Here is a 72,089-nt window from a genome sequence, read left to right as displayed (position 1 = left end):
TCCCAAATGTGAGTCCATAGTTGCACAAGTAACTCACCAAATTCATCAGAAGTTTGATCAATGAAGTCCTGGCTAATGTAACCAATGTTGTAATATAACATCAGGTGCATCAACAGTGAATAATGGTGGAACTTGAAATCCTTCATTTCTCCCTTCTTTGCATTGACAATTTGATTGTGCATGTTGTCCATGATGAAAGCCACATAGTCGTATTCTTTGTGGTGGAAGATGTCTTGTATGTCACATGCCATCAAGAATAACAAACCATAGACACAATCCTCTGCACCATCACTTCCCAGAACTTTGTGTAGCCCATATATTGTATTCTTGAAATAATTCTTGAATCTACTCAAGGGAAAATGATCCTCCACCTTCTTTGGAATTAGCCCTACCTTTTTTACATTATAAGGAATGTGGGGCGGCATCACATTGTTCACAAAATAGGTCTTATTGCTCCCAAATTTTATTTGCAAGTCTTCAATGTCAATAGGCACATCCATTGGCCCTTCTAATCCAAAAGCTTCTATGAAAGAAGTTTTGTCTAGTGTGCACAAAAAGCTCCCGTTACGCCTTTGGAATCTCCTGGTGACTGGATTGTAAGAATTTATCCGTGCCTTTAACAAGTCCACATCAACAAACACTTCTGGGAATATCAGCTTTGCCATGTTCCTATTCCATGGGTTACAGACTGGTACATTTTTAGTTATGTTTTGGTAGAAATACAAAAATAGATTAAAACCATCAATTCTAGGGCATTTTACATCCCTGACCAGAAAGTAAGGGTGCTTGAAAATATGGTCATTTGCTGAAATAGTGTTGGATGACCTTGGAAGAATTTTTATCCAATCTTTTACATGCTTTTTTAGTTTTCTAACCCTCGACTTCTTCTCTATTTTTACAGTGCCCTTCTTCCTTTTTTCCTTTTATTGTAACTTCAACCACATCATCACCCTCATCTTTGACCTCTACCTCTTCTGCAGGCACCTCCTTAACTTCCTTGTTAGCCATTTTCTCTGTAAATTATACTTTTGAACTCTTGCACAGTAACACAGAAATCACAAGGCTATGAATACTTGGAGATTTTTTTTCAGAGCAGGAACACAAATTCTTCGAAATGGAAATATTCTAAACATTCAATCAAATATTTATGTTTTAATCATACAATCTACCAGCTTTTTAATAAATTCTGCATGCACTAGTTTTTAATACCACCTTTGTAGGCTGACAACAAGGAATATCAATCATGAAAATTGATCATGATGTAATTTTTAGTGTTTTATTTTACTTGGCTATGGTGAATTTGTCCTTTTTTCTGATCTGGCATGACACCTCAGTCACTCCCTTTTCAAATTCTAGTCTTCCGTTTATATGCTAAGTCAAAACCTTTCAATCTTCATAACCCCAAAAGCACACTTAGTGAGCCCTTACACCTGTCCAGTGATGTTTCAAAATATCCCAAGTGTAGAAGCATTAGGGTTTCTTTGGCACTATATTGAAATTTCTTTTACACTCTTATGCAACCCCTTACGCCATAGAATCTCAAGTCTCCTCAATAGGCACCTTCATTCTTACTCATCAAACCTTCCTCGTATAAGAATAAAGCCTTTATTGTAATCTTCACTTTACCCTTTATGCTCACACGCACATGTATCACCAGAAACCTTTAAAAACTTCTTCATGCTACTACGCTCACTTTATTACTTAGGACATCATAATACTTTACATACTCATTCTCTAGTCATACGCTTAGAGCTTTTCTCATGGCATCGTAATGCCTCTTATCTTTTCTTTATTTCTCCTCTACGCCTACACGAGTCACCTTAACCTCATAACATCAAAAATCCTTTACAATTGGCATCTCGTTCTTACATTTCTCCTTTCTCATAATAGCGTAAAGCCTTCTTTTCATTCCTTTATTTATTCTTTTATGCTTATACGCTCAGACTCAACCTGTAACCACAGAGACAAAGATAAAACAACTCTTCACTCCTACACTTACCATGCAATCATAAAGGCATAATGAGGAATTTCTCTTTTCACTTATCAACAACTTGGATTGAATCTCAGAAAATCAGAAAAGAACATCACCATTGATTTTAGGCACATGCAAAATGAAGAACTTAAGTCGTCTACCATGTGGTTTGGGCCCATCTAACATGCATGATGTGTCAACATTTGATTAGTTTTCACCAGGGCCCATCTGATAACTCAACAGGTCCCACTTAGCACAATCACTGCTATAATATGGCTTTACAATTGTCCACAAGTCCAAGAAGCAAAGGCACACAAACAAAATTGAACTTCACTTTCATTCTTATGAGTTCCTTTTACACATAAAATTGTAAGACACTTTATGCCTTCTTATAAACCATCCTTTATGCCATGTTGGGCTATTACGCCTTTATGCCATTCATTTAAATGTAGGTGAATAGATCAAACCACAATACCTTTCTACCCCTCTGCTCAATAGTTTACTTGTAGTCCCATAAAGTGATCTGACATACTTATTTTAAAACCTTTTATGCTCATACACTTAACACTTTAACATATGAGTAGAAATACCTTTTCAAACTCCTTTCACTCACTTTCTCAACTTATCACCATAAAGTTGTAAGACCACTTTCAAAGCATAAAAAGCCTTTATGCCTCTTCGCCCAAGGATCAAACCTATGATTGGAGAACCTCAAAATGAACTGTTCTACTATTATGAAAACCATAATTGTATCCTCATAGAACATGAACTCCTTTACACCTTTACGCTACTTGGTGAAACTTGACCATGAAAACATGAGCAAGAAGGTACTTCGTTCTTATAGGAAACTCTACACCGTAAGACCATAAAGGGAAGAACTTAAGTGCTCTGCAAACCCTTTTGAAATTTTGAAAAAGACCTAGGTTTTTTTACACACTTAGGGCATTTCAATGACTGCCTTAGAGACAAACCTTGAGAATTTAATAGAATTCAAACAATACATGAATTAGGGCACAACTAGGGTAACCTAAAAATTTGAAAATTATGATTGAACGAAACCCTAATCTACATGATACAATCACTTAAATGATTTTTCACCAAAATTTTAGAATTTTTTTGCATTGTGAAAAATCATGCCAACAATTTCCTTGGTGAAACTTGATGTATCACAGAGTTTATAGAATAATGAAGTCACAATGTTGTACAAGGTCTCCAATGAGCCTAGAATAGTAGATAGATATACTTGATGAATAGCAATATGTTGAGCTACTAGTTCCAAAACTTTATTCTCAAACTTCTTCTAAGCTCTCTACAACAATTTCTCCTATCCATTCAAATCTTCATTGAATTTCTTTACTACCTATGCTAACTGAATCAAAATTGGTTGAGAAGTGTCAACATCTATGTTAAGTGCCTTTGCTAGAATATTCTTTGCATATTTAATTATTTGAAATTCTTTTTTTCTTTCTTCTCTAAGCCTCTGCTGCTTAGCTTTCTTCTAAAGAAGTTCTCCAAATATTTGCATTTGATCAGGGTTAAGATTGGAGATGTCCCTATTTGGGATAACAGTATCCTCATCAAGATCAATTTCTTCTTCTTTCTCTTTATCTTTACTTAAAAAATGTGTACTCAGTTGAGGTTTGGTCTCAACTATCCTTCCACTTATTATTTCCATGTTAGGAATGGAAACAATGGTAGAGATAGTAGGACTAGCTAAAAAAGTACATACTACACTTATTATTGAAATACCTGGTTTAACCAAAATGTAGAGGGAAGTGTTGACTACTCAATAGATGAAGTGCTTGTCACTTTTGTCAATGAAGTACTGAGATGAAGAGGTGCAAAAATTGATTGAGTGCTTGTACTTATAATGTTTGCCAAAATCAATCCTACAGTAGCTTTCTCTAGGCTTGATGTTTTCAATGCTTTGCTCAGAGAATAAGAAAGTGAGGCTATGACTGTTGCTACAATTTTCTCTAGGTTAGTCTCCTCATTGTTTCAAACTTTAGGTAAATCTTCCTTGGTAGTTTCTTGTTCCTATTCTTGGTCCTCATCATCTATATTGTCAAAATGTGTTACTTCTTCATGATCAATTTCCTCATCTTTTTCATGTTCATTATCATCCTTGTCACTAACATTAACAACAAAATCACTTTGCTTGTGAAGAACATAAATGTTCTTCCATGTGTTGGAAGCATTTTTCTCTACATGTTCTATGTCATTCATCAATATAAAACAAGTTTTGAATCTCAAGGTAAGTTTTTCTTCATTCTTCTTTAGAGATTCTTTTACCTCCTTGTCATTCAAGCTTGGCATGAGTTGCCTCAGGGTCTGCTCATAGATGTATTTAGTAGTTTTCATAGCATTCTCCCATCTTGGCTTGATTTTCTCCATTAAATAACTTGAAATCTATTGAGCAAGCTGATTTGGGTAATAATTCCATTTACCCATCTTAGATATTATCATGTCTTCTATTTGCTTCTGCTCCTCTACAATCTTAGTCTCATATTTCAGTGATCTAAAGTTTGTTATGCCAGCTTCTAAATCTATTTCTTTTAATTTTTCTTGAAAGGTGGGTGGAGACCTTTTAAAGATCACATCTCCTTCTTCTTTATCAAGTTTCTTTCTAAATGACCTTCTTGAGAACACAACAATAGATGATTTGGTAGGATTGGTTATAATAACCTTACCTTTCTTCTTTAATGGCTCTTCTTCCTCTAACTTCTCTTTATCTTCTACTTCATCTTCCTCAATGTCATCTCCTTTGTCTTTAGTCAACAGAAGAGTGGAGTTGGTTTTCAATTTTGCAATTCTCTTCTTCCCTTTGTTGACTACTTGTGGGAGTTTTATTTCAAGTTCTATTCTAACCTTTGCTTCATCATAGGTGCCAAAGTATGCAGCCTTTGGGTCAACTGGCTCATTTAACAGTGCTTCAATAATGTCCTTAGTTTCATTAATGTTAACTTCATAACCTAGAGGCTTGACCCACACAATTCTTGATCTAACTAATTGTATATACACTTTATCACCATCAACCATGAAACAAACATCATATTTGTAATCATCAACAAGTTTCTTGGGTATCTTGAATCTATTATTCATTTTATCTTTGAATGCATCAAATTAATTGTCCATAATATGCACATAGTTTTCTCCCATTTCAGCTATATGTTCATTAATCTAATAAAGAATAGGTACATCCTTCCTCCATACAACTATACCTTTAGATGGGAAGAACTTTTTCACATAGAAAAATAGACAAGTTAAGAGTGAACTAAACTTACAAGGATTGTTCTTTGAAGTTCTTATACTCTCCATATTCTTGTTGAACTGGTTCAACATCAACTCAGCAAGATCAAGTGACATGTTAATCTTGACCACTTTGTATGCAAGATCCACTGCTTTGCATGATACATTATTGTGTCTACTTGACTTTTTTATTTTATGCACGATGACATGTATCCTAAACTTGAGTTCTATATCTGTAGCACAGCTGATCTTCATTCCCTTTCAATCCCACTTGGCAAGGGTTTTCTTTTCAAGGTCAACCTGACTTAGGGTTTTGGTCATTTTAGCTTTGCTAACATAGGAAGACCAATAATCCCATGGATCATCTTCTTTTTTATCATAATACGTTGTTCTAACCATAACTAACCATTATGCACATGACTAAGGATAAATCTTATCCATTTAATTTGAAAGTTTCATGGCATGTGTGGAATGTGAGTCAAACCCTTAGCGTCAAGGTGTTGATTCTCTAGTTTTAACACAACATTCACACATAGCTTCTCTAGGGTTTTATCCATTTTCAATGTTCCAACATCTTGAATAGCACAATAAAAATGTGAATGAATGTCATTAATTAGTAGTACCTTTGATGGAATTTGTGATTGAGCTTCACTCAGATCTAGGGTCTCTACAACAGTCAAACTCAGTTTAAAGTCTAGTGCCTTCCATTCCACACCTTGAACTAACATATCAAATCCTTTCTTTGATTTACTACAAGTGGATGCCATTTCTTCTTAGTAGGGTTTTCAAAGACACGAGAAAATCTCCAACAGTGATTCACTCAAATTACTCAGATGCTCAAAAATTGCTTTGCACAAATAGCTTTGAAAATTTCACGGTGACAAATGACTTTGATTTTGCCCTTTTTATCAAATTTATCCTTTCAATTGCCATAAATGTCAAGTACAATTGTTCACTCAAATGACAAATTGTCATCTACTTTGCATGTAGTAAGTTCTCAACAAAGTCATCCATGACTCAGTATTCACACATCAAATTTTAATAGCTCCTGACCTTGCTTGGTAGGGTCTTACTACTCGACCTTGCTTAGTAAGTTGTGCAACCTAATCTTATTTAGTAATGACTGACATCTTTTAAATACTTAGTAATCCATTTTCATCTTGAACACTGATATGTATCTTCCATTCTGCTAACTAGAACTGATGTGAGATATCTTCTTTAGAATCCTAGTTCCAATTCTCCTTGAGAGATCAAGTGGAAATGTTGGAGTCACCTAATTCTTGAGTGACATGTTCATCACTACTCAAACTTGCATTTTCAAAAGATTTTGGAATCCATTGTTGTCTCATCTACTTTCTGATGTTATCAGCTTTTGTCTTCTTTTCATCTTTAGTTCTTCCAATATTCATACAGTTCTTGGAAAGATGACCAAGTTTTGTACAAAAGAAACATCTTCTAGTAGTGTCTCTTGTCCTCATGTGATGTTTTACACAATTCATTCCAATGTGTCCAAATTCTCCACAATAATGACATCTGCACCAAGTGTTATAATCCCAACCAAATATAGCTTTAATAATCTATTATGTTGGGTTCAATATCTTAATTTTGCATTCTGAGGATTTGTGCCCATGCTTCTTACATTTGTGACATTTGCCTTCAAATCTAGGTCTTTCTTTTCATTCATTAGTTCTATGACCATGCTAATTGCAATTGTAACATTTTCCATTGAATTTAGCTTTCACATTGCTCCAACATTTGTTTGATGTATGACTTATCTTACCACAGTGACTGCAAGTAGGTCTTTGATTCTTTTGAGTTCCTTGATTGGATGATTCACCTTCTTCTGTATATCCAATTCTTGCTTTTCCTTTTTGTTTGTAATGGCTTTTCTCATTCAATTAATTCATGTCTACCTAAGATTTCATCATCCTTTCATTGGTTTTCTTTTCAGTGTTTAGATCATTCAACAATCTTTCATTCTATGATCTTAGATTCATGATTTCTTCATTTGCATTGGTAAGCTGATTAATGAAGTCTACCTACTGAAGGGATAAATGTTGAATTTCATATTTCTTTCCTTCTATCTCTTATTTTATCTTAGTTTTCTTTTCCATGACGTCACATAATCTTATTGACTGGACTTCTTGCTCTCTTCTCAACTTTCTTACTTCTTCTTGAAGTGTAGTATTCTTTTCTAATAGTTCTTTAATTGCTTCATTGGCTTCATCTGGATTGCTTATTGAATGGATGTCTTCAATTCTTTCTTCAATGTAGAGTTAGAAATTCATCTAAATGCAAGATCTTTTCTTCTTTTTAGAGATTGAGAGAGTTTCTCCTTTGCTTTCTTGAGTTGTCCAATAGCCAATTCCAAATTCAACTTTTCATTGTCAATAGCCTTTTTAAGTTTGAATACCTCCATAGCCTTTGATCTTTTCTTAAGCTTGTTAAACTTTTCTCTAAGAACCACAAAGATCTAATACCAATTGTTGGAAAAATATATGATAGGCTAAGTTACTGAGAGGAGAGGGGTGAATCAGTAACCAATTAATCCTTCATGTGTATTATGATCTAATTGCATGCATGAAAAACTAAAACCATTAAACATTCATAACACTTTGAAACACAATTTGGTGACCCATAAACCTTCCAAATAGAAAGTAAAACTAGGGTGGGGATGATACCCACAAGCTTTAGTACTACAGTATAAAGTTGGCATGTTAAGGCTTACAATGATCACTTCTAATGATCTTCACTATTAGGAGCAATAAGGACTACTAGGTCCACCTTGCAAAAGGATTTACAAACATACAATGAAGGATGCACTTGATAAAGAGATTTACAAAAGACTGTTAAGTCTACCTTATGAAAGGATTTAACTGGTCCACCTATTAGGATGAAAGAGTGGTTGATGTCTAATCTGCAACTTGATTTGCTGAATGAGATTCCGTTGAGTGTAATGATCACCTTGATGTGATATTTAAATCTTTGTTGCTCCTTATACTATTGTAGCTTTTGTATTTCACACTTCTACTCTTCTCTACTTATTGCATTCCTTCCATTATATTCATTGGATGTGATACAATACATTACATATATACCAATCTAATTTACAAATCAACAAAGTCAACTACAATACAAGTTTACACAAAGTTAGCCCAACTGCAGGAACTCAGGTTCTTAAGACTAGCTCTGTAATGTTTTGATAGTCAACATCCACAGTCAATGCTCAACATTGTCATGCATTTGGTAGATGTATAAGTTTGGTCCATGTTGATCACTTTCCAAGTAGTTTGAACTTAGTCTGCATAGGTGACTCATTGAATACTGTGAAACTTGGCATATAAACTAAATCATTTGATTCACACTACATAGCTCAATAAATGCTATCACTATGAGCTTAGTATTAACTAAATCACTTGGTTAACAATGAGTGGCTCAGTTAGTGTTGGATTCACATCACTATAATTGTGAACTCGGTAAGCATTGTACAACTCGATTTGCACTGAGGAACTTGGTAAACCTTATGAAGCTCAGTTTAGATTGTTGATCACCATTATGGTAGAAATTACTTGGCACAAACTAAATATTGTTCCTTGGACTCGGTAGCAACTATAGAACTTGGTAGAGTTTATAATGCTTAGTTAACTCTATTAATTGTATGATACACTTCATAGATACTTATAATTTGAATACGTATGTGTCACTAATAACAAACATGACTTTAATGTAATTAGGTTCATAGAAAGGTCATATTTCTATCATAATCTACATCTAGGGTTTCAATTTCACTCTATGACCTAGGGTAGATGTTTTTGTGTTACTGATGATCTATTTGTAGCATGTGTCAATCATTGGGAGAAGACTTATCTATTGAAAACTACTAATTATTTGATACAGGACATTGGCGAAGACATATGTGCTTGTTCAAAATTTGTGTGTGGCTTTCTTAGACTAGATAATACTTTGTTTGGTGCTCTAAAATGAGTTTTGTTTTTTGTTTGGCATCTATCCATTATTTTTAACCTAGGACTTACATGGACGTATCCTTTCCCCTCGCCATTCACGAATCTTGGGTGCAAGAGAAATCCATGCAACTGGAACCAAGACTCACCACTTGGTGAGTCCTAGGGTTGACCTTGAAGTGTTAATGGGCCAAAGCCAAGTCTACACTCTAGCTTCTATAATAGAATTGATATAGTTAATACACTATCAGTGGTATTTTTGTGTGATAGCTCTCCTTCAGTACCCTTATGGTGCGTCAAACCTCGATTCTCGAGGCCGGGGGACCTTCTATGGAAGTTTATCATTCACTTGTTGAATGGAGTGCTTGAACTAAAAACCTTGTCTTAGTGGCCAAAATCCTTTCTATCCATTAGCTCAGGGGGTCATGCATACCAATGATGACATCACACATTCTCACTATCCTTAATAGAGGCAACAATCCCTTCGAAAGTGATGACCCTTGGGAAGCGGATCTTCGTAGCCTCAAGAAGTGAATGCACTGTAAGGGGGAGCCTGTGGTGCCAAGATTCTAAGTTGTCCACTCTAGAAAAGTGCAACTAAACTTTGATTCAAGTGGGAATTCAGTGATACAATCTTAAAGTATAGGTTGTGATGTGTTTTTAAGTTTAACAACAACTATTCTTGTTTATTATGTCTTGTGTGTGTGAATAACACTAATCAAGATAATACCAAATCTAGAAACTCACACCAAACACACTTTGAACCTTGGATACTATCAAACATTGTCAAAACATTGCAACCATTTTGTCAAACACTTGAGACTTTGAAAACATGGAGACTTAGGAGTCCTTGGCATGATTTAGGCTTCATCCTTGCATAGCACATCAATGCATTCATCATTATTTGAGCCTCATACTTGCATCCTATAGGCCTCATTTTACATCATTTAGTCCTCGTTTTGTATTATGTATCTTTCATATTGCATCCCTTAGGCTTCATTTTGCATCTCCTAGTCTTTACATTTCAGCCCTCAATCTTCATCTTACATCCCCCAACTTGCATTATTACATGCCCTATCTCTCATTTTTCATGTCTTAGTCATCATCCCTCATTTTCCAAACTTCATTTTTCATCCTCATTCTGATCATAACATTATCCCCTGCCAACTAGCCCTCTGGAATAACAATCTAGAAATCACCAAGTCTAAAATCACTCTAGTTTTAGATCACTTTACCAACTATGCTTTGAAACTACCAACTATACTCTAACTAGCCCCAATTGTACCCTAAGCATAGTTATCTCTATCTGAGCACACTTGGTTGCTAGAACAACTAGTTTGGACTTTAGATATCACTTTGGGACTCTAGGGTTACCACCAAGAGCTTAGATAAGTCCCTCATGTTGATCATGTCCTGAACTTCATTCTGCATGCCCTAACCCTAATTTTCACACCTTTGGCTTCATTCCTCAAGTCATAACTTTCATTTTACATCTCTAGTATGGTCACAACATCATCCTTTACAAAATAGCTCTCTAGTATACAATTTGACAGTTGCCAAGTCTAGGATCAACAAACTTTTAACTTATCTTCCCAAATGCGCTATGAAACTACTAACTACACTCAAATTGGCCCCAACTACACCCTAAGCATAGATGGTACTGTCAAAGTGCACTCGGTGCTGTCATAACACACTTAGTGGCCTAAATAACCATTTTGAGGCTTCCAAACTGTAATTTGGGACCCTAGACCTGCCTCTAGAAGCCTGTATAGGTCCTCACTCTGAATATAACCTATAACATCATTTTGCACCCTAAACATCCCTATGCATCCTAAGATCCTTGCATCTTACATATCCAATTTGCATAACCCTCATTTTGATCCCCATAAACCTCATTTTGAACACAAAACCGCTTTTGAACTTTGTCAAAAATTAGAACAAAGTATGATTCCTAGAGTATCTTCTAATGTTGATGGATGATGGATCTTGAACATAGTTTTTTTGTCATATTTTTTTCATTTTCTTGGGTCAAACTCTATCTATGTCTTGATGGATTTGACCTTGTCATTTTTATCAACTTGATCTTTCAATTTTTATCTCTTTGGTCAAGATCTAAAGTCCATCTTCACAAGGTTAAATGCTTAGATTAATACTTTCCAAAGATTTATCCTAAGTTCAAAACCTTGCATACACCCTTGTCATAGCATTATCATATCTTGAGTCTCCCTAAAACATCATTTTGATTAACCCTAGACACATAATCATTCCATCTTGTGTTGTCCAAAACCCTAGCATCTCTTCCAATATCAAAATACGATCAACTTGTCCAAGAATCAAATTGTGCAAATCACTTGTCAAACCCAACACCTACTTGATCCTATATCCCCATCTTGCATATCCTAAATGTCATTATCAACCTTAACATACATCCCTTTGCATTATCCACATTGTATACATCCACCTTTAACATCATTGCCAAGTCTAAAGTCCAACTTTAATCTACTTTTTACTTTAGAATCATCTTTATACCCCTTAGTCAAAATCCAAAAACATCATTCACATGTACATTTGTACATCATTCCCTTAGGTCATTTACATCTTGCATATCATAACCCTAGGTCATTTTGCACTTCGTTAAGTTGCATAACACATCTAAACCCTTAAAAATCCAAAACACATTCATATATTGCATACCCACTTCCAAATTATCAATTTTTGGCCTATTTTACCAACTGCACCCTATTTTACCAAGTACACAAATCAAGTGTGCAGTTGGTAGTTATAGTCTGCAGTTGGTAGTTTTAGAAAACACTTGGTAACAAGGAATTTCATTCTAGGTTACAAAACCCTAAACTGCATTATCATAGCTTGCATTGCATCCCTAAACCCTAGAAAATACCTAAAAACACTTAGATCATCCATACTCTGCATATTTGTCATCCAAACACCTTTTTTACCAATTGCACACTTTTGGATACCAAGTGCACACTCCTAGGGTGCACTTAGTACTATTGGAGTGCAGTTGGTAGTTTAGGTGTGCACTTGGGAGGAAGGGAATTCATTTAAGATTTTTCCATTGCATTTGCATCCTTAGGTATCATGCCAACACTCACAAGGACACAATCAACTCACATACCAAAAGGCTTGTATCAACCATTGTTTTTCAAAGCACAAACATAATCCAAACCTCATCCAAGACAAAAGAAGATTAAGAAACCACAACAAACATTTGACACAAATCAAACCAAAGCCTCACAACCTTTACTCTTGGACCCATTAAGCATGTATCTTCCAAACCCTAACCATCAAGAAATGACACAACCAACCCTAAACAACATTTCTACTATGAAGTGACCTCTAAACACTTCCCCTACACACAGAATTGTTCAATGGAGTCCTAATTTTGAACCCATATTTGTACCCATACCACCTAAATGTGGAAGTGTACCCATGACACTGAGGATGAACAAATCCATTCCTTTGAATTCAACAAACCTAACACAAGTATCTCCAATCCTTCAAACACACAAGGTAATTTACACCTAAGTGATGATTTTGACATAGACTATGGTATCACTAATCAAGAAATTGCTAGGGATTTCCAAGACAAAACTTTGTGAAAAAACTTTAAACTCTTAGTGGCCCAAGAGATTGTCAAGTTTAATCCTAACGTTAAAGGACCCAAGTCTAAACATCAAGATGACCCCATATTTTAACACATTCAACCTATGATTAATTTGAACTTAGATAAGGGGAAACAACCTTTTGAAATTTCAACTACAAAGCTAACACCTAGGAATCACCAAGAATCAACCATTGAGATTCTCCAAGGGACCTTTGCACACATTAATATTAACCCCTTACTCAAAGAACCTTCACCAATAAATAGCGACAAGACTCTTCTAAAGTATCCCAAAAGGACATTAAGAATTTACCTCAATCAAATGGTGCAACTACACAATGTTCCTAAAGGGACTTGCACCATAAGGATGCCAAACATACCTCCTTTGGAGGAAAATCAACCAAGTACACCCTTGCTCCTAACTTTACCAACTATTATGACATCAAATTCTTGGAGCCCCCTATGTGTATGCATCCAATCAAAACATCAACACTTATTGCAAAAAACCTTATCAAAGCACAATGGCAGAATCTTATTGATATTTCACCAATTCCCCAAAGGAATGTGGCCCATTTCCAAATCAATATGATGTCCCAAGGTGAAACATCAAAAACCAAAAGCTATCAAAATGAAGACCCTAACATACTATTCCCCCCAATGGACATAACCAACTTCCAAGACAACAACAACATCAATTGGGGCAAGGACCCAACGGTGCTAATGCATAGCCAAGTCAAAATCCACTTAACATGTATAAACATATCAACATCCACAAAAACAACAACCTCAATTGGTGGAAGGACCTAATGTACCTAACACACAACCTAGTCTAAATTCACTTGACTTACACACAATGTACCAACAACAATTCCAACAATAACAAACTATATTTTCTAAACAACAAGACAACTAAAACAATAGTTAGAATATCAAAGACACCTAGAGAAACAAATTGTCTATCAATAATAATTGTTGCAACAACAACATGTGCCACAAAGAACTCAATAGATACCTCCACAACAACAGTCACATACATGGCCTCACATTCAACCAATAGAGGTATCTCAATAACAACCACAACAAATGACACAACAACGACCACAAAAAGTGATACAACAACAACCCATGATACAATAATCACAATCAATACCACAACAAGTACCACAACAAGGACCTTGCTATCTTCAAGGTGCCAACATACCTCAACCTCCTAGTGACACATCACCCAAGTCTTCAGATATAGAAATGTCAGAGCTAAGTAGACATAGTTCTCGCCATAGCAAACAATCTACTCATAGACATAAAAGACTCGAAGAAAGGCTTAACACTCAACACCATAATGAGAATTTATTACTACAGTTCAAATAATTAGCCAAACAATTTGAGGCATTGGGAGTCCAGAAGAAATAAGTCCTATACACAGAAATAGATTTAAGTTCTAATCCCTTTGACAAAATTCTGTGTATTCCTCCCTTCCTAAAACATTTTGAGGCGCTAAGATTTGAAAAATATCGAGGAAAAAGCAACCCAATTAACCACATCAAAGAATTATGTGCCTCTTGTACTAAACTCAATGACAAGCCCACATATCTTATGAGACTATTCCCTCATTATCTTGGTGGGCCCACACTTGAATGGTACTCCAAACTACTTGGTAATATTAAATATTGGACAGAATTAGTAGACAAATTCATATCCCACTTCACCTTCAACATAACAAACAAAGTGACATTATCTAATCTATGCTCAATGAAACAAAAGATGGGAGAACCATTCATAACATTTGTATTACATTAGAGAAACCTTATCAGTCAATGCTTACTGAATATTCCTAAAGAACAAGTTAATATGTGCATTGAAAACCTGGTCCCTAATCTAATGTATGAACTCAAGATCCAAATTTTGAGCACCATTTCTAAGTTAATAAAAAAGGGAGCTAGCATTGAAGATGCCCTCATCTATAAGGGTGTCCTAAAAAAAAAGAAGGAAAACACCAATACAAACTCGTCTAATGACAAGGCAAAGTTTTTCTCCAAGAACAAGAACGTAACCAATCATGGTATTGTGGATACATGAATGATTAGCACAACACAACCTCAAATGATTTTTAAAAGTGAAAAATCTATAGACTCACAAACTCCTAACCAAATGCCACCTCAACAACAAAAAATTGAGGCCTTGACACAAGATAGACAATAAAGACACCCTAGAAATAAATATATAAAATCTACACCCCTGGGGATACCACTTGAGACTACACTGCAATGACTATTGATCAATAACTTCTTGCAGCTACCCCTAGTCAAAGATGCACCGTCAACTAAACCCTCTTGGTGGGATAAAATTTTTTTTTGTGATTATCACTGCACCAAAGGACATAAGACCACTTCATGTTTCCAACTTAAACATGAAAACCAAGACCTTATTGATGATGGTGTGATTGTTGTCGATATGTCACTACTAGCACCTAATTCTGATCATAGTATTTTCAAATATCCTTTGGATAATCATGACAAAGGGAAATCCTCTAGTTCAAACTCAAGGTTGCAGGCTAATGTAAATTACACACACAGTGGATATGACTACACCATCAATTGTTTCAATGAGTTTGACTCCCACATATCCACTTTCACCTTAAAGGTTGAAGACCCTCATTGTGTTGTCACCACATGTTGCACTTAGATTACCTTACTTGGAGCCCTAGCTAGACCTACAACCTTTGCTAGAGCCACAACCCCTAGTAGACCTACTGATCCTACTTCTTTAGACTGTAGCCTTGTAGACTAGCTTGGCAAAACCCCTACGCAAATATCCATCCTAGATTTGCTACGTGCATCACCCTAGCATTAGAAGATCCTTGACCAAGCTTTAAAAGAGTTAGTAGCACCAAATAATATTCATATTTCCCAATTCTAGGCCATGGTTGGGAACCTGTCTACATTACAACATATCACCTTTTCACCCCAAGATGTTCCTAAAGATAGACCTAACCATAATGACCCCCTTCATCTCAAAGTCTTTATCCATAACACCAAGGTCAGATTTTTCTTGATAGATGGAGTAGGACTAAACATCTATATCCTTAAAGTTGTTAAAGGTCTGGGTTACTCTGAAGAAGATGTGGATCCCTCTAACAAAATCACAATAAAGGCCTATGATCATGGTGAATGCTTCTCCAAGGGCATTATCATATTACCCATAAGAATTGGTCTAGCTACTGAGAATACATTATTCCAAGTCCTAGATATTGAAATGAATTGTAACATGATACTAGGATGCCCTTGGATTCATGTTATGAAAGCAATCTCATCTACATATCAATAGTGCTTAAGATTTTCCTATAACAATGTAGAGGTTACCATTCCTGGTGATCCAAACCCATTACAATTATGTGCTAGTCTTAGAGGAACCGCTGCCTACCAAGTCCTAACAAGCAATGAAGCAAATCTACTTGATTCCTCCAAATATGTCGATCCTGCCAAAATCATAACCACATTTAAAGGAAAGCTCAAAATTGAAGATCAAGGTTGCAGTGAGTATTCCATGTCATAGGTCTTCTACATTGGGAAGTTATCCCTTTCCCCCAAATCATATGGAAAACCACAACTTATGCAAATTAGACCTAAATTCACATAATAGAATATACCTTTTGTGACTTTCACTAATGGAGGTGGTCTGCATAGTGCATGAAGAGCATGTTTATGAAAACACATCAACATGGATTGAAAAGGCTAAGATAGAACAAGAACCTACTCCTATATCCTCATAAAATTATGGAATTGGATTTACCATCATGCAAAAAAAGGTTTATGACAAATGTAGTGGCTTGGAACCTAAAAAACAAGGCATTACTGAACCTATTACTGTAGCAGGATGACCTTGTAGCCTATCACTTGGGTTCAAGCCATTTGTATTGGGCCTCCCTAATATTGAGTCATCCTTATCTAAGAATGTGAATGCTTCGATCGATGAAAAGGCATCTAAGAACACCGAACCTAAAACCATATAAATTGAACCCAACATTGATGATTATGATAGCTCCTATGGCCTTAACCACGTCTTTGATCCTAATGAACTACCAATATAGGATAAACACATCACTAGCACCCCACCTAGTTCTACAACCCATTGGGAATCCTATGATGAAATATGGTGGAACCCAAGTCCTCCTGCCTCTGAACATGGAGCTTATGACCCATATGATAGTAACACCCATATCTTTTCTTTTAGCCATAGTTTATTCAACACCGATGATGACATTTCCCTAGCTTACCTCAAACTCATTGATTGGGACCAGCAAGTACCATCAACCTTTGGTTAGTTCAAAAATGACAATGCCATTGTAGAATTCTTTGAGCTCCATAAAGACCTACCATGAGGAGACCACAAGTCAAGTTTTTCCATTGACCTAAACATTATGGCATACTTTGGGGAGTCAACTCCATCTTCCAATAGAAAAATTGGGAAAATAGCAAAAAATGACAAAAGTAGGTCACTTGGTGAAAAATGAAAGGCACTAGTAGACTGTGAAAAATTGAAAGCAAAGGATGTATCCAAGGGTGAAAACCTGTCTGAGGTGCTCGAGGATGGAAGATTGGACATACCCCCATTGAAGGAAAGATCAATATTACTTGTGGAAATGACAGAAGAAATAAATCTAGGAACACCTAACAACCCTAAGATCATACATTTTATAGCCTTATTATCACAAGAAGAAAGAGATGGGTTTTTTAGATTCTTTCTAGAAAGGTAGATCAACTTTTCTTGGTCTTATGTAGACATACTTGGATTAGATCTTGAACTAGTCCTTCATCACTTGCCATTAAAACCCAGAGTGAAACCAATAAAGAAAAAGTTGAGAAAGATGCATCCTCTAGTAACTCTCCTTATCAAAGAAGAATTGAAGAAATTATTGGATGCAAGCTTCATGAAACCCATTGACTATGAAGAGTGGATATCCAACCTAGTACAAGTAAGCAAACACTCTGGGGGCATTTGAATATTGTAATATCCCCCTAATAATGAAATTTGATATTAAATTACAACTAATTAAGGAATTAAATGATAACTCAATTATAAGTAAATTATAATATATTCCATCTATAATAAATTATTTGGTTATTAGATACTATAAAAATATATATGTATATAAATAATAAGTAATACTAATTATTTATTTAATATATAAGATTCATAAACATAATAATGTGACTGACCCTAAGTCATCACATCAAAATCATGAGTCATATCCTTCCAAATATAATGTGGTCCCCATACCCTTGGACACACCATGCGACATGACCCTACACATTTGGGAGGTACATAATAGGATTCCAATGAATGGAATAAGGAGGGGGGAGAGGGAAGAAAACAATCATGAAGAGGAAAAGAATCCACACAGAAGGCCATGCCAGCTCCAAACTATCCAAAGCACATGACTATGTATTTCACATAGCATTCTATACAGAGGTACCATGGGAGGAGTATGGGAGTATTCCAAAAAAGCAAAGGGAGGATCAATTCACATCAGCAAAGGAATACATTGTAAAATATTTTGTAAAGGAATATCAAACTCTGCATGAGATTTGAGGAGGAAACAAAGGTACTCAAGAAATAGAAGGGAGGTAGGTGTAAATTAATTTAGAGCCCATCCATTAGACAAGGTCTTACCACACTCCATGTGCACAACAGAATCTCACATAGAGGTAAAAATGTATTAATACAAGGTTAGTGTAATGAAGGAATATCTAGATTATAGGAACAAGGGTGGTATATTCATTCGAAAGGAATAGTATTTTTATTTTGTTTAGTTTATATAATTTAATAATTTAATATAAGAATCATTAAAATTATGACTAGGATTCACAATAGAGATGAATAGAAATAATAACAAAGGTAAATCATTTTAAATTTAGGAAGAGTATTAAACATTTAATACGGATCTATTGAAGAGAAATGTAGTAGATGTGTTAAGATAGTCTCATAGGTCTTTGAAGGATGATGACTAACTAATTGAGGATCATTCTAAAGAACCTAGAGGATTATGAAGCCCGACTTGAAAGTTAGTTTCAGGAAAGAAGGCCAAATAATCGAAGATCATTCCTAATGAATGCAGGGGATCCTCCCAGAGGGTTAGGAATCCAGACTAAGGGATCATCAAAATGTGTAGAAATATTGGTATCCATAGTTATCAATCACTAGAATCGAATTTAATACTCTATATTTCTCATAATTTCTATAGTTAAATTTGTCCTAAGAAGAGGGGACATTATAGTGGTATCAGAACATGATCTTGCCATCCTGTCAGGTAAACATGATCATAAGAATTTTTAATCAATAAAAGATGAAATTGTTAGGATTAAACCACAAACAAAAAATAACAATTACATGCAAATATAACCAACATCAGAAAATAATAGATCACATAGAAAATAACACAAGACACCAAGATTTAATGTGGTTCACCCAATCCCTGGGCTATGTCCACCAAATAGCAAGTCTGATATTATTACAATCTAGTGATTGCAACTTGATTACAATCCATAATCCCTTATAGCTCAATACCACCGCAAGAACCAATTTTCGCATCACCACTATGAAACAATCCCTAATCTTAAGCCCTTTTATACAAGTATTAACCTGCTTTAGGGTTATAATTAATAATTACATGTCGGCCCAAAATCTCGATAAAATAGGGCCCAATTTTTTTTTAGCCCTAAAGAATTTATGAAGTATGTACAATACTTCCTTGATCAGTCACCACAAACTAACAGAAACTATTGAATATAGGTGATAATTTATCATATAGACATGATTAAATAAATGACGAATATGAATTCATGAAAAAAGTATTTTATTGTCAAGAAGGGAGAAGCAGAGTAAATCCACATCAGTTAGGTAGATTCCAAGATAGGTAAGGACACAGGTTCCAATGCCTTGAGGAAAGATTCCAAGATGGGTGAGGACATGGTTTCAAATGCCTTGAGGAAAAGTGTCTAAGATGGGTAAGAACATGACTCCAAAATCCTTAAGGATAGAGTCCAAGATGGGTATGAACATGTAGTCCCAATACCTTGTGGTAGCCTACTCATAGAGGAGTATCTATCACCCTGCGATAATGAAATTTCCATACTTTAAGCAGGTCATATAAGAAGAATTTTTTATTTAAAAAAAAAGACTAAAGAATAAACACTTATGATCATGAAGAGACCTCTAGAATGAATCACCATCAAAATTTCACTAACATTGAAACTATTAGTCATACATTCAACTTTGATTATGAAAAATATCAATTACTTTATGGAATTACATCATCAAAATCATAAGGATGACCAACCAATCACCTAGCACTAAATGAGAATTGATTCTACAATATGATTAACACATGAACAATCAATCTAGAAATGAAACACACTTAATCCACATATACTTTACTCTTGGTTATATTATCAAACTCAAACAAAGGAAACTAAGTTAATTCACTTATCAAAGCTTAAGGAATCATTGAAACCTAATGGCTCAAATGAAAATTGTAATTGCTTGAGGACAATCAATTTTGGGAGGGTAGAACTGTAATATCCACCTAATAATGAAATTTGATATTAAATTACAATTGATTAAGGAATGAAATGAAAACTCAATTTTAAGTAAATTATAATATTTTCCATCTATAATAAATTATTTTGTTATTAGATACTCTATATACATACACACACACACACACACACACACACACACACACACTTATATATATGTATGTATATGTATGTATATGTATATGTATACATACATATACATGTATGTATATATGTATATGTATATGTATATGTATGTATATGTATATGTATATACATACATGTATACATACATATACATACATGTATATGTATATGTATATGTATATGTATATACATATATATACATACATATACATGTATATGTATGTATATGTATATGTATATGTATGTATACATACATATACATACATGTATATGTATATGTATATGTATATGTATATACATATATATACATACATATACATGTATATATATATATATATATATATATATATATATATATATATATGTATATATATATGTATACATACATATACATATACATATACATACATATACATCACATGTAGATCGAGAAAAGAGAGCAAGACTTGTAGGCACATCCTACCTCTTGCCAAACTGTCGACGTACTTGCTCTAGCAAGTAGATCTCTACCACTAGGTGTCTAATCAATGTACAATCAATCAAATAACACTCCTTCTTGTAATACAGAAGGTGGATCTCATTATTATCCCACCCTGAGCAATCTCTATACAATCTCTAGATAAATTATGTCATAGTGTCCAACTGATGCTTGAAGAATCAAGTATATCCTAGTGTTCATCGTGCCAGCATCCCTTTATAGCTATATGCATAGGGCATGTACTCAACCAACTCCCTCTCCATAAGTAGCTTAAATATGACAATATGCTCATAAGCCCATATTTATAGTAGTATACCTCTAGTGTTAAAAGTCAATCCACCTTTATATGCAACCTGGTGTAGATATTAGTACAACATCCCAAGCATACAGGCCCTGCATGTAAACGTAGTCATATCCATAACCATCCTCTCCAACACTTAGACCCATCTAGTAGGGAATTCATTCCCTCGCCTATCTAGTATCAATAACCCACCCACAACCCAACAGATCAAATCAATCAACTCCTCATGTCACACTACCAATATCTCCCATCCAATCTCATAATCCCTAATCCCTAGCTCTATGTCTCTATAAACAACATATAGTAAAGTGTTGCCCCTCCTGTAATAGGATCATATATTGCCAACTCCTCATGGATCAAATTTTGAAGGATGTGCCATACATCCTCTAAGGTCACAGTAGCCTCTCCAGTGGGTAGATGGAATGAATTGGTTTCTGAATGCCATCTCTTTATCAACAACCCAATGTTCCCTCTCACCTCGGACATGGACGTAATGTGGTAGATTCCAAGCCTTGCTAAGATCTCCTACTTGTTGGTTGTCATTTGGTGACATAGAACCAAGCTCTGAGGTTTGTGTCCCCTTGTCTGCAATAGAGGCAAGTCCTCCTACATAATCACACAATGTTTATCAATCTTTTGTGGCTTTCTACCTAGTCTAACCTAAGTCTGAACCACATTTGTCCTAGTTTAACCTTGGTTTGACTAAGTTTGACTTTTTAACATGTTTGACTTGGTTGACCTTTGTTTTGAACTCTTTCTAGGGTTTTGAACATGTATACCCAATTTCAGGTCATTTCAAGTTCATATGCTTTATTTTTGACCCTCTGCATACTTATCTATCAACCCCCAAATTTGACTTAGGTTTGACTATTTTTTACCATGTTTGACTAGTTGATCTATGTTTTGAACTCTCTCTAAGGTTTTGAATGTGCATGCCAAATTTTGGGTCATTCCAAGTCCATTTACACTCTTTTCTGACCCTTTGCATCGCTCCCTGTCAACCTTTTGCTAGGTTTGACCTAAATCTAACCTAGGTTTGACCAATTTGCCACATTTTTCAATGTTTTGACTAAGTTAAACTGTGTTCTAACTTTTTCCTAGGGTTTTGGGCATGTGTACTAGGTTTCAGGTCATTCTGGGCCCATTTTGATTGTTTTCAGGGTCTCAGAGCATCCTGGAGCGCAATTGGGGCCCCATACTTCGCTCAATGCATACTTAGGCATGCCAAGTGCACTCAAAACACACTTGGGTGTGTTTTGTGTGCACTTGGGGTGTTTTGCTAAACTAATTTATCCCTGGGACCTCGAGTGGGCCCTGTTTGACCCCTAACTAATACCACAATGCATAAAAAGCATAAAATACACAGAGGAGGCCTTGATGTACTTATTGGTAGTCTTGCATCTTCCTATCGTTAGTAGGTACACACTCATTCTTTGCGATGCTATTCCCTAGGTAGCCTATCCATCTTCCTTGCTCTAGAGCTCTTTCTTCCAAATGAGAGGGTGAAAATGACCTCCAAACCATCTCCAAGCCCTTTTATAGCCCTATTGCTACCTAAATGGACGTGCAAGAGGCATTTTCTATGTTGGTTGTGATGGTTTTTGCACTCCAAACCCTATACCTTTTGCATTTGAGCTCCAATTTGTTTTTCGTCAGTTGCTATGGCTTTGTCTGCTCATTGTCAACAAATTGACATATCGGTTGCATTTTTTAGTCAATTTATTGAGGGAAAATCCATATATACCACCCCTACTAGGGCATGTTTTTATGACTTTTTCATCAATAGTCTTTCTCACAATGCTCTAAATCACATTGTATCAAAGAGGGGCAAAATATAGATGCTCAAAAATGGTTTGCATCTGCGATTTAATCACATTTTCATACTAATCCGTCCCATTTTCTCATTTCACTAATTCTGAGCTTTTGGTCAACTTGATTATCATTTGATTATATTTTGCCAATGTCCATCATTTGTATCCCCTTTCAAGATAATTCTAGATCATTTCAGAATCGGTTATTATTTTATCCAAAAAAATTAGAATCAACCCAAAACCATTCAACATCATCAAAATCATCTCAAATCAACTTAAAATTAGCCCTAATCAACCCAAAACGTGTCAAATATCTCAAATTAGTCATCATTTGTTAAACCCTAGGCATTGTCATATCCTTCAGTGCCTTCAAAATCTATCAATCTTATCAAACCCATCAAATCTAACCTTGGTGCTATCATGTCCCTCAATGCTAGGTCAAACTGTCATCCTTATCATCTGATCATTGACATTGTCGAGTCCCTTAGTGTCAGATCATGCCATTATCATACCAATTTAATAACATTGACAATGTTGGTCGATGTTATTATGATCAACCTTATCAATCAGTTTCAATCCCATGGCATTTACAATGATGGTTAAATGTCACATGTCCTTAATCCATGTCATGCGTCCTTGTCATGTTATCAATCTTAATCATTCAATCAATTTGATCATGGCTTTGATCTATCCACCATTGTCCCAGTTGATCTACATAATCGTCTCATTTCATCAAAGGATAATATCACATTTATTTCATCAAATTGGGCAATCATTTACTAATTTATCCTATAGGATTAAATAACCCATAATCTAATCCTATGCCATTTCAATCATTTTCATCCCATGTTTACTAATTATTCTTGCTAACTAACTTTCTCAATTAATTGATATTTATTAATTAATTGATTGATCTTCGCAAACTATGGGAATTCTCAATTTTCTAATTTCTATTTTCCCCTTCTAATTTCCATTTTAGTAATTTCCAGTCATGTGGATATATGAACTTTTAATTCAAAAATTCCAAGTATTCTTGACACATGGACATGACGCCATGGATATTCTCCCTACACTTGGCTAACATATGTCATATTTGATATATTTTATTCCTTATACATGCCTATAAAAAGCCTCCATTGTTATAGATTCTTGGCTACAAGTGGCTTTGAGATGTCAAATGCACGTCATAAATTTTCCTCCACTTTTAGCCATGTTAACTTTCATGCGTCAGAGAATCCTACATTTGGCATATTGTGTCATAGTTGTCATAGATATTCTAAGGAATATCATGCCAAGTTGCACATTCGAAGTTACAAGTGTCCATCCTCTCATTCAATTCTCCCCTCTTGCACTTTGGCTATAAATTGAGCCATCTTGCACCCATTTTTGATCTCTTAGAACTCATTAGGCTTGAAACCATGCTTCTAGTATTCTCAATAGCATCCACCCCATCATAGTCATTTGCTTTCAATTGTATAGGCACTATAGGCAATTGGAGCTACATCAAATGGAAAAGAAAGGACATGAGAGCTACAATTGAAGAGGGGGTTTTGATTATGTTTACTTTCTTTGGTTTGATTGGTTTTCATGGTAGATTAGAAGGGTTTAGTGTATTTTGATTGAGTTTTGTGGCTGCTCACAGTATGCTAGGTTCTAACCCATTTTTTAGTTCTACATATAGATGGATTGGTTAGTTATGAATTTTAATGGTTTTATATTCTTGATATTAAATTCCATATTAACTAGGACTTTACCATTACATGTATATAATATTCAATACCCACCACACCTCCAAAGAGATCACTTATTTTTATTAAAATTGAGCTATGAAGAAGTTTTACGGGAACATTTGGGATCCTTATCCATGTAGGAGCTCTAATAATACTGAAATTTACTCAATATTAAAACCCTAAAAAATCACTAATTTGTTTGTTAATAATTTTGGTCTAGATAACTTGTGCTTATAATCTCTCTCTCTCTCTCTCTCTATATATATATATATATATCTATATAGATAAGATATTGACACTTACCCAATGCTTAAATACCTCTCTCATGTAGTTTGCAACACCTTTTATAGAAGATCCAAGATCACACCATCATGCGAAGAGGCTATGTTTTTTCACAGTGTGATCAAGGCCCTTCAATGATTTCATTGTTAACCATCACAATGATCTCATTAATCTCTTTTTCTTGAGCTTTGGTATCTTATCAACTGATATTATTTTTTAGATGCAAGGGACACCTAGGATTTTCAAATTGTCAACGGGGCTCATTTTTATTTACAACCTTATTTTTATATGTCTTACTTAATCCTTGCCAAATCCTTTTTTTCCTAGCATCTATTGATTTTAAGAACCTTATTAGAGGGCTAGATCTAGGTTTGGCCAACGTCAACATTTTGTGATCTAATTGTCATTTTAATCCTAAGTGCTCTCTTATTTGTACTAGTGATAAAATTTGGTATGAAACTAGACAACAAAATAATCTAAAGTCTTGTCATATTCCTCCTTCAATCTTGGAGATTGCTATGATCCTTTAATTTCTTTATAATTTCCCAACCTAAAACTTGAGGGTTAGGCTTAGGGTTTTCCTACCAACACCTACCTTTTTGGTTCCCCATTGTAGTTATTGTATATTTATGTTTGGAAGCCATTTCTACAGATGATTAGGGTTCCCAACCTGATATGTAGCAAATTTGCTTCCAAACTCTTCATTTATGTTCTTCCTTGGTAAATTGCCATTGATATTGTGGGATGAAGATTTGCAAAGATTGGTTCTACTTTTCAGGGCACCAAATCAATTTCCCTATTGAGCAAAAGGGTTATTTTGTCGCCATGAAAACCTCTTGTATTTGTTTGCTTTTTTGTTTTGTGTAAATTTCCTTAGAGCAGAGCGAACCATTTTAAAAATGTTTTTTAACATATTATAATTATAATATAATTAAGATTAAGTACAAATTATATATATATATATATATATATATATATATATATATATATATATATATATATATATATATATATATATATATATATATATAATAAAAATTACTTAATATGGGTCAATGAGTTTGACTCAAAAACTACACAGTTAAATCCTGATAGCAATATCACAAAAAATAGTCAATTATTAAATTATAGAGAAATGGTGATTTCAATTTTATAATATAGTAGAAGGCACAATTTAATTTAATTATAAAGATCATTTAAAAAATTAATATAATGTTAGTAAAGTCATCACATTAGAGTGATTGATCATTTTTAGGTGTCTACAAAAGGTTTGGAGAAGAATGCAAGGTAAAATCTAGAGCAAGGAGAAATGATGATCAAAAGGAGGTGTTCATTTAACCTTTGTAAATTCTACCATGATTAGATCAAAACTTACTTGTATAGGTTATTTTTTTTAATTTTTAAAAATTTAAATTTCACAAGACATTAGGTGATAAATTTGAGATAATTGTTAGCTTAAACCCCCATAAAGAAAAGCTAAATTGAAATGTCTACTAGATTAGTGATTTAAAATATCTTTTAAAATCAACTTTTATTTAAATTCATTAAAATAAACATTCAACAATATTTGTTTTAATTAAATACATCATAATTTTATTTTATTTTTTTAAAAATCTTATACAAAATAATATCTTTATTATTATTTTATATTTTTCAGAATATAAATAATAGTTTTACCTTAAAGCAATATAAATATTGCTAATGCTGATTCATGCCTTACCATTGAAAATTTCACTTGTCAACAACTCTCAATATCATATAATTTTAAAATGACAAAAAAAAACAAAACGCTTAAAAAGCACAATCTAAGAAAAGGCAAAGATATATTTAGAGGAGGGGTTACAGAGGTGAAAACCCCTGAATAATAAGAGACAATAGGCTGTATGTGTTACCCTAAGGCATAGCGTTTCACTGAACATTCTTTCCTACAGAAGGGAAGTGTTGTTAGGCTAGACAAACAATGACCGTGCCTCGAAGAAATGGTTTCACAGAGGATGATGCGGAGTTAGAATGGGAGGCGGAAGACGAAGAGCTGTTGGATGAGGGTTGGATTGATCTTGCAGATGAGGGCATTCCTGTTTCTCCGGATGTGCGGGCACTAATGCAAGCAGCTGAGCTGGGCGATGAAAATGCCCTTCGCCTTGCTTTAGGTCAGTTTCTTTCCCGCTGGATTTTTCTAGAATTTGGTAAACATGAATTGCTTTCAATTATTCAACAGCTGATTACTACTCAAATAATAGGAAAGCTGAAATTTCAGTTTTGGCCCCTTTGTGCTGTATTGTGGATGGGTACTGGAGGCTTTTTTTCCTATAAATTTTAAAAAGCTGGCGTCACTTGGCGTTTGGGTATTCAGGAACTCATTTCAAGAGGATTCAAAATGAATTGCTATGAAACTTGAACTGTTTACGGTGCTAGCATGTATCTCATACTTTCAAATAATACAGGTCGCCTTTTAAGTTTTTGTATATCATATTTCCACGGAGTTTTTCATGAGGTAAAGAGGGGACCGGTTTTTGGGGTGAGGTGACACGGCAGGGGAGAGTACGGTGGGAGTCGAACAAATACATGTACTATTTGAAAAAATAGTTGTAAAAAGATGCGAGGAAGGGGAGGGTACGGTGGGAGTCGAACAAATACATGTACTATTTGAAAAAATAGTTGTAAAAAGATTCGAGGAATAAGTATAAGAACTGGAAATTTTGGTATATAATGTAAGGTTTAAATTAATAAAATAAAAAACACTACAACGTTTTCATTGAAATTTGAATATTAATAATAGTGGACAAAATTTTGGAACTTCTAGAGCAAATCAACAATAAGTATAAGAATTGCAAATGAAAATTTTGCAAATTCCAAAATTTTGCAAATTTTTAATAGAGCAATTAAATGGACCGAACAATTTATAGCTAAGTGACCGAGGCTCAAATCCTGTAGCCCATCGTCAGGCATTCGATCCTTGTTGAACCCACCATATATACATTCCAAAAGCCCTAAATTATTTTGGTTTGTTTCTACTGTCTTTAATTCGTAAGCATTCCAATCACTGGGAACAAATGAATTCCTAGGCTGTGGGAAAAGCAGATCAAAATCTGAGATTACAGTTAACCTTCAATCAGAGTCTCTTCTGATTCGTTCCTTGTCTCCAAGCACAAAAGCAGCTAAATTCAGAAATTGGAAAGCCAATGGCACCAAATCAATTCACAATGTTTTTGTTAGGAGATCTTCCCTTGAAATAACTCTGCTACTGTAAATGTGAGCATGGTAAAAGTATGCTTCATGCATTCCTTTATATATCTGTACATGACGGTAATTCGTAGGAGCATCTCTGTGGCAGATGCAGGTCCGAAGAAGGCTGCTTGGTGGCACGCTTCTCCAGCAGTCTGCATGGGTGAGAACCAGCCCACTGTAGCAGCTCCATGGCAGGTTACAGACCAGACGGTTTGCCCTAGGGGCCTTATCAGCTAAACAAGAAGGTTGCTGGCATTCCAGGCCCATCGACAACAAAAGCTCCTCTACTGGACCAGTCTCTGCGACAATGTCACGGTCATACTGGGACTTGCCCAGGTAATAACCTTATTGGCTAAAATAAAAACACAACAATGATTGCATTGAAATTGAATATTAATAATAGTGGACATAATTTTGGAACTTCAGGAGCAGATCAAGAATAAGTATAAGAATTGTAAATGAAAATCTTACATATTTATTATAAACCTAGTTATCGGTTCTGGTACTAGACCTGGGGTTCCATTAATTTATTTTAGGGGGTTTGGGTTCATCTGTACATGTACATGCACAACATGCACATGCGCACACACTCACACTCACACACACACATCGTCAACTCTTACATTTGCACTCTCAACTATTGTTCTCAATCTCTGATTATAACATTTGTATGCTTTGCTTTTCCAATGAATAACGAAAAAATATTTCTTCATCACTTCTAGGTTCCTATGTCATCTTCTCTCTTGATATAACATTTTATTCCATAGATTCTTAAGTATTTCACAGTAGGTGTATGTCTAAACCATAGTTCATAAGTTGTCTTACCAGTACTTGTCTGATCTGAACTTTTTCATAGTGTTGACTGTTTTAGTAATTGCCTCTCTCTTATAGATATGAGCCACATTTCCTTCAAGAGTCATTGCTCTACCTGCTTCACTTACTGACTTGTTCCTTCTTTCTGCTATCCAATTTCGTTGTGGTGTTTTTAGGAGCTAAAAGGTGTCTCTTGATTCCATTATCCTCATGAAAAATGTTAAATTGATTTAATGTAAATTTTCCTCCTTTATCTGATCTTAAACATTTAATTCTCAGTCCTGATTCATTCTCAACTTTAGCCTTGAAAATCTTAGACTTCTCAAATGCTTTAGTTTTCTCTTTAAGAAATGCTACACACTTCACTCTTGTAAAGTCATTAATAAAAAAAAATGAAATACCTTTCACTATAGAATGCTTTTGTTCTTGTAGGACTACATAGATATGTATGAACAATCTCCAATTTCTCTAATGTAGTGAATGATTTGCTTGGAATGAATTCTTCTTCTGCTTAGCCATCACACGTTCTTTGCAGATTCTTTTAGAAGGTTTTATAATTGTTGGCAAGTCTCTTAACTCATTACTGTTGCGGATCTTTATAATGTTACCAAAGTTTATATGACAAAATCTCTTGTTTCACAACCAACTGTCATCAATTATAGCAACCAAAGAAGTCATCTTTGTAGCATTCGATTGAAATACATTACCTCTGGTTTTCATACTTGTTCCAATCAGTTTACCATCTTTATCTTTGATAATACATGTCTTCTCAGTGAATTGCAAAAGATATCCCTTGTCTACAAGCTATCCAATCAAAAGGTTATGTTTCAATCCATCAACAAAATAGACATCCTCTGTGCTAGTTTTACTATCAAGTGTAATAGATCCTTTTCCCTTAATAGGTCATGGAGCATTATTTCCAACTCTAACTACTCCACCATCATAGCTTTTGAATTTAACAAACTTTTCTCTATCACTTATCATGTGATGTGAACTTCCACTATCTATTATCCAGCTAAACTTTTTTTTTCCTCATATGATACAAGTGCTTTTTCCTCTTTTATAGGACTTCCTTCCTTTAGAACAACAAATCCCATTTCATCTTCATCATCACTCTCTACTAAGTTTATCTCTTTGAAATCAAATTCATCATCTTCATCAACAAAGAAGCAATCTTTGGTAACCTTTTATTTGCAAGGCTCTTTAGATTTCACCTTCCTTTCTTTTTTAGGACATCGATATGAAAAGGAACCAAGTTCTTTACAATGGCAACAAGCAAAAGTTTTCTTACCTCTTGGTTCCCTTTTTGCAATCAGTGATAGAGCTTCATCATTTTTCTTATCTTCTTCACTTATATCTAACAGTATTCTTGCAAAATCTCGCTAGTGCTTCCACTTTTGGTTAGCACTCTTTTGTCCTTCTGCACACTAGCTCTAAAAACAGTTTCAGATCTAGGTAAGTTCTATTTTAATCTTGTTTCATATGCTTGCAATCTCCCAATTAGTGTTTCTTTGTTAAAGTTTGGCATAATTGGTATAATCTCATTAATAGCTAATATTTTATTTTCATAAGCAGGAGTCAAAGATCTCAAAATTTTGTAGCATGCCTCAATTTCAGTCATAGATCCTCCACAACCTTTGATGCCTGCAACAATCTCAGAGACTGTTTAAATGCTCTAATTGATTCCTCTTCCGGCATTCTTGCATTCTCGAGCATGGCTTTCGAATTCTGTAATCTGGAATTCTTTGCATGTTCATCCCCTTCATACGGTGCTTCTAACCTTGTCCAAATGTCATGAGCAAGAGTAGACCTTTTACCATAACAAATTCTGATTTTGAATTTCAGAAATTAATGCTTCCCTAGCATACATGTCGTACGTGAATAGTTCCCTGTGCTCTGCAATACAAGAGTCTAGATCTTTTTCTTCCACCACATTCTTCTTATCCCTTGTGATCATCTAGTAGTCAATTCCCATGCATAACAAGCGAGTCGTTATTTGGTCCTTCCAACTGTCGTAGTTCTCTCCATCAAACTTTAGACTTTCCCACCTAAATGCCATGGATCTCCTTAAGCTGTTAAACTTTATGATCAAGAATTGGGCTATGATACCAATTGTTAGAAAGTAAAGTCCACTAATATAACTAAGAGGGGGGTGAATTAGTTGTATGCTCAATCCAAACTAAACTTATCAATTCCAACTTCAATAACCAATAATATGAACAATACCAAGAGATAGAACATACACAATGGCACAATGTTTTGTCAACCAGGGAAACCTTTGATTAGAGGGAAAACCCTAGAGGGAATGGTAGTCACAAAATGATGTACTAATATAAAAGTTCCTTGTAAGAGGATATGACCTTGTTAGGAGTTATAAGTTCTTGTTAGGAGACTTTGAATCCCTATCAAAAGATTCTAGCCTTGTTAGGAGCAATAAGGAAGATAACAGAACTCACTATCTAAATTGCTTCAAAACTCACTGTCCAAATTGCTTCAGAACTATTACACAAAACACATATCTGGGAACTGACAAATACAATAACTTCTTTGCCAATATAGTTCCTTCAAAGTTCTCAAATCAATCTCATCATCATCAACTGCTTTGCTTTGATCAAATTTGCATCCTTTGATCACATCGACATGAATACAATATAATGACACACAACCAAGGAAACAACCTTTCCTTTATACCTTGTCCTAATAACTAATTGAGTCGACCTGTGAGGACTTTCTCAATATACAATGAGTAATATAGGAGCTCAATATGATATTACAATAAAGTTCCACATGCTACAATATACTTTACAACTTCCAAAATAAATCTCAGTTGCATAGTAGGCTGCCAGTGGACATATCACACGTTACACTTAAGTGATTTCCATAGAATGAACTCCAACATCTGCTATTACAAACATATCATCACTAAAATATCTTTAACCACGATCTAAGCTTGCTTACCTTCATTCCATCTCGCTTAACAGATACAACTGAATTATCAGTAAACTGTTTCCTGCACATTGGCCTGCAACCGTTCTTCAATAAGTCAACTGTAACTGCTGAGACCAGTATACGCGAAAAACCTACTTGTCAGGAGCACGCTCAAACAAGACAAAGTTAGTTGTACATGTTCATATAAGAAAGATTCAAATAATGCAACAACTAAACAACTTGTGTTTTACTAAGCTAAGCAACCGTCAAATATGATTCTCACACAACCTCGGAGCAGCTCAACAAGGGCACCCAATGTGAACCTTGTTGGTGTGCTCTAGTTGGAGGGCTGTGGATGTGCTCTCCCAAACACAACTATGAGTGAATCCCTTTAAACCGATGCAAGTATGCAATTGTGAATCTATACTAAAATGTAGGTGAAATACCTTCAAGCAATGGCTATGAGTAAACCACTCTCAGAGGATTCCATGGATGTGAATGTGAATGGAATGCAATGAATAAAGAAACCTAGCAATATCATACTACCATGAAACTAATGCAAAATTTAGAAATTTAAACAATGCAAACAACTACCAAAGGTTAGCTCGAAGCATAAAATCTCTAGAGAACTCAAAAGCTAAACTAGCATGATAACAATGCAAATGAGGGAGATGTAAAATGCTTGAGACAAGGGCTCTATTTATAGGTTTGAGAGAGGCCTTGGGGAGGTGACATCCATGTGGCATCCACATAGGTGCCACAAGGGAGACACATGTGCTTAAAGGAAGAGCCATCCAAGAAGTCAAAAAGAGCCTTTACGGTTGAGAGGCTCAAGGTGTGCTCACACATGTGTGAGCAACTTTGGGGAAAGGAGTTGGGGGACAAAGATGTAAGAGGTGTAAATGAAGTGGAAGCTTTATTGGATCATGAGCTTCTCACACATGTGTGAGCAAACACTTAGGAGTTAAAAGGTGTTTAGAAAGGTGTTTAAGATAAATAAGTGAAATTAAGTAGCGGGTAGGCTTAGAAGGATGAGAGTGATGGGTGTAGACTAGGTTTTAGGATGAGATTAGGATTAAGTTAAATAAGATTTGACTTAATTATAGGATTAAAGAATTTAATAAAGTGGAGGGGATTAAATAAATTAGAATTTATTTAAAAGGGGATTTATGGAGCACTATGCATTAAATAATTTTAATACATTAGAGGGGGAGTATTTAAATTAAATTTAAATACATTAGAAAATGAACCTATTTTATTAAATAAGTAGAAGAATATGACAAATATAATTACTTAATAAATAATTAATTATAATGTCACAGGAAATATTAAATAAATCAATATAGCGTTTGGGACGATTTTAAGCGTCTACAAAATTTTTCAAACAAACTTATGCGAACACAGATGTAGCATCTAAACACATCTACGAATACTAATCTAAGCCCACATTGCTTAACTCTTTATACTCAATCCTCACTGATTAAATCTGCCTCTGCGATGTACTATAACTCTGTTTGTCACATAGTAGAATACATATATGTTGACATCAATGACAAACCAAGCCATGACTGTAACATATAAGCAATCAATCCAAGTGCCAACCACTCAACAATCTCCCCAACATGCTAACACTCTCCCCTTTTGGCATATACTCAACAATATGTTAACAGGCACATGCCTATGATCATAGTAGCACAATGGCGAATTGTGTTGGCACTATGTAGCTGCGGGAGTCATCTATATTGTCATGCCCAAAATACAGGGCAAAAATACACTAACAATTTTTAATTTTTTTTTTTAAAAAGGTAATAGGATTAAATGTAATACATAAGTACTCGAATAGAATTACTTAACTTCCTCATACGCAGGTATAATTACGAAATTTAAGTACCAATCAAATGCAAATTTTCTTAACATATTCTAAACTTAAATTGCATAACTTAATATATATAAATCACCATGTTATATAATTAATCTCAATCAAATGAATAGGATTTTGAAACATAAGAATGTTGCAGGAAGGTGAAACATCATTACTTTTGATTTTGAGAAAACATATGCATAAACTGAAATACCAGAAATATCATAAGCAAGAATATAACTCAATTTTTATAAACAAATGTGGTTCAGTCATTTCTCATTCATTTTATTGAACCACCTGATTCAAGAGCTCTGTCGGGAAAGAACTAGGAAGAAAACCCGGCATCGTTGCCACTACAACAAAAAGTTTAAATACAATTTACACAGGATTTCAATCCCGAACATAACTGAATTTTAACAATCAATTTAAATTTCCTTCATTGCCCTTAACAAGGGACCCATTTCATTTTTTGTAATACATTGCTGAGATCGTGGAGAGAACGGAAACTGACCAGGTGACAACAACCATAACAAGGAGACAGAATCAGACATTCATTCCCATACCGGGTTTTCACAATAGGTTTGACATTGAATCAAAATTAGGGGGAAGGTGGATTTTTCCAACAGGAGATGTCAGACACAACACCAAAACAGGTGCCCAATCGGGGCTATAACTCAAGAACTTCCATTCTTCCATTCTTACATGCCAAAACTCATACGTGATTTGTGTTGATAGGTTGGGGCCCATAACACCCTACCCTCTCTCCCTCTTCTCGTCCCAAGAAGAGACTCTACACTGTTGGAGTCCAACTGAAGACCTTTCCTCGAAAATGGCCACTTTTGCCCTATCCGAGGGTGAGTAATGCCAAACATCCATGAAAGAAAACTTGGAAAATTCAAAACAAACACAAAAGAAAAACATTGAAGAAAAACTGTTTCCCAATCCCTCCCAACATACTCAACACACATACAAACATACATAAGTAATAAAACTGAAACATGAAGCACTACATAAAACCAAAATGAGGTAAAGTATTCCTACCTTCGAGAAAATAGGTTATGGCAATGAACAAGTTTGAGAAGAGCTAGCTTTCCTCTCCTTCTCCTTCAATTCTAAAAATCTCTCTAAAACTAGAGGTTGGGTGAACAACCCAAACCTCCTCAAAATTGCCTCTAAATAAGACCATAACTCAACCACCTCTAAAAGCAATAACTCCCCCCACTTGCCCAAAAGATCTAGAGGTTTCTAGTTGAACTAAACCTAAGGCTAACCTCAAGGTGGGGTTAGGGTCATTCAACCCATGGTGAAATCATTCTATTTTCGCACTAAAGCAAAAATGGATTTTTTGAGTGACCATAAAAGTCAACAAAAGGGGCTGGGGGGGTGAAAAATGCCTCCAACCCATACCCATACCCCTTGGGTATTAAGATTTAATGATTTTAGGCTTTTATGATTAATTAGGAACTTAACAAATGCTAGGAAAAATTAGGACTTTCTAACAACCTACTAAAATGTAGATTACTCACTAATCAAGATTAGGGTAATTAACCTCGATTACTCATTGATTAGCAAAAAGGTCACTAGCCTAATCCGACTTATATCATTAGGTCACTCGGTTAACCCTTAACTATAATTTTGGAATGCATATACAATTCACGGGTGTCAAGCGACACTATAAAAACACTGTTACGAAACATTAACATTTAAAGATTACAGAATGATACATTCATTCAATCCACGACACAAATAAAATACGAACAACGAGGTTTGCATCTTTCATCAGATTTAACCCTGGTTTCCATAATGGATACAGAGGGTTCAGTTTCATTTCTTTGTTAGATCTCCCGACTAAAATATCTTGCATGCTCATTGCACACATCAGTAGCTCAAGAAAATCACATACATATATTCAAAACTTATCTGTATAGTTACATAATTCAAAACATGAATCTTTCATAAAATCAACTATTTAATTCATTTCTACTCACATTTAATCATCCGAATCACGTAAACAATACCACATAACTCATTCGTTAATTCAGATTAAAGTACTAGAATAATTATCGTTAGGCATGCATACACCTAATCATCATAACAACACCAATTAAAGAATACTGAACTATCTGAAGCATAAAACTTAATCATCAGAATACCAAAAAATCAACACCCTTATCATCAGGTGAAAATGCCTCATACCATCATTAGTGAAATTTTAATGTTTTAACAGTTGGGATAATGTAGTAGTTCTTGAATCACTAAATATCTAAAACATGAATGGATCAGCTAATCTTAGTTTCTTTTAAGACATTCGCAACATAACACATTACTTCATTTCCGATACAATCTACCATAACAGTTTTAACAGAGGATTCATAATTAATAAGTACGCACGAGGAGGGTCCTTACATGTATACCTGCGATGGTTGTCACCGTGATATGACTGTTCCTTCCTTTGTTCATGAAGCGTTTTGATGCTATGTATTCATTCAAATGTATTCTTGTTCTCTGATATTTAGCAGCGATTATTCTCCCATTGAGAATTCCTTTTAAACTATGAAGAATCTGCTGGTCAGATGGACGGCTCAAGAAATACAAGGAGTCCCCTATTTGCAGGTGAACTGCCAAGAAATATGGAGAGTCACAGTACGTGTCATGACAGTCAAAACTATGCAGTGTCTGTCTTTGGGTAACAGAGAGGTTATTCACATACTGGTTCTCGCTGGTTATGTTTCAGAAGCTCTTCTTGCTGCAATGATGATTTATATTCAGTTTAGTTCACATTCAATCAGTTTAGGTGTTTATTATGTATGTTCTTTCTGTGATTACCGTATTTGGTTTCTTGTACTCATTATTCTGTGAAGTATCTGTGGTCATTATCAGAGTATTCTGTGTGAAGTCATTTATATTACAGACTCAATATTATTGTGAAGTGGATGTTCTGTATTTTTTTAAAGTGTCTGCAGTCTCAGAGAATGATTGAGTATTGTTTCAGTTTGTAACATTGTAATTCAGACACCTATTAAATTCAATAAAGTATTATTTTGGTGTGGCTTTGTTTGGAGGGTTTCCCCAGGAGTTAGTCTTATATTTTTAAGATTTCTATTCTTTACTTTGTGCTATTTCTACTATAAAATCAACATGGTATCAAATCAGGTATCAGCAAAGCTAAGATCAAATTCTTTCAAAGTCTGTAAAGCCGCCTTATTTTCTTCTCATCTGAATTCTTCTTTCTAATCATCCAATGGGGTGAATGGTCTCAAGGTTGAAGATAGGCTTGATGGCATGTCAAGCTTTACAGCTTGGAAATTGAGAGTTCTCATTACATTGGAAGAAAATGATCTTCTAGAATATGTGGAGACTGAGGTGCCTGAATCAATTCATGAGGTTCAAAAAACTCAATGGAAGAAGAATGATATTAAGGCTAGAAAGTTTTTGATAGACTTTGTAAAGGATCATTTTGTGCCAATTATATCCAAGTTACAGACAACTAGAATCATGTTCTAGTCTCTTCAAGATCTGTATGAGATCAACAATACCAACAGAGCTCTTGCCTAGACAACAACTCTATCATATTAAAATAGCTAGAGGAAAGTCAGTCATTTCCTCTTATGAAGTAATTGGAAAATATTTTCTTGTTATTAACAGTGATCAAGAGATCAATTCATACAAGAGACTGCACAATGTTTCCTTAAGAAACAATTGTAAAGAATAGAAACATTCTATTCTAGAAACAAAAAACTAAATATTAGAAATGTTCTAATATTTATAGAAGATTACAACAGATAACCATTAGATACTAAATAGAGATAATAGAAACTATCTATTATTGTAATACCCTCCCTTAATGATTAATTTATTCAGAGCACGAAGTTGTCAAAAAGCATAAAAGGCAGATTATGTCTACTAAAGAGGCAATGCATTGTTTGTTGTGGACTGTGAATTGGATTGCTTAGATAGGGCAGCTAAGCACTTGCGACATTCAACTGTCATGTGCCCAAACTTGTTACAATAGTTGCATTGAATGTTTTTCTTCCAGGAGCCTTTTGAATCTGGGGCAAAGGATGTCTGCTGAGAAGACTGCTGATGGTACTTTGGATAATGCTCCAAAACTTTGCAGATGAGCATATTGCTCCAAAACTTTGCAAATGAGCATAATGCTAAAAACCAAACTGCAAAAAACCATTAGTTTTCGGAGAAAATTGAAAAAACACAACATGATTTTTGAGGTGAAAAAATAATCAAAACCTATATGATTTTTGAGGTGAAAAATCAATCAAAACCCAACATGATTTTTGAGGTGGAAAAATAATCAAAACCTGACAATACAAAGCTTCATTTTTTTAGAGAAAATGGTAAAGCCCAACAGATAATTTTTGAGGAAAAAATTACAAACACACAAAGGAATCCCACACAACTTTGCGAATTACAGATTTAGAAAATTTTAAGGGAAAATTTATAGAAACCCATAAGAATTTTTTTGTTTAGGGGAAAAAAAAATGAAACCCATCAGAATTTTTTTATAAGGAAAAAAATTATGAAAACCCACTAGAATTTTTAAGGGAGGCAAAACACAAGACTTTGAATGGTAAAGCAACCCTAAAAATGTAGAGACCCAAAAAATTTGAAGGGTGACCTAGAAGAGAGCACATGCAAACTACATGCGAGTACATGCTATTACGAGGTAATTGGTAAATACTTGTTTGTTAATAACAGAGACCGAGAGGTCAATTTATACAAAAGAATGAGACGATGTTTTCTTAGGAAACGATCGTAAAGAATAGAAACATTCTATTCCAGAGAAAGCAAAAAACGAAAGCAAACTAAAGCTAAAGATATTTACAAGATAATCATTAACTAATAATAGACGTCTTATCTATTATTGTAATACGCTCTCTTAATGGTTAATCTATCTAACACACCAAGTTGAATTTGACAAACTTATCAGGACCAAGAGGCTTGGTGAGAATGTTTGCAGTCTGATCTGTGGTAGGAACATACTGCAGATCTATAGTCCCGTCTTCAACTAGCTGTCGTATGTAATGACAATGAACATCCACATGCTTGGTTCGTTCATGGAAGACTGGATTCCGTGCTAACTTGATAACGCCTTCGTTATCAACAAACAGAGTAGTCGGTCCTGCTGGTGACATCTGCATATCCCCAAGCATCCGACGAAGCCAGACAGCTTCACATCCTGCCTTAACAGTCCCTCTGTATTCAGCCTTTGTAGAAGAGAGAGAAATTGCCTGCTGCTTCTTGCTGGTCCATGTGACTGCACCGGATCCCAAACTGAACACATATCCAGATGTTGACTTTTTATCATCAACAGAGCCTGCCCAATCTGAATCTGTGAACCCACTGAATTTAGGATTAGAACTCCGAGAGTATAGAAGTCCATAATCAGAAGTGCCCTTCACATAACGAAGCACATGCTTTGTTGCCATCCAATGATCAGCCTTAGGAGCTGTCATAAAGCGTGAAATATAGCTGACTGCGAAGCTGATATCAGGCCTAGTAGCAGATAGGTAGATGAGGCTGCCTACTAGTTGCCTATACGTAGTATCATCAACGGAAGGAGAATCAAACTTGGCTGATAACTTGAGACCTTTCTCCATAGGTGTAGATGCAGGTTTGCAATCCTGCATTCGGAATTTGTCTAACAAGGCCCTGGCATATTTGGACTGAGAGATGAATATACCAGAAGACTGTTGCCAAACTTCAACACCTAAGCAATAATGCATGAGCCCAAGGTTAGTCATATCAAAAGACTGGCATAAGTGTTTTTTGATTCCCTGAATCAAAGATGCTGAACTGCCAGTGATGATCAGATCATCCACGTAGATAACCAGAAGGATGATGTCACTGTCAGTAGTCTTGATGTACAGATTTGAGTCTGAAGAACTCCTCTTGAAGCCTTGATCACTGAGGTACGTATCAATCTTGATGTACCATGCTCGAGGGGCCTGCTTCAAACCATAGAGAGCTTTTACCAATCTGAGAACCTGATGGTCTTTACCAGCAACCTTGAAACTAGGAGGCTGCGTCATGTAGACTTCTTCATGGAGATCACCATTCAGGAAAGCACTCTTTACGTCCATCTGATGGACCTTCCAGCCAAACTGTGCTGCCATGGCTAGGACTAATCTGATGGTGCTCATCTTTGCAGTAGGAGCAAAGGTCTCCTCATAATCAATGCCCTGACACTGAGAAAAGCCCTTTGCCACTAAACGAGCTTTGTACTTATCCAAAGTACCATCTGATTTGTATTTGATTTTGTAGACCCATTTGCAGCTAATGGGTTTCTCCCCTGGAGGAAGATCAGAAAGGACCCAAGTGTTGTTCTTCAGCAGGCTCTGGTGTTCATATTGCATGGCCTGTTCCCACTCTGGAATTCCTTTAGCCTCGAAATATGTTTGAGGTTCAAACACACTGTGAATGTTGGCCATAAGAGCAAAGTTAACAGAATCTGTAGTTTTGCTCTTTTTCCGAGCAGTTCTCCCATCAATGAGCTCATCATCATGAAGATCAGCAAGTGTCTTAGCCCACCACTTAGGCCGGAGAGGAGAATGACCAACAGTAGTACTAGGAGATGCTTGATCAGCAAGATCCTGATTAGAAGAATTTGGATCAAACTCAGGTGAAGCATCTTCAAAATGAGGTGATCCTGCAGGAGAAGCCGAAGGTGTCTGTACAGGTATCACTGGCAGGACTGGAGCTGGAGGAGCTACTGGAGCCCTCCCATCAGGTGGACCTAATGGAAGTCGAACTCCCAAATCATGAACCTGCATAGGCTGGTCTGCTGGATCAGGAACAGGAGAAACAGGCATGAATGGTCCTTGCTGCTCATCAAAGACTACATCGCGACTGTATATGAGACAAGATGTCTCAACATCAATAAGGCGGTAGGCTTTGTGAAGACTACTATATCCAGCAAGCATCAGTTTCTGACTCTTGGCATCCAACTTGGTGCGTGAAGCATCAGGGATCCAAACAAAAGCAAGAGAGCCAAAAACCTTCAGGTGATTGATTCTGGGCTTGCGACCTGACCAGGCCTCTTCCGAAATTTTACCTTTGACCGCCATTGTGGGTGACCGGTTCAACAGATAAACTACAGTGTTAACTGCTTCTGCCCAAAAACGCTTCGAAACATGTCTGTGTTCGAGCATGGAACGAGCCATCTCGGTGATTGTCCTGTTCCGACGTTCAACTGCACTGTTCTGTTGTGGCGTGTGGGGTGTGGTGAACTGGCGTTGGATGCCATGTGTATCCAAGAAGTTGGAGAAAACATTAGAACAAAATTCCCCCCCATTGTTTGATCTAAGAGTAATAATAGATTTTCCAGACTCTTTTTCAATTAAGGGTTTAAACTTCTGAAATACAGTAAATGCATCGGATTTCTTTTTAAGGAAATACACCCACATTTTTCTACTGAAATCATCTACAGAAGGAGTGGCCAAGAATCGCCACTGGGGAAAGGTGTGCGATGTTGCTTCCCAGCCTGACATGCGTCACAAACTCCAAGGTGTTGGGTTTGAATCTTTGGCAAACCAAGAACAAGCTCATCCCGAGCAAGTTGTGAGAGATAATGCACATTTAAGTGCCCATATCGCTGATGCCAAAGTGTGCTGATAGAAGATCACCGAGCAGCCATAACTAAGTCTTGAGAATCACCAGAATCAGTAAGTCTGAAAAGACCATGATCCTCAAGACCAACTGCAACAGTAGACTTAGTCGCCCGATCAGTGATGGTGCACTGATGTGAACTGAAGGTGACTGCCAAGTGTGGAGAATGTCGAAGCAACTGACTCACCGAGAGTAGATTTAGTTCCATCCCTGGAACGTAGTACACATCAAGGAATATGAGCTTCCTCCCAACAGACTGAATTTGAATGTTGCCTTTACCAACAACCGTGTACTCTTCTCCACCACCAAAGATAACAAAATTTGAATAAGGCTGGTAGTCAGTAAACTAGTCTCTATGGTGAGTGAAATGTCGAGAGGCACCTGAATCAATGTACCAGGCAGATGACTGCACATGATCTGCGGGTCTTTTAGCCATGAAGGCGTAAAAGGTAGATTCTGCCTGCTCAGTGTGCTCTGCACTGTTCGCTTTGGGTTGTGAACTTGTTTGCTTAGACTGGGCAGCTAAGCGTTTCCGACATGCAACCTTCATGTGACCATACTTGTGGCAATAGTTGCATTGAATGTTCTTCTTTTTGGTACCATCGGATGCTGGAGCAGAAGACTTCTGCTGAGATGGTTGTTGAAACTTGCCTTTATCCTTCTGAAAGGATTTCGCAGCAAAGGCTTGCTCAGTGGAGGTGGAACTGGAGCTGCTACCGAACTGTTGTTTCCACCGATCTTGCTGAAGTAGCAGGGTGCAGAGATCAGTGAACTTTAGATCAACACCAGTAGATGTGATGTTGAGAGTCTCGATAAATTGCTCATAGGAATTTGGCAAACTCTGAAGAGTGATTACCACAATATCCTCTTCCTCCATCTTGCGACCGATGGCAAGTAACTGATCACGAATTTCCTGAATCCGATTTAGGTGTGCCTGAAGCGAGGTGCGCTCATCCATGACAATAGAAAACAGAGTGTTTTTCAGAAAGAAGGCTCTGCTCTTGTCGGAAGTCTCATGAAGACCTTTGAGATGTGTCCAAATTTCGGCTGCTGTCTTGCCGGATGGAATCTGAGAAAGCTGGTCATCAGCTATGGAGAGTTTGAGAAGCATTACTGCCTCTCGATTGTTCAGATCCCATGTATCTTGATCAGGACCCGGAGAAGTCGGACGCTGCTTAACACCCAGAACAAGTTGATTGGTGTTTCGATATTCGAAGATTGCGATGATGCGCTGCTTCCAGGTTCCATAATTGCGACCATTGAATTTGGAATTATGCTCGAGCAGAATATTTGTCAGAGATGCCATGGAATGTTTTTCAATGAAAAACTGTGAAAATCTGTGAAGGCACGCTCTTCGAGGCAAAAATACAGAAGACCCAGAAGAATCAGAGAATGACCCAGAAGAGAGCTCGAAAAACCCAGAAGGAATCTGCAAACAAAATATTTTTCCGACCCCAAAAATTAGGGTTTCGAAAAAAAAGGCCCTAGCTGAAAAAAGCTTGAAAAAACTTCAGATTTCTTGATAAAAAATGGTTGAATCTGCTTCCCAGAGCACGATGATAGACTGAGACGGCTAAGAGCATGAAGATTTGATACAGAAACATGCAGATTTTCACCCCAAAAACGCGAGTCTACTAGTCGCGCGGCTGTTAGAAACGATCCCTGCAACTACAACATGAGCCTCCAAATTGCGCGGGTGCAGGCTGAAGACGCGAAAATGGAGTGTAAAAAAAAACTCAATGTTAGGCAAAAGAAATCGGGATTTTCAAATACCAGCTGAGAATGGTACAAAACGACCACGATTTTCATGCAATTTGTAGACCCGAGTTCAGAATTTCTCTAGACAGAAAAACCTAGGCAGGTTTTTGGAGAAAATAGCTGAAATAATTTTGGAAAAATTTAAACAAATAATTTCAAGAAGAAATTATAAATTTTAACAAAAAAATTTAAGCATTTAGCTCTGATACCATATTATGAGGTAATTGGTAAATACTTGCTTGTTAATAACAGAGACCGAGAGGTCAATTTATACAAAAGAATGAGACGATGTTTCCTTAGGAAACGATCGTAAAGAATAGAAACATTCTATTCCAGAGAAAGCAAAAAACGAAAGCAAACTAAAGCTAAAGATATTTACAAGATAACCATTAACTAATAATAGACGTCTTATCTATTATTGTAATACATGCAACCCTCAAAAAGTAGAGATGTACAAAATTTGAAGGGTGACCTAGAAGAGAGTTCGAAAAACCCAAAAAAAATATGTTGTCGGTTTTTGGATCGGCTGGCTCAAAAATTCAGGCACCCAAAAAAATCTAACAACCACCTAGTTGAGCTCTCAAAAAACCGACAAAGACTCTAAAAATTATGGTTTTGAACGAAAATGAGCCCGCCACAAAAATAACCCACAAAAATGGCAGAATTGTGTAGGAAAAAAAAAAGATGGATCTGGATAGAAATGGGTTGCAGAACCGAACCAAAACTCAGCGGACTTAGATCTCTCAAAACGAAAACCCTAGTCAGATTATAGAGAGAGTTGGAATTAAATACACATGTAAATAATTTCGAAAATAGAAGAGAAATAATTTCAACCAAGAAATAATAATTATTTTTGAAAAAATTTAGAATATCGGCTCTGATACCATTTTACGAAGTAATTGGAAAATATTTGCTTGTTATTAACAATGATCAAGAGATTAATTTATACAAGAGATTGAATGATATTTCGTTAAGAAACAATCGTAAAGAATAGAAACAATCTATTCTATAAACAAAAAACTAAATATTAGAAACTTTTTAATATTTACAGAGATTACAATAGATAACCAGTAGATACTAAATAGAGATCATAGAAACTATCTATTATCATAATATTTCCTACTTCATGAAGATTACTGAGTTAAAAGATCAACTATATGCCATTGGAGATATAGTTGAAGATAGAAACCTAGTCATGTTGGCAATGAATGGTCTTCCTCAATCTTGGGAGTCCTTCATACAAGACATTTATGGAAATCTGAAATTCCAAAGTTTGATTGTCTTATAGCTGATTGCATTCAAGAGGAAAGTAGGTTGATGTCAAGAAGAAATGGAAGAAGCTCTCATAATGAAGAAAATCATGTTCTTGCTGCTCAAACATTCGAATGAAAAGAAAGAGAAGGAAGGTAAGGGGGATTCAAGAGGGATGGAGGCAATAATTCTGATTCAGCTCCTGAACCAAAGAAGAAGGATTAATCTCACATTAGATGTTTTAGATGGGACAAAGGGTGGTCATTTTGCTTAAGATTGTGTCAAAAGATTTAAATATCATGCTGCTGCTGCTAATCTGGAGATATCACCTAAAAAGGAATCTACTGACAACTTAGAAGGATTATATTCATCTCAGCTTTCTCAAGCAATGTTCCAACCAACAACAATACTTGGTTGATTGATAGTGGTAGTTCGCATCACATTACAAGATATCGACAACATTTTTTGATTTGGTAGAAAGAGAAACCAATTTACAAGTGATAATTGGAGATGATGTAAGTTAATCAGTTAAATGTGTTGGAGCCACTTCTCTTCAACTAGATTTTGGCATCCCTCTTCATTTGATTGAGGTTTTTGTTTGTTCTAGGAATCAAAAGATTTCTGATTTCAATTTCAGCATTAGAGGACAAAGGGGAAGTTGCATTTTTTGAAGGAAGACTTCATACTTGGTCAAAGAACTCTAGTGTCAATTTTGCCAGTGTGATTGGTGTTCGTCAAGAGAGTCTTTATAAACTTTCTTTTTGTCCAATTCTCAGAAGGTCTTTATAAACTCTCTTCGTCCAATTCGAGTAGTAGTGCATGACTCCATAAAGTCAAGGGAACTTTGGCATAGGAGACATGGTCACTTACACTTCAAAGTTCTTCCATATATGGAGAAGATGGTTATTGGTTTACCAAAGCTTAGTCAAGAACATGATGACATTTGCAAAGGATGTGTACTGGGTAAGAATGTTAAAAGTTCTTTTCTAAGTGGTGAAAGTAGATCAAAAGGTATTCTAGAGCCAATTTATTTTGATTTATATGGACCGATGTTTGTGGCTTCTTTGAGTGGATTTTGGTATTATGTAATTTTTATTGACTACTATTCTTGAAAGACTTTGATTTATTTCTTGAAATTTAAGGAATCCGAAGAATTACTTTGTAGATTTAAAGAATTCAAAGCTCAGGTTGAAAGTGCGTCCGGAAAAATGATCAAGGTTTTGAGATTCAATAATGGAGGTGAATACATTTAAGGAGACTGCAAAAATTTCTGCATTGAGGCAAGGAATTAGATGGAGTTCTGTGGCCTATACAACCCTCAGCAAAATGGGTGCTGAATGGAAGAACAAATCCATAATCAAGGCAGCCAAAGCAATGATTCGTGATCAATCTTTGGTCAGAAGCTTCTAGGACTACTTCTAGAATGTTAAAAGTTTTTTTTCTGAGTAGTGAAAGTAGATCAAAAGGTATTCTAGGTCCAATTCATTTTGAATTGTATGGACCAATGTTTGTGGCTTCTTTGAGTGGATTTTGGTATTATGTAATTTTTATTGATGACTATTCTTGAAAGACTTTGATTTATTTCTTGAAATCTAAGAAAGTCGAAGAATTACTTTGTAGATTTAAAGAATTGAAAGCTCAGGTTAAAAGTATCCCAGGAAAAAGGATCAAGGTTTGTCAGCCGACTGGATGGTCCCGGCGGTGTTTCTGTAGCCGACGAAATGATTGTCGTCGATGTTTTGTATTTGTGGCCGACGGGCGAATAGTTTGTAATGGACATAATGTTTGTGGCCAACGGACTCCTTCGAGAAGGTTTGGCGGATAGTATTTATATCCCGTCTGGGATCATTGTAAATCATCAATCATCTACTATCATTAATCATTGATCTTATGAAGCATAATGTAATGTTCTGGCATATGCGAATAATAATAAGGAATTCTGCTATTCTGTCCATTGTCTGTATGCGTTGATTTCTTTACCAGTACGGTAAACATTTGGCGCCGTTTCCTGATGGACTTGGTACGTAGGTAGGCGGATGGAAATTAAATGCCGAATTTGTTGAATAAAAATAAGAACACGGTGAAGGATAAAGATGACATTCACGCAGCTCAAGCTAATTTAATTCTGGCATAGCAGGCAGAGCACCGGAGGAGATTCCAGAAGATTGCCGATGGAAACCGAAGCGCGGAGGAATTGCTGGAGGAGACTCGACAGTGGGTGGAGTTAGTGGAAGAAGCATATGAGGCGTTCTTGAATTTGTGTTCGCCGAGGGAAAAGAATTCAGATGGAAGAGCATCGACTCGCACGGCTCGGAGTGCCAAGGGAGCACGAGCGTGGAGTGACCTCTTCGTCCGGGATACACTTCCGTGGGAGACAACTTCAGAAGATCCTTCTTTTTCACCAAGGTTCGCAGCTGTTGAGACCTCCGGTGTGGGAGTTTAGACCGCCGGTGTGGGAGTGCAGACCTATGGTGTGGGAGTTCAGATCGCCGGTGTGGGAGTTCAGACCTCCGGTGTAGGAGTGCAGACTGCCGATGCGGGAGTGCAGACCGCCGGTGCGGAAGTGAATAGTGCCAGTGTTGCAGGAACAAACAACGCTCGTGCACAGAATCTAGGAGTGATGGCAGGACCTAAAGAAAAGCTGCCGAAGTTTGATGGCAATGGTACAACCGACCGCATCCGACATTGTAAGACATGTGAGACGATCTGGCAGGCAAATGGAATTACAGATACCAATGAATGGGTGAGGCAATTTCCGACAACCCTACGAGGGGTAGTGATTGATTGGTTTATGGATACGGATCCACAAAAGCTAAATAGCTGGGATAACATTAAAAAGGAGTTCCTGGCAGAATTTAAATTGTTGCGGGATGATAATGAAATCGTAGCAGAGATTTTCAATACCAAGCAGGGGAGGAATGAGACTGTCCGCGTCTACACCAGGAGATTAAAAGACTTAATAAACAAAATGGAAAGCAAGCCGACAGACGGACTTCATAAAAGATGGTTCATGGAAGGCCTCTGCTCGAAGATGTGGAGGAAAATGAAAATTGTGCCACCGTCGTCATATGCGAATGCGTATAACAGAGCATTGGACCTTGAAAGTGAGCAGAAGACAAAGAAGAAGAAAATTAGCTCCTCTGATTTTGATGACGACGAGCCTGCCGGAGATGATAGCAGCGACGATGAAGGCAGCAACAAGAAGGTTCGTGCCCTACAGAAGGATATGATCCGCATGATGGAGTTTAAAAATATGCAAAAGGACCCAAAAGCCAATGAGCTGTGGTGCACGAATTGTAAGACTGACGGTCATACTAAAGGATCGTGTCCGAAGAACCAATTTTGTGACATTTGTCAGATCATAGGCCATTCCACAAAAGAGTGCCCCTTTAACATGGAGACAAGAGGATCTCCGTAGGTGTTTCTTACACAGGAGGCTTCCCCGTCGGGCAGTAGCGGAAATACAAATAGTACAGGTGCCACATCCGACAGATACAGGAATAATAGCAGAGGGCAAAATACCAACAATGCGAATAATAATAATGGGAGCCCAAGTTGAATCCAGTATGATGCAAACGGATGGCCGATCGTTCAATGCCGAGCATGTAATTTGTGGGGTCATTTTATGCGGGATTGTACAACGGCAAACACACCCAAACTACTGTGCAGATGGTGTGGACTTGATGATCATGAAGATTCCAAGTGTCCAAAATCTGGAGTAAACTTGATCACTGTCGGCACGGATGTAGAGGAGGTTCTGGCAATTACACGGAGGCAAGCGGAGGAAAAGAGAAGATTGGGGGAAGCGCAAGTGAAAATTGTAAAGGCATCATCGGTGGGGACATTTCAGTTGAAGGACATCACCGACACTTTGGCAAGGAACTTCGTAGAACAAAACATTGTACGACAGATCTTACAACCGGAGATATCGGTCAAGATAAGTGACCTCCTCACAATGCCCCAGTTACGGACGGCCATTCTAAATCATGCACCATTTTCGAAAGCAACGGAGGACACAGGAAGGGATAGTAGTGCAACGGCGGCAACAGACCCAATGCTTCTGGCTCTTACGACAAGAAGGCATCCGGCGGTCGTCGAGATGGGAATTTTGGGAAAGGTTCTGACAGACACAATTGTCAACGGAGGGTCTGGCGTGAATGTGTTACCGGAGGATACTTGGGAGAAGTTGGGAAAGTCGACCTTATGGCCACCTGCATTCTAGTTGCTCACGACAGACCAACACGGAATCAAACCGTTGGGAATCTTGAAGGTGCAACTGGTGACTATTGGAACGCAACCATTTTTATTGGATTTTGTGGTTATTCCATTGAAAAGAAAAGGATATGATGCTATTCTGGGACAGGATTGGTTGGTGCAAGCAAAAGTAAAACATGATTGGAAACGAAATACCCTATCAATGGAGGGCGGAGGCAAAAGATTCACAATTGACCTGCATACGCAAATGGTCGACGAGGAGGTAGCATCGTCAGATTTTGAAAGTTAAGGCGAGAGTGATGACGAAGGAAAGAGGAGAATGGAATCGGACGAAGGAGTATTGAGACTTGACAGAGGATCGAATGACGACGACCTGGACTCGGTGAATGGCCTTTACCATTGGCAGATAGAAGACTACGAATTGTTTTCGAGTTGTAATATGCTAAGGGTCGACGAAGGTGAGAAAAAAGAGGAAAATGAGTGTCTGAAGGAATACAGAGCAGCGAAAGAAGGAAAGGCGGTTACGCCTGAAGCTGAGGGGAAGAACATACAGTCCAAACCCAGAAAAAAGAAAGATCCCACCATTCGGTACACGGTGAACGGATCGCACAGGAGGAAAAGAAAGCATTGCACCATAAAATTACTTGAAGGGTATTGACAGCAAGGAAATAAGTTAGATGTGCGACGACTGCAGGCACAATGGGCGATGGAGGTAACATAGAATAGACATAAGGCGTGGCATGACAAACTCAGTAGGTTTCAGTTGGGGCAGTTGGTACTCAAGTACGATGGTCGGGATGAAATCAAACAGGAAAAGTTTAAGGCAAGATGGGTTGGACCATATTAGACCCGGGAGGTTGGTGACAATCGGGTGATCAAATTGGAGACATTGGACGAGCAAGAGGTGCCTCCGGTAGTCAACGAATTTAAATTGCAAATATATGGTGCTAGGAAGATTCCGTCGCTGTCATAGAATGGCCAGTTGACTCTGTCGTCGTTGTTGAATGGTGACGTTTGGAGGCAAAATTGAGATGCTTTCTTTCTATTTAATTTTATTTTTGTCAAAAAAAAAAAAAAGAAAAAGAAAAAAGAAAAAAGAAAAAAAGAAAAAAAGTAGTAAAAGTCCCGTGGGCAGATGCAGCTGTCCGCAGATTGTCTCGCGGGCGGCTCTCGCGGACATGTCCCATGGGTAGCTGTCCGCGGGTAGTCCCCGCGGACTGTCTCGCGGCAGAGGTCGCGGACATGTCCCGTGGGTAGCTGTCCGCGGACTGTCCCACGGGTAGTCCCCGTTGACTGTCCCGCGGGTGGCCCCTGCGGACATGTCCCGCAGCAGAGGTCCGCGGACAGTCCCGCGGGTGGCTCCCGCGGACATGTCCCGCAGTAGAGGTCCGCGGACAGTCTCGTGGGTGGCTCCTGCGGACATGTCCCATGGGTAGCTCCCGTGGACTGTTTCGTGGGAGGTCTTCCGCAACATGATCTATCTGTCTGTTTTCATTGCCGGAAGAATTGTTGAGCTTCTCATTGCCGGAGGAGTGCTTTTAGCGAAAGATTGTCGGAGTTTTGTTTCTCATTTGCGGAGGAGAGATTGTTGAGTCTGTGTAGAAGATGGGTGTGCGGGGTTTTCTAAAAAAAAAAAGACGACAGATTCAAGTTGTTCAGAATGAGTGATAGATAATGCCAAAGGGAAGGGGAAGCATCAGTGGTTGCCAGAAAGAGTAGAATCGACAGAAAATGACAAAGATGGTGTGCTCCGTGCATTTCTGTGTGGGTTGTGAAGTGCTAATTTGGTCTTGGGGGCGAGGGGCGTTGCCCCTTGGACCCCCAGTCGTTGTGGATATCAGTCGTGGGAGTTTGACCAGTTGAGAAGAGTTGAAGTTGCTGCAGGGATGGGCTTTCTGTGTACCAGAGGCACTGGGAGTAGGTGTTGGTTGGGAGGCTGTCTTGGTGGATGCATAGAGAGCTCGGGAGGAGGTAATCATCCAATTGGAGGCAGTGCAGCGACACTTGGCTCAGGGTATCGAGGAGTTGAAAACAGAGAAAGCAGCACAGGTGGCTATCAAGGTCGGCTTCATAGAGGAGGCAGAGTGTTGTGTTAGCAGAGGCTACAGGCACGGGACGAAGTGACAGTGATGTGTCAGAAGCAGATTTATCTTGTTGTAATTAGTTTGTTAATGTATTTTGTTTGTTAATTTGTCTCAGATATTTTGTCAGTCGTCAGGAGACGACTTTTCTTTTTGGGGGGGATGGTGTCAGCCAATTGGATGGTCCCGGCGGTGTTTTTGTAGCCGATGGAATGATTGTCGTCGGTGTTTTGTATTTTGTAGCCAACGGGTGAATAGTTTGTAGCGGACATAATGTTTGTGGTTGACGGACTCCTTTAGGAAGGTTCGGCGGATAGTATTTATATCCCGTCTGGGATCATTGTAAATCATCAATCATCTGCTATCATTAATCATTGATCTTATGAAGCATAATGTAATGTTTTGGCATATGGGAATAATAATAAGGAATTCTGCTATTCTGTCCATTGTCTGTATACGTTGATTTCTTTACCAATACGGTAAACAAGGTTTTGAGATTCGATAATTTAGGTGAATACATTTATGGAGACTTTCAAAATTTCTGAATTGAGGCAGGGAATTAGACAGAGTTCTATGGCCTTTACAACCCTCAACAGAATGGGTGCTGAATTGAAAAACAAATCCATAATCAAGGCAGCCAAAGCAATGATTCATTATCAAAATTTACAAAGTTTTCTTTGGTGAGAAGCTTCTAGAACTGCTTTTTATATTCAGAACCAGAGTCCTAATAAACCATTAGAAAATATGACTCTTGAAGAGGCATTCATAGGTGTTAAAGCTGAAGTTAGTCAGGATTTTTGGCAGTCCTGTTTATATTTATGTACCTAATACAAAAGATCTAAACTAGAACCATAAAAAAAAGGTATATTTGGGGGTTACAATGAGTCTTCTAAGGCGTACATGATCTACATTCCAAGGTAGAAACAAACTGAGATCAGCAGGGATGTATCTTTTGAAGAGGAAGCTGCCTTCAAAAGCTCAAAAGGGTTTTCTTTGGACAATGAAGATCAAGAGAGACCTTAGGATATGGATATTTATTTGGATCATTCTAATGGGATTCAGAAGGAGTCCACTGTAAAAAAAATAGACTTTTGATTCAGTTTATCCCATAGTACCTACTGCTGGGCCAAACAACGTTTGTACAAGTGGAAAGAGACCTCTATGGGTTAGACAAACAATGCAAGAGTCAGAAAATTATGCTACCCCTTCTAGGACTTTTAGAGAAAGCAAGAGATTGCTACAGTTTTCAGAATATGTAGCATCAATGAGTCATATTATTGAGACTCAACCTTCTAGCTTTGAGGAAGCATCCAATCAGCAAGTTTGGAAAGATGCCATGTTAGAAGAATATTAGTCTATTATTAAGAAAGATGTTTGGAATGTTGTTCCAAGGCCTAAGGCCTAAACAAAAATCAGTTGTACCTGCCAAGTGGCTTTTCAAGATCAAGCATGCAGCAGATGAAAGTATTGGAAAGTACAAAGCATTATTTGTGGCAAAATATTTCTCTCGGAAGGAGGGAATAGATCATGAGGAGACATTTGCTCCTGTAGCTCGTTATACATATATCGGGACTATCATTGCTATTGCATTAGGTAAAGGCTGGAAATTACATCAAATGGATATGAAGACTGTATTTCTTTGAAGAAGTATTTATTGAGCAGCCAAATGGTTTTGCGATTCATGGGAAGGAGTATCCTATATGCAAATAAAGGTGGTGTTGTATGGCCTTGAGTAAGCACCTCATGCATGGTATGATAGGATTGATTAATACTTGATAAGTTTGGGATTCTCCAAGAATGATGCAGATTCAAATATTTACTTAAAGATAGTGGTAAAGTTTTAATTTTGGTTCTATATGATGATGATTTATTTCATACTGGAGAAGATAGCTTCTTTGTTAAATGCAAGAAAGATTTTACCTTGAGTTTGAAATCAAAGATCTTGGTTTTATGCATTACTTTCTAGCAATGGAAGCATGATAAAGATCCAGTGAGATTATTCTTAGTCAAGGGAAATACACTATAGATATCTTGAAGAGGTTTGGGATGTTGGATTGCAAATCCATGGCTATTCCCATGGTGACAAATTTGAAGAAGTTGAGATCTGCTGCAGCTAGTTCTAATTTGGTAAATTCTACCATGTACAAACAGTCGTTGGATCTTTGATGTATTTAGTGAATACTAGACCATATATTTGTTATGTAGCGAGTGCTCTTAGTCAGTTCATGTGTGAACCATGACATATCCATTTAGATACTTGCATAACACACTTGATTTTGCTTGAGATATGCTTTAGATGTAGATCTGGACTTATAGGGGTACTCTGATTCTGATTGGGTTGGGAGTGAATTTGATATGAAAAGCACTTCTAGATGCTGTTTGAGTTTGGGGTCTACCATGATTTTTTAGTGTAGCAGGAAGTAGACTTCTGTGGCTCAAAGCACAGAAAAAGCTGAATGTATTGCTGCATGTGTAGCTGCTCAAGAAGCAGTGTGGCTTCAGAAACCTCTTGCAAGTTTGTTTGGTCAAGCACTAGAGCCAAGTGTGGTTAATTGTGATGTATGTAAAGTTTTCTGTGAACCAGTATTTCATGTTAGAACAAAACATGTGGAGATCAAATATTATTACATCAAAGATATGGTGCTGAGGAAAGCTATTAAACTCCAGTATATTTGCACCGATGAACAAACAAATGACATTCTCATTAAACCTTTTTCTTGGGTGAAATTTATACATTTTTCAAGACAAGCTTGGAGTTGTGGAGAATGCTGTTCTTGCTGGGAGGGAGTCAGAACATTGGTGATTACTTTTTATACATGCTAAATGCATTTTTCTCTGAGATGGAGAAATATGAGGTGAAAGCTCTAGAGAGATGTGCTCTGTCCACACATGGGAGTAACCATGGTAGACATCTCTCTAGCCATGGTAGACATCATGTTGAGAGATTCCACGATGATATCATGTTGAGTGATTCCATGATGAGAGCTTGTTTATATGCTCCTTCCACATATGGGAGTAACCATGGTGGACACCATGTTGAGAGATTCCATGATGATATCACATTGAGCAATTCTGTGATATGAGCTTGTGTAATGTTCTTTTCACACATGGGAGTAGCCATGGTGAATGTCATGTGAGTGTACGTTGATAGATTCTGTGATCATTGATTTTGCCTTTCTCACAAATTAATGCATTTGGAAAGGAATCTCCTTAGCTAAGAGGGGTTGTTAGCACATGTAGCTACAGGAGTCTTTTTCTACGCCTACAATGGTTGTCACTGTGATTTAACTCTGTTCTTTCCTCTGTTCATGAAGTGTTCTGATGCGATGTATTCATTCAAACGTATTCTTATTCTCTGATATTTAGCAGTGATTATTCGTCCATTGAGAACAGATGTTTAAGACTATGAAGAGTCTGCCAGTCATAGATGGATGGCTGAAGTACATAGAGTCTTTTAGTTGCAGTTGAGCCGTTCAAGAAATATGAAGAGTCATGACAGTTACACGTGTCATGGCAGTCAAACTATGCAGTGTTTGTCTTTTGGGTAATGAAGAGGTTCTTCTTGTATGTGTATTGCTGGTTGTAGCAGGTTTTGTTTCCGAATGTCTTTTTGTTTCCGTGATGATGATTTATATCCAGTTGAGTTCACATTCAGTTGGTTTGGGTGATTATCGTGTATGCTCTTTCTATGATTACCATGTAAGTTTTCTTGTAGTCATCATCATGTGAAGTATTTGTGGTCATTGTCAGATTATTCTGTGAGAATTCATTTTTATTGCAGGTTCAATACTGTTGTAAAGTGGATGTTCTGTATTTATTAAGTGTCTGCAATCTCAGAGAAGGATTGATTATTTAAGTTTGTCAGCATTGTAATTCAGACTCCTATTAAATTCAATAAAAGTATTATTTTTGTGTGGCTAGGTTTTCCTCCTCAAGTTGGAGGGTTTTCCCAAAGTTACTTTGTGTTGTGTTTTTGAGATAACTATTCTTTACTTTGTGCTATATCTGCTATAAAATCAACAAATTGAACCTTGTAGTGACATCAAAGTTGTCACAACTTAACTATCACACTATGAGATGGAACCCAAAGTTTAGCCTATGAGTTTTGTAATAAAGATTTTTTCATTTTATGTTCATATTGCTGATTATATTGCAATAGATAATGCTTAAAGAACAACCAAGTGCTAATATAAGTGTATCTTAGCACTACAAAGCATTAGATGCGTCACATGGACATCAAAAACTTCATTATTTTCATACCAACAAATCATAAATGTGGTATGAGGAGATACACATTTTTTATATTTTAATTGGTAATCGCTTTTATTGAACCAATGAGGGTACATTGGGCCCCCCAACCCCATGGTGATAGTTATGCTGAGATATGAGCACCTTGATTTTTCTCATGTTGACTTCATCTCCTTATCTCTCCTTATGGATTTCTCCTCATGTCTCCCCAATCCCACTTTCTCTCCACCTTTATCGCTCCACAACACGTATCTCCCCACCTTATCTCTCTACTCCTCTCCTTATCATGCCTTGCCTTACTACTTCTCACCTTATCGCTCCAGCACCTTAATCTCACCACCAACACCACCGGCACTAACAGCACTGACCTAGTCCTCCAAGGGTTGTGAGAAGTGTCCCCGCATCTGCGAGGGCAGGTCAAGCTTCCAAGCAGTCCACAACACTAGCTAGTATTTGCCACTTGTCAAATGGTCCTTGGGAACTGCTGCTGGTCAACCCACCCATCTATGCATACACCAATCTTTTTGTGATTACACTTGAGTATTCTTCTATTAGTTTAGTATCTACATGGGAATCGAAACTGGGATACCCCTATCAACAGAGACTAGCAACACCATTGCACTATGGGGACATTCCCAAGAGGAATATATAATTTTGATTACAATGATTCTATTAATCATTACAAAGCACTGTGGAGACATTCCATTACACTCATGTACTTTACAAAACCCTTTCTATGTTCCACATGAGGTGTTTGTACACTGCACATTCAATGGTTGTGTAATGTACCCTTTTGGGATTTACTCTAATTTAGTCTTGAAACATTGAATCCAACTTGACATGAGAATTGCAATACATACATAAATATAACTTCATAAAAAAATGAAGACATTCATTATAACATTCAACTTAAACTCCTAAAATAATTTGGAAGATAGAACTTATTCTGATTTAGAGTGAAGTGCTTGGACAATATAAAATCACAGTATAGTTTATTTCTTGTAATTCTGAAAACTTATTCCTTGATCAGATGCCTAATAGTTCTCCTTCGTTGAGGGATCAATATATCATATTTTCTGGTTACCATTGTTCGTTTAAAAATTAACACCACAAGAAATTGTCAAGTCTTATAAATAAGACGATATTATATAATGAATATATGATATGATTTGATGTTAGTTCTACCTTTAGTTGATCACTGGATATAGCTTTCAATCTAGATTTTATTCTCTCTTCTTATCACTCTTAACTATTTCTGCATCCTTGTATGCTGATCTGGCTGCAGTTATCGAATTCCTTTCTTATTTCCTTTTCAGAGCCTGGTGTATTCCCTTTAATACCACTAAAAATTGTGAAGTCATATAAATAAGACAATTTTCTGTGCATATAATGAATATTTGATTCGAAATGATATTTGTCCTTAAGTTGATTGCTGGATACACCTTCCAATCTAGATTTTATCCTCACTTATCACTTTTAACTGTTTCTGAGTCATTGTATGCTGTTCTGTCTGCAGTTATTTTATTACCTTTTTGTTTTTTCTTCTTCTCATTCTTGTCGAGTGTCTTTCCTTTCCCGCTTAGCAAGCGGTGTTTTCTGTTGCTCACTCACTCGTTTGTTTCCTTTGTTCCTGCCGTGTGTTGTGGTCTGCTTTGGTCCTGGGTTCGATGATCGTTGGCTGGTACTTATTTCCTTTTGTCTTCGGTTTGTTGTGTTGTGCTTTGTTTTTCCCTTGTTCATGCCATTACTGCTTGCTTGGGCGACCTGCATGTTTGTTGTGCTCCATTTTTCCTTCTTCATGGTTATTTACCTGTTCGTCCCCCGATGGCCTCCTCTTGCTTTGTGCCTTACAAAGTTGTGTTGTGCTTGGCTGCTGGTGTTGGAGATTTTGTGCAGGATTTTCTCTGGTGATTTTCGTGGGGGGCCCATGTTTGCTTCCGTGCTTTGTCTCTTTTTGGGCTGCAGTTTGTGTTTGATGTTGCTATCTCTTTGCAGTTGTTTGTGACTGTGTTTTGTTGGACACCTAGTCTGACGTCCTCTGCTGGCCCTCTTCCCCAACTCTCCTATGCTGTTTTCTTTCAGTCTGCCGGATTGGGGTCTCCCTCACTATGGAGTTCCTACCTCTGCCCAGATTGATGGATTGTATGATCAAGATGGAAACAAAGAACCAACTTTAAGGGAGACAATACATTCGTTGTCAGAGATAGAGATAGGTTTGAAACTATTGGTGGACTCGAACAACCTATTACGAGAAGTAATTGGTAAAATACTTGCTTGATATTAATAGAGATGAATAGATCAATATATACAAAATAATAAATGATGTTTCTTTGGGAAACAATTGTCAAGAATAGAAACATTCTATTCTAGCTAACTGATAACTAACTAAATATTAGAAAGAGTCTAAAATTTACAATAGATCACAATAGATAACCATTAAATAGAAATAGAAACTCTATAATTGTAATACCCTCCCTTAATGGTTAATATACCCACTACACCAAGCTGTCATTTGAATTTGACAAACTTATCTGGACCAAGAGGCTTGGTGAGAATGTCTGTAGTTTGATTTGTTGCAGGAACATATTGCAAGTCTATTGTCCTGTCTTCAACGAGATGTCGTATGTATGTAGTGATAGTGGACATCTACATGCTTGGTTTGTTCATGGAAGACTGGATTTTGTACTAACTTGATAATGCCTTCGTTTTCAACAAACAAAGTGGTCAGTCCTGCTAGTGACATTTGCATATCCCCAAGCATTCGATGAAGCCAAGCAACTGCCTTAATTGTCCCTTTGTATTCGTTCTTTGTAGAGGAGAGAAAAAATGCTTGCTACTTCTTACTGGTCCATGTGACAACATCGGATCTCAAACTGAACACGTTTCCAAAATTTGACTTTTTATTATCAACAGAACCTAACCAATCTAAATCTGTGAACCCACTGAGTCTAGGATTAGACTCAAAGAGTGAAATCCATAATGTGTAGTGGCCTTCACATAACGAAGCACACGCTTTTCTGCCATCCAATGATCAGCCTTTGGAGCTGTCATAAAGCGTGAGATGTAGTTGATTGCGAAGTTGATATCAGGTCTAGTAGTGTAGAGATAAACGAGACTGTCTACTAGTTGCCTGTATGTAGTATCATCAATTGGAGGATAATCAAACTCGGCTGATAACTTGAAACTACTCTCCATGGGTGTAGAGGCAGGCTTGCAATCCTACATACAAAACTTGTTTAATAGAGCCTTAATATATTTGGATTGAGAAATGAACATACGAGAAGATTGGTGCCAAACCTCTACACCTAGGCAATAATGCATGAGCTCAAGGTCAATCATATCAAAAGATTGGCATAAAATCTGTTTGATTCCTTGAATCAAAGATGGTGAACTGCTAGTGATGATCAAATCATCCACATAAATGACCAGAAGGATGATATCATTGTCAGTAGTTTTGATGTACAAATTTGAGTTTGAAGAACTCCTCTAGAAGCTTTGATCACGAAGTTACTTATCAATTTTCATGTACATGCCCTAGGGGCCTACTTCAAACCATAGAGAGCTTTCATCAGTCTATGAATCTGGCGTTCTTTACCAATAACCTTGAAACCAGGAGGCTACGTCATGTAGACCTCTTCTTGTAGGTCACCACTCAAGAAAGCACTCGACGCCCTTTTGATGGACTTTCCAGCGAAACTGTGCTACCATGGCTAGGACTAGTCTAATTGTGCGCATCTTTGTTATACCAAAGGTCTCCTTGTAATCAATACCTTGACGTTGAGAAAAGCTCTTTGCAACTAAATGAGCTTTGAACTTATCCAAAGTACCATCAAACATGTATTTTATTTTGTAGACCCGTTTGCAGCTAACGCGTTTCTTCCCTGGTGGAAGATTAGAAAAGACCTAGGTGTCATTCTTCAACAAGTTCTGGTGTTCAGACTTCATAGCCTATTCCCACTCTAGGATTCCTTTAGCTTGTGAATATGTTTGAGGTTCGAATATACTGTGAATGTTGGCCATGAGAGAAAGATTACTTGACTCTGTAGGTTTTCTCTTTTTCTGAGCAGTTCTCCCATCGATGAGCTCATTATCTCAAATATCAATCAAGTGTCTTAGCCCACCAATTAGGAGAGAAGGAGCAACATTAGTATTAGGTGTTCTACGATCAATTTCTTCCTCAGAAGAATTTGAATCAAAATTAGATGAAGCATCTACAAATTTGGGTGATCTTGCAGGAGAAGCTGAGGGTGTTTGTACAAGAATCACTCGAGCTACTGGAGCTCTCCCAACAAGTGGACCTAATAGAAGCCAAACTCCCAAATCACGAGCCTTCGTAGGCTGATCTGCTGGATCAAGAATAGGAGAAACATGCATGAATGGCCCTCGTTGCTCATTAAAGACACATCATGAATATATAAGAGATGAGATGTCTCAATCTCAATCAATCGGTAGGCTTTCTGAAGAATATTGTATCTAGCAAGCATGAGTTTTTGACTCTTGCCATCCAACATGGTGCGTGACGCATCAATATTCCAAACATAGGCTAGAGAGCCAAAAACCTTCAGGTGATTGATTTTGGGCTTGTGATTTGACCATGGCTCTTTTAGAGTTTTATCTTTGACCACCACAATGGGTGATCGGTTCAAAAGGTAAATTGCAGTGTTAATTGCTTTAGCCCAAAACTACTTTGGAACATGTCTGTGGTCGAGCATGGGTTGGGCCATCTCAGTGATTGTTCTATTTCGACATTCAATTACACTGTTTTGCTATGGTGTTTGGGGGTGTGGTTAACTGGTGCTTGATGCCACGAATAGCACAAAGGTTAGAGAATTCATTGGAACAAAATTGCCCCTTCCCCCAAGACTATCCGACCTAAGAGCAATAATAGATTTCCTAGACTCTTTTTCAACTAGAGGTTTAAACTTCTGAAATATAGTAAGTGCTTCTAATTTCTTTTTAAGAAAATAGACCCAAATTTTTTCTATTGAAATCATCAACAAACAACAGAAAATACTTGGACTCAAGAACATAAGGAGTGGCCATAGGGCCGTAGATATCGACATGAACAAGCTGAAGCACTGAAGAAGTCCGCCATGAATGACCACTTTTGAAAGGTGTGCGATGTTGCTTCCCAGCATGGGATGCATCACAAACTCTAAGCTGCTGAGGCTTACAAGAGAACAGTTCATATACAAAATTGTAGCCCTCATCAGATTCTAGACAACATGACTTTGCAAGAAGCCTTTTCAGGTATAGAATCAGATATCAGTTATTTCAGAATTTTTGGATGTCCTATGTATGTTCATGTTCTAAAAGAGAAAAAGAACAAAGTCAGAATCCTAGGGAAAGAGAGGTATCTTTGTTGGTTACAATGAAGCTTCAAAAGCATACAAAATCTACATTTGTGGTCAAAAGCAAATTTAAATCAGTAGGGATGTTTCTTTTTGATGAAGATGTAGCTCGTAAGAAATCCAAAGAATCTATCATGGAATCTGATAGAGAAGACTTGTGAATATCCTCAAGACATAGATATGGCTGATCTGGATCCACCTTCAGAGACTCAGAGGGATAATACAGATTTAGAAGACCCCACTGATCCAGTTGATTCTATAGACACTTCAGTAGGCCCCAATAACAATTCAGCTAATAAGAAAAGACCTTTATGAGCTAGACACACTATGGAAGAGGCTGATAAATATGCAGCTCCGCATGGTACTTTTAGAGTAAAAGGCCACATAAGTTTGCTGGTTATGTAGCTTTGATGAGTCACATTATGGCATCCGAGCCTTCTAGTGTTGAAGAGGCTTCAAATCAACGAGTGTGGAAAGATGCTATGTTGGAGGAGTATCATTCCATCATAAAAAATGATTTATGAGACATTGTTCCTAGGCCTAAAAATAGATCTGTTGTTTCTTCTAAATGGCTGCTCAAAATCAAACATGCAGCTGATGGGAATGTGAAAAAATACAAGGACAAATTTGTAGCTAGAGGTTTTCCAATAAAGGAAGGCATAGACTATGAAAAGACTTTTGCATCTATAGCACGCTACACTTCCATGAAAACTATCATAGCTGTTCCAAAAATTAAGTGTTAGAAGCTTCATCAAATGAATGTGAAAGCAACATTCTATAAATGATATAATTGAAGAGGAAGTATACATCGAACAACTTGAGGGCTTTATGAGTCATGATAGAGATTCACATGTATGCAGGCTGAAAAAGGCATTATATGGCCTTAAATGAGCCCCTTGTACTTGGTATGAGAGGATAGAACATTATCTTTTGAGCTTGGGCTTTCTAAAGAATGATGCTGATCCAAGTTTATACTTGTATGTGATGACAAAGTGCTGAATTTAGTGCTGTATGTTGATGATTTATTTGTCATTGGTAATGATAATCTCAATGTCAAATTTAAGGAGTTAGCCTCTAAATTTGAAATTGGCAATCTTGGTTTATTGCATTATTTCCTTGGGCTAGAGGTGTGGCAAAGACCAAATGACATTATATTGAGTCAGGAAAATTATGTTATTGATATTTTAAAAAGATTTGGTATGTTAGAATGTAAGTCTGTGGTGACTCCTATGGAAGCAAATCTGAGAAAGTAACACGAGGTTGCAGCTACTTCAGATTTAGCTGATCCTGCTATGTACAAGCAGTTAATTAGCTCCCTAATGTATGTGGTTAATACAAGACTTTATATTTTGTTATGCTGTTAGTACTTTGAGTTAGTTCATGTGTGAACTGTGACAAATTCACCTTGTGGCAGCCAAGCATGTATCAAGATATGTTTGTGGTACAATGGGGTATGGATTAAAATATTCTTCATGTGTAGAGCTAAACTTACATGGGTTCTCTAATTCAGATTGGGCAAGTTGTGTATCTGACAAGAAGAGCACTTCAGATTGTTGTTTCAGCCTATGTTTAGCTATGATTTCCTGGTGCAATAGGAAACGATCTTGTGTTACTCAGTTTAAGGTTGAAGTAGAATATGTTGCAGCATGTATGGCTGCAAGAGAAGTTATGTGGCTTCGAAAATTGTTTGTAGGTTTGTTTTGGCAGCCTTTGAAACCTACTATAATTCTTTAATGATAAACGAAGATGTGTGGAGCTTTTAGTTAATCTTGTTTTTCGTGATAGAACCAAACATGTGGAAATTAAATAACATTATTTTAAGGACATGGTTCAAAGGAAAGTAGTTGAGCTTAAGTACATTTCTACGGAGGAGCAAATTGCGGACATTCTCACCAAACCTTTTCTGAGAGTGAAGTTTTCTTACTTCTGAGACAAGCTTGGTATCATGAAGAATAATGCTATTGTTGAGAGAGAGTCTTAGCTAGTGACTTTTGTATATGTTAATGAGTTCTTCTTTGTGATAGAAGCTTGAGGTGCAATCCTTTGTTTATGGGTTCTTCTCTACAAGAAAAGTTTGAGGTGCAATCCCTTGTTAATGAGTTCTCTCTGCAAGAGAAGTTCAAGGTGAATCTCTTGTTAAGGAGTTCTTTGTGAGAGAAGTTCGAAGTGAAATGCCTTGTTAATGGGTTCTTCTCTGTGAGAGAAGTTCGAAGTGAAATGCCTTGTTAACGAGTTCTTTGTGAGAGAAATTCGAAGTGAAATGCCTTGTTAATAAGTTCTTTGCAAGAGAAGTTTGAGGTGAAATCCCTTGTTCCACCCTCTGGAGTAGCTATGGTGGATCCAGCCTCTAGGAGTAGCCATGGTGGAAGTCATGTGTGTAACGCCATGACTTTATGTTATGGCTTTTTGATTCATCCTCTAGGAGAAGCTATGGTGAATATTGTTACGATGATATAACGATTTTATTAACAAGAAAAAAACCTATGATGAGATTTTGTTGACAGTAATTTTGGTTGCAGCTATGTTACTTGTCATGACATGACATTCTGAAGATCTCTCTCTTGCTAAGAGGGAGTTTTGAAAATTAGTAGCTTTGGTAGATATCTTTTATCTTTGGTCATCTGGTTTAGCTAGGAACATGGACATTATTCTTGGTTTTCGTTCTTGTTTCTCATTTTGTATGATGGCTCTTCTCTGCTTCCTTGCATATGTAAGTAGTTATTCTTTGGCGTCATGGGTGATGGAATGGCATCATATTTGATCATGGATATCTGGCAGTCTTGTTCACATCTAGTGCAATTATTATCTTCAACGATTCATGTTTCTGAAACTGTTGTTATTGTATTGGTCACTGCTGTTCATTATGATCTACCGTTATTCATGTTTATCCCGTCTTTTGCACAGTCAGACCTTTATATGGAAAGTGACGATGTTTACAAGTGCCAATGATTGTTAAGTGCTGTTAATTATTCTATTCTATTTGATCCTACTCATCGGGTTGCCATTTTTCTTTTGTTTATCCCTTTGTCAGATATAATATTGATCTCCTGGATTATGGATTGTTAGATCTCCCATTGTGTCTTTTTCAAAGACGGTAGAGTAAGGCGTATTTATTAAGGTTGTCATTTTCTGATATCTCTCTCTTACTCTGAGAATCCAGTGGTGCAGAGATCATTATTATTGTTGTCCATGATTTGTGATTGTACGCTGTTGTTTTGTATTCAGTCTTAGTTCATTTGAGATACTCAGTTTATTACAGAGAATCATTGATTGATTGATTAGTCTTGAAGACATCAATCAATAGCAGCAATTTTGTAATTATTTTGAGACTCTAAATAAATGACTCATATTTGTGTGAGCTGGGTTGTTTCCCTTGGTGAAAGAGGTTTTTATCAGGATAAACATTCTTACTGTCCTTTTGTTTTCTGAGTTCCAAAGTTTTATTTATCCATTTATACACTTCTGGCTCTAGAATTAACATGCCTGATGTTAATACCTCGACTATCATGATCACCCATTTCACATCCATCTCTGTTCTTCCTTGACAATTTAATTCCCATAACTCTATTATTTTATTGTAACATATTTAGTCCAAAGTAAAAGAAAGAGGATGCTGAAATCAAAACTATGGAATTTGGAATGCTCTAGCTTCCCAAAATGCCACACTTGTTTTTTCTCGTCTGGGATGAGTTTGACAATACTCAAACCTGTGCTAGTCAACTTTTCAAATGACAATTTTGATTATATATGTGCCTTTGAGACAAGTTTGATCATGGTCAAGCAAAACTGTGTACTGTTCTTACCTGACCTTAATACCTTTAGACTCAATGCATTGTTCTGCCTTGACAATCTGATTCCTACAACTCCTTTTTAGTGTAATAGTTCCATTACTTTGGAATTTTTTATCCTAAGTATGATATTTACCATGTTATTTTAGTTTGTCTAAGCAGTTGAGGATAATTGCTTAGGTGGATAGGACAATGCATTCCACATTCTCTTTTCATGGGAGCATGATATTTTCCTTATCCATTTCTCTTGCATCTTCACATCATCTCGAGGAACAAAAAAGTTAATGAATGTTTTGTAACCTTAGTTTTTTCATGTGTGTTCTCTGATTTGGTGATTTCAGTTCTTTCAGTTTACTGACAGCATCTTTAGCTGTTTCAACATGTCCAGAAAGGTCGAGAAAGTCAGAGAGGGCCTTTGCTTTACTAAATTTGGAGATTGTATGACATTGTAGCAAACAGAGGTTTGGATCTCAAGGCAAACTGCTCACTTTTTAACCATTTCTGGGGATGACTGGGAACATCTGCGATGCCTGTCAACCACCCTAGGAGATCCAGGCATCCCCAACACAAGGGATTTTTTTATTTAAAGAAAAACAATTCAAAAATTAATGTCAATATTTTAAATTTTTATTGCTGCTACAGTTACACTGCTGTCAATGTTAGTGATATAGACCTAGATTACACCTAGGTATCTGAATTGTGATATATTTATTCCTGCTATTCTGCTACCACAGTTTTAATTATATATGCTGCTTTCACTATATTGGTTTTAACACCATTTATAGTTAAACTTGTTGAAATTCGCTCCAGCCGCTGTGCTGCCATACCCATCCTGAAATGTGGTAGATAATATTTGTTATCAACTTGCTTTCCATGCATGGATCTGATCTGACAAATGCTATTTCCAGTCTCAGTCGATCGTTGGAGACAATTTATTCAGAGTCTGTGGTCAATCAGTGGGGAATTTTAACAAAATCCTCTGAATCAAATAGTATTCATTTGAAATAGAAGCTTACCAACATGAGTTTTGTTTGGTAGTTACACTCTAACGCTGTTATAGGGGTTTCTCAGACAAGAAAGGTTGGATGGGTATATAATAGACATGTCAAAAGAAGTTTGAGTAGTGCTTACCCTTATTCTCTTTTGGAATGTAGGTCCTCTTAGCTTATGGTAAATCGATGATGTTGTTGAATTAAATGGTGGAGATGGAAACTTCTTATTTAGATTTACGAAGACGATGTTTTTAAAAGAAACAATCGTGAATGAAAGATGAAAATTTTAAATAATTTAATAAACTAAATACTAAGATGACCATAAAAGAAACATTATAATATTCTAATACCCTCCCTTAATGGTCATTGTCTAACTGCTGTCTTTTGGTTACAAATTCTTCAAAACATTCTGCTGTTGTTGAGACCCTCCTTGGAGACAGACAAAGACAAACACTGACAACAACTAGCACGATTTTGAGTTGAAATGGGCGAACCCTCCAAGCATTGGAGATGAGCATGATGCCCCAAAACAAACTGCAAAAAGCTGCTAACAATCGGAAAAACCAGACACAATATTTTAGGTGAAAAATCAATCAAAACAGAGACAACAAAATCAGAGACATTGATAAACATACAAAGCATTATTTTTGAGAAAACAATTGTAAAACCTACTAGTTAATTTGAGGAGAAAAGTATAAACCTACTAGATAATTTGAGAAATTCTTTATAAACCCAACAGATAATTTTTGAAGAAAAAATCATAAACCCAAAAGAGTATTTTTTAAGGGGAAAATTTATGAAAACCCATCAATTTTTTGTAGGAAAAATTATGAAAAGCCACTAGATTTTAAGCCATTAGAAAAATCTTCATGCTGCAAAACCCAAGACTTCACATGATAAAACAACACATGCAAGAAACATGCAAGCGCATGCAAGTACATGCGACAAACATGCAAGTATGTGCAGCCCTAAAAAAATCATGCAATCAAAATCCTCGACTAGGCTCACAGTTCTCAGCAGAAATCTTCAACAAAGCACAAACTTCTTAAAATACCTCTAATGATTTTTATTTCAAAAAAATCAAAAAACAAATTGTGGAAGATAGTCCAGGTTATAAGAGGTTCGAACTTTTGTTAAAAAATTTGCCAAATTTTATGAAATCTCATGACCTGCTTTAATACCATGTTATGGTAAATTGATGATGTTATATTAAACATAGGAGATGAAAACTCTTATATAGATTCACAAAGAGGATGTCTCTAAAAGAAACAACCTTGAACTAAAGATAAAAATTAGAAACTAGTTATTAACTAACGACTAACTAAGATTACCATTAAAGAAACATTATAATATTATAATACTAGTACTATATGCTCATCCCTATTAGAATATTATAATGTTTGTTTAATGATCATCTTAGTTAGTCTTTAGTTTATCAGGTAGTTTCTATTTTCATCTTTAGTTCACGATTGGTTCTTTCAGAAATACCGTCTTTGTAAATCTATATAAGGAGCTTTCATCTCCTTTGTTTAATACAACTACATCAACAACCACCTACCTCAACAATTCCCTATTCAAAGTGATGGGGCTGCATCTAACAGCTGGAGATCTTCTCCAGTGGCTATTATAGGTATTCTACTGGAAAAAATAAGAAGGAAAGCAAAAATGTGTTTTATAAGTTGTGGAGAACTCCATCACACCATTGGGAAGTAAGGCACACAAAAAGTTGGAGCAAAAGACAAAAACATAATTGTAGGTTTTCTTCCGATTATAGAAGTGGGAAAAATGAAGGCTTGATATTTCAAGTGAAGCGTGTTGGCATATTTGAGCCATAAATCCATTTGGATATATTCTTAGCTGTTCATTTTAGTGTAGTTTCCAAAACTAATTCTAGAAATATGATATTTTTTTGGTCTCTTAGTTCTGACCTCCCAAATTTCTCAGTAAGGGTTTGGATTAAATTATCTTTAACACTCATATCCAACTTTATTACTAATTCAGCTCAAAGATGGAAATAGTAGATGTTATCTAAGTTGCCTAGACATTGACTTGCAATGGATTCCTCAAAGTTTACAAATCCAAGCCTTTAAGCCTGTAAGCCTTTCTTGGGTCGATGCCCACAAGGTGCTCAGGGTTGCTGATCCCCTTGCTATCTTGGGATAAAGATCCATTGCTTGGAATTCATACAAGCCCCTCCTTATTAATCTGCCCTTTTATAATTCAAATAGTAATAGGATTGGAATATAATTTCTGTATACAAATATAAATGCTTAATTTATATATCTTGAATATATATATCCTTATTAATAGATATATGTATAATATATGTTAGAACAAATAAGAACCTATGATCCTAATAGATTGCAGATGTAATGTTCTGCAATTCATCATTGATTTATAGATAAGTTACAGCATATCATTATGCTGTCATATGCTATATGCCAGCCATTTAATATAAAATGAATTCTCCTTTAATAGGCACTGTCGATATGTATTCCTTTCTGAATATCAGATATAATTAATCATTTTCTTTTCTATTCGGTTTTATTAGAGTGTCTATTTATCTTATATCTGTATATTCTTCCTCATTTATCTTTTTCCTAGTATGATATTGCAATCTCTTTATATGCCTTTCCTAAGAACCGAATGGATGCATCTCATCATTAGTATTGCGCCCCCTTGCTAATTGCACTGCTTCATTATAATAATTGATTCGACTTGCATTCGTATCCTTTCATTTTGTGATTGATTTTCCTTATTTTCTAACTACTGTCTTTAAGCAGATCACTGGTATTCATATTCTTATCCTTTCATTATAACTTATCTGTACACCAATAATTGCTGTTAATAAATTAACATCTCTTCATAGCGACTGATTATTTTAGGAATCAATCATATACATGATTGTATGAGACACTGATTTCTATTGATTCACGCCTTTTAATTATTCACAATTATTATTTGTGTTATCAATGACCATATAGTATTATAATATAGATATTGAACTCTATTCAGTGGATTATTTTTTCTCATTATAATATCAAAGGTCTTATCTTCATTGCTTATAGATCCATTGCCTTGTGTTGTTAGCATTTGGTGGATGTTACTGTTATTAGACTCTAATGCTTATTACCCCTTCAATTTAAGGTTTCATGGATGCCTTAATCAAAGTTTAGTAGGGTTCCTATCTGTAATGATATAGCAGGAGTGTTGTATTTTGGATATATATATATATAAAATTGTTATTATTTTTATTATTATTATTATTTAATTCTATTACTAAAGGGGGACATCACAGTATTTGTTGTGATTATGCTAAACGGTGTGTTTCTGTTATCAAATATGTCTGGCATGTCATGGTTTTTAATTTGGCCTCAGTGTTTTCTTACTGTTGTAAGGCAAGAAAGCATGCCATAGGATTTAGTATGAATCATGTGAACATGATTGATCACAGTGTAGGTCAATGTTTGGGACCACGGACGCCCATCTTGTTAATGTTTCAACTGATTTTATGTATCTTTTGAATACACATAAAACAATACTTCACAATACATTATTCCCCCTGATTACTTTTTAAATATGAAGAAAGAAGCTTATCAATTGAGTGTGTACTTCATTGAATGGTTGTTTTTCCTTGGTATCGATATCTCAGATGATTGCACTTGCTTTTGCTGTGTATGAAAGAAAGAATTTCGGCAAATATGAACCACTGTTGTTAGTTGAAATTTGAATATGATGAATTTGTAGACTGCCGAGGGGTACTTAATTGAGTCTGTGTTCCTATCTTAATTTCTGTGGTCATTCATGAACTCTGTGCATTCACATCATAAATTCAGCCCTTTCTGTTTAACTCTTTCCAAATTGGTTTCCAGAGAGATTCTATGAATGTCTCTCAAGTTTTTTTGATAAATTACAGATAACCTGAATGGTAGCGTTGATGAATCGGCAGAAGACGGTGACACTGCTCTTCATTTAGCTTGTCTTTATGGTTACTTGCCTTGTGTGCAGGTTGGTCTCTTTTAAATCTTGTTTCCATGTTATTTCTACTTAATTTTTTGTAGTATTTTTGCGAGTTTTATACTTACATACTGAATTTGATAAACATCTACACCTCTATATATAGATCCTCTTGCAGAGGGGAGCAAGCCTGGATTCCAAGGATGAGGATGGAGCCATTCCTCTTCATGATGCATGTGCAGGAGGTACGCAGACTTGCTTCTCTGCTGGCTTTTGTTCTGAAGTTGCATAATTTTTTTTATATGAACTTTCAAATGGTCCCTGATTTGGAAATACCAATAGCGATCAATTGTGATTTTTTTCTTGTTCCAGGATTTATTGATATTGTTGAAGCACTGTTAGATTCTGCCAAAAACAAAGATCAAGTCAAGAAGCTTCTTGATACAGTTGATGTTGACGGTGACACGGTGAGATATGACCTTAAGTTAACGTTCCTGAATTCTAATAACTGATTTTATTATGCAAACTCTAGTAAAATAGTAGTATTCCCCATGATCAAGTTGAGTTTTAACTTTTTTCTTACAACTTTCTAGTGTTCATTCAAAGCAAAAAATAAAGCTATTAGTGACTTATCTGCAATTTTTAATGTAACATTTCTGTCTACTAGCCACTGCATCATGCGGCTAGAGGGACTCACTTGGAAGTTGTGCAGCTCTTGCTTGGAGTTGGAGCTTCTCCAAGTATAGCCAATGTTTTGGGGAAGGTTGGTTCATTGATTTGGCACTATCATTGATTATAATAACGGATAACTGTAGTTTAATATGCCATTTTACTTATCTAAATGGTGAACTTGTGCATCCAGACTCCTGGTGATCTTGCAGAGCCAGACACTGAAGTGTGGCGTACTTTGAACTCTGCAGTGCAACAGAATATGACATCTTGACCATGATTAATGAAATCATATAAACAAGGAAAGAGGGATATAGATTGACCTTTTGCTTCCTTTTAATGGGCATGACGGATACAAAGATTTTGAAATATGAGGTTTTACGTGTCTGACCAAATACGTTGGACAAAAAACTAAATAAATATCAATCTGAGTTTTTGATTCCTGTATTATATTCAAAGAAAATCGAGTGCTGTTGATTAGTTATTTTACTGATTTGGGTTTTTTAGATATCAAGTCAATGAGTTGGTTATTTATGCCCTTTCAGTTTCCTTCCCTTTTCTTCAATTTTTATTTAGACCCTTGCAATCCATTTGCAATCCATGTGCTTAAGTGTGAGATCTTCTTTTCCCCGACACTTTTTAGCCAACAGAGTAAATTGCACTTTCATCTTTCATTATATCGACGGAGATCATTGATCTTATTAGCATTGTATTAGCAAATAGGGAAGAGAGTAAAAAATTGGTCCCTAGTTAGGTTTTGTGATTCTTGTTACGAGTGCCAACCCTTCTATGAAGTGAAAAGTAGATATGATGTTGCTGGCATCTAGAATATTGCTGTGCTTTGAAGGCTTGTAATGCCATTACGTTGCAAGTAAATGGAACTGATTGAAGCATGTCTTATGCAAGATGCAAGTTTTTGGCTATTGAAAAACATTTATCATGTTATTGGCTAGTTTGACCTTAATATTACTTAAATATCAGTTGGATTGCAATGTTTATGTAACAAATGTAATTGTTGCACGCATATCTGCTCTGGTAGCTAGTATAATCTCACCAATTAGAAGCTGGTTTTTTTGAACGTGTGGCTCATCAATCTCAATTATGTACACATAAAAAGAACCACCTGGATGAAAAAGTAGTTGCAAGGCAAATTAATGTTTTCTTACTGTCAAAAGATTTTACAGACCAAAGTGAGAGACCTATGGAGGAACATTTGCTCACCTATTTTTGTTGTACATGCACTCTATACAAATTCGTTTTGTTGGAATGATTGATGGTTGCAATTTTTGTAGTAGTTTTGGGATCCTATTACAAATTAAAGGAACTCATGTTGAAGCCAACTATTCTAAGCTCCTTCACATGATTGAATTTCATTCTCAATGTTGAGCTTGATCTGTTCCTTTACAGGAGATTCAATCCATGTGTTGCCAATAAGGCCTTTGGATGTATTAGCATGTTTGTATTGCCCATAAAAAAGAAATCAGTAGAGGGATGGCAAGGTTTGTGCCCTCATTGGATTGCTGCATTGAATCTAACATTGATACGGTATGATCATAATCTATATTTCCTTGAAATGGGCACTTATATTTGAATTGGCTTCTACCATTTTAGCTGCTTCACCATGTGTTGCTACTAAACACTAATCCCACAGTTGATTCGTAATAATAATTGTCAAAAGGGATCTTGTAAGCTTGTTCTTCAGAGGTAAGTTTTCACCACCTAGAAACCTGTCCTTGATTTGTATATGCCCTCTTCATTTCTGATGTGTAAAGAGGTCTTCCAGCATATGATCGATATGTCTAAAAGATTTATTAGGTCAATTAAATCGACTGAATCAAATTTTTATTTGTTCGAAGATTTTAGTAAGTTGAGAGTAATGAAAGAATACAATTTCCGCTAAACTTCATAATATGACTATCCCAATTAGCATCAAAGCAGATTACATATAACATACACAATGAACGAGATTATAAACCGTACAATTTGTTGTGACCTTTGTAATATGACAACCCTCTATAACATATATGATGAAAGAGATTGTAAACCACCTTGGAAGATGTTCCAACGTGCTATTGGGAAGGCATCGCTTGCACCAAAACATGCTTGGTGGTTGTAGAGAAGTGAGCACCGTGCCTTTTTATTCTCTTGTTTTACACCTACGTTTGGTCTAGTAAAAAATAGTCTTTAAGACTTGCCCG

General features: G+C 36.5%; 1 protein-coding gene across 1 annotated transcript; it reads left to right on the top strand.

The window, feature by feature from the left end:
- The first annotated feature begins 26,951 nt into the window (after positions 1 to 26,951).
- LOC149538908 (Ankyrin repeat family protein) lies at positions 26,952 to 70,341 on the top strand. Its single transcript, XM_089800297.1, has 6 exons — positions 26,952 to 27,278; positions 69,182 to 69,273; positions 69,389 to 69,467; positions 69,595 to 69,689; positions 69,890 to 69,985; positions 70,085 to 70,341. The coding sequence occupies exons 1-6, from the start codon at positions 27,089 to 27,091 to the stop codon at positions 70,163 to 70,165; spliced, it is 633 nt and encodes a 210-aa protein (XP_089656423.1). The 5' UTR covers positions 26,952 to 27,088; the 3' UTR covers positions 70,166 to 70,341.
- Positions 70,342 to 72,089: the final 1,748 nt, after the last annotated feature.

This window comes from Cupressus sempervirens, chromosome 9 (assembly GCF_028749045.1).
Source record: "Cupressus sempervirens isolate cs-2001-9-10 chromosome 9, ASM2874904v1, whole genome shotgun sequence".
In the NCBI taxonomy this organism is placed as follows: domain Eukaryota; kingdom Viridiplantae; phylum Streptophyta; class Pinopsida; order Cupressales; family Cupressaceae; genus Cupressus; species Cupressus sempervirens.
Note: the sequence above shows the minus strand (reverse complement) of the source record. Positions and strands in the feature narration are given on the sequence as shown.

Coding starts and splice junctions, on each gene's coding strand:
- LOC149538908 (XM_089800297.1), top strand. CDS start 27,089: ATGACCGTGCCTCGAAGAAATGGTTTCACAGAGGATGATGCGGAGTTA. Junction 69,468..69,594: donor TCATGATGCATGTGCAGGAG/GTACGCAGACTT, acceptor TTCTTGTTCCAG/GATTTATTGATATTGTTGAA. Junction 69,986..70,084: donor TAGCCAATGTTTTGGGGAAG/GTTGGTTCATTG, acceptor TTGTGCATCCAG/ACTCCTGGTGATCTTGCAGA.